The sequence below is a fragment of the Thalia democratica genome, chromosome 7, assembly GCF_965202585.1.
Source record: "Thalia democratica chromosome 7, ktThaDemo2.hap1.1, whole genome shotgun sequence".
Taxonomy (NCBI): domain Eukaryota; kingdom Metazoa; phylum Chordata; class Thaliacea; order Salpida; family Salpidae; genus Thalia; species Thalia democratica.
Genome location: NC_139171.1, coordinates 17508016 through 17573953, shown reverse-complemented (window position 1 = coordinate 17573953; position 65938 = coordinate 17508016). Strand labels below are relative to the sequence as shown.

Below are 65938 nucleotides of genomic sequence, written 5' to 3'. Positions count from 1 at the left end.
ATGTGGCTCACGATATTTGTGTTTTGTGACGGCAATTACAAGAACATTTTTGAATTCGAAATTAGTCAATATTTTATGGTATTTTTTAATTTCTACAGTAATTTAAATATTGTTTGTTGCATAAAGAAAATTAAACGTTGTCAAAAGTCGGCCTTATATTGGTTTCTATCAAAATTAGTATTTAATCGTTGTAAATATCAAGCATGACAACTGAAAAAAAAAGCAGCTTGAATTAGTAAGCTATAAGAACTAAAGCGTAATTATAAATACGTACATCGAATTTTATTTCATAAGCACAAACGTGAACTAAAAACTATGATTAAAAATAAGTTTTGTTCTACCCAAACTATTTTTTGATATAAACAACCAAAAAAATTAAACAAAACGTACAAGTCGCTTCTTGGAAGTCGCTTGTAAATCAAAACGTTCAACAAAAGTATATCTTTTATTACATTAGTCATGTTTATTAACCTTTAAAATCGTTAACGTTTTTATTCGTAGTCTGATCTTTTTTCTTATAAAACGGAAGTGTAAAAAATTCAGTAATTTCAAATTTATTCCAAACTTGAGTTTTGCAGTAGTATTACTACCAGTTCTCTTCAGTCAATATAAAGTTCAAAATCACAACATGCTATGTTTATATTAAAATTTGAAAACAAGATAGACGTGTTAATTCTTCTCTACTTTGAATAAACTTAAAATAACTGAATCGTTTATCTGAAGCTCTTTAAAGTTTTCCAGATTAAGCAAAGTTATATTAGCTGCTTATAAAGTGTTTAAACATAAAACGAAGTAAAAAATATCAAAGCGTATATAAAGCATTTGCTTTGCTTATTTCTAAACCACTATTTTGCCAATAAACAAAAACATAATGACTGTTATTATTTGCAAATAATCAAATTTTCAACGGCAAACCGTCCGATTACTCGGTAATTAAAGTCCTAATTACGCTTTTCCTTGAAACACAAACAAAGATCCAGTCCCATTGGAAGCGCAACAGCATAATGGGTCAAACAAAACGAAATTCATGGTACTATGACGTAACAGTACGCGCTGAAAGTGTTTTGGAAGTCAACAGCATCGTCGCCATGGCAACAACAGCAACGCATGGCGGGGTCTAGCAGATAACAGATTAGCAGTAAACAGCAAATTTGAGCGCGCATACTTGGAAGGAAATCTCGGAAGGGAGCGAATCAATCATAAATTATTTTGAGGATTTCGAGCAGAATGACGGCTTAATCAGCTTGTTTTTGTTTGAATCTCTACTTTTTCTGCTTTTTATTCGAATTTTAAGGCCCATTTTCACGCTGATTTTCCCGGTTAACGACGAAACACGGAAACTGCATTTTGAAGCGTTTTTATTTCATGAATATATATATATACTGCACGCGGATTGCCTCGTTTTTGTTTGCTATTTAGTCTCATTACTTTTTGTTTTGCTACATCTGCTGCAATGAGACTAGAAAGTTTATACCGAGACTGCAGAAAAACTTATTAGTTTTTTAATATTATGTTATGATTTAGATTTTTAATAACATTTTTGCTAACGTCTGATTAGTAGGTTAAGTTTAAGCTGTCAAAATACAAACAAAACCTTAAAACGAAAAATAGTTACTCTACAAGTATAGTTCACTTTTAACTACTACTTTATATTTTAAAACTAATTAATTAACTTTGAAGAGTAAAACTACTAGAAATTATTTATCAGCAGGAAAGTATTTACTTACATTTTAAACTAAGTACCAGATTATAAATGATTTTAAATATTAAACAATCTAAAAAAAATTAAAATTTATTTTGGTTATTAATGCTTTTTAATCTTAGTTTTTTATTCATAATGTTTATTTTTCGTACATCAAAAAACTTTAAGTAAATACTAGCTAAATACACTTATTTCTTAATTCTGCTGGTTTTTTAAATTAAAAATACTTATTTTTAATAGTATTCGAGGTTTAAATCTAACTGACATTTATTTATATTATTAGTTTTTAAACTGTATAAACTCAATTTATGGTATTTTCAAACGTTAGTTAAAACTGACTTATATAAGTTGTATGTCTTATTAAGGTTTTAAGTAACTTATTCTAAGTTTACTTGTGTTAGAAATGTTTACTTTGAAATAAATAAATAAATAAATAATAGGTAAAACAAGCCTATTCATATAAGTTATTAGTTATATTTCATCATGATAACTAAAAAATCGTTTTAAACAAATTTAATGGCTTTCGTGAAAACTTTTCGCAAATCTATAAACAAAACTCCGCTCACTACCATTGTGACGTCATCAAAATTACACCTTTCACGCTCCGATGATTCGGGGGATTTTATGGTTGACATGGCGACACAGTAGCGAGTTCTCAGGAAACTCGGCTGTCAATCAAACTCGACAGGAAATCCGCGCCGATCCCTAAATTGACGTTCGCGGGTAATCCCCCAAAATAAAGGATCAAGTTCACCGTCGTCGCGATGGCAACTAACGATCACGTGACAAAAGTTTTATTCCCCGTGTTTGTTTTGTTTGCAGTTTTCTACTTTATTGTTGTGGGATACTGCTTTTATTATTAGTAACTGGCAGTGCCATGGTAACCGTTGGTGCCTGGCGTTGCTACTGACGACCGAGGGCCTGCGAGAAACGTGACCCGGCACAATTGTCATGTAAGAAGGATTATGACGTCATAGTAGCTTTCATGCGACATGCGCGCACCAATTAATTTTCTTTGATATAAAGAATGAGTATTTATTAAGTTTTTATTTTTTGTGTAATCCAGGGATTATTCGGGTGATATGTGGCTATTTTGGACAAAATAATCAGCAATTGAAAATAATAAGTTTAATAAGTTTGTTACTTTTTTCAATTAAAGATTATTGTTTTTAAGAAGCTGAGAATTTTATTTAAAAATTCATATGTTATTAGGAGAACAAAATAAGCAGATTTTCATAATTTAAAATAATTAAACTAGTGAGTAGATTCTAACAAAAGTTTTGATATTAAGATTAAAATATCCTCGTTAAATAACTAAATACATTTTCATTATCAATATATGTTGTTTTAACACAAAAAATGTCTAAGTTTAAACACTTTAGCCCACAATTAGCTAACACTTGTAATTATAAATAACAAAAACTAAAATAACCGTTTTAATAACTTAAAAAATACATTTATTTATTAATTGTGCGCATAAATCTCTTATAAAAGTCCAATTTTTAAGTTTTAGAGTTTTAGACAATTTTATAAAGTTTATATAAATAAAGTTATAAAGCAACTCTACTAAAAAAACTAAAAGTATTTAAAATCAAGCGTTTTATGTGAAGTTTGGGACAATTTTAATGATTTATCGCTAGTATTTAATCACGCAAAAGTAAAAACAAGGTCTCATTAATGTTTTTATTTAGAACACATGTAATCATGTTTCTTGCTATTAAAAGTTGTCTGTCCAATTTGGCCAGTCTGAAAATTTTCAATCGAAATTCGAACTCTTCAAAGAAACTTTCTCATGCAAAAGAATTGTTTGTTTATAAAACATTAAAATTTATTTATGTACGGCTTAACATGAAAAGTATTTTGACAATTAGTTTTTTAATTTATATTAAAATGTTTAGTACCACCGTTGATTATTAGTATTTTAGTTCACAGCAAAAAACGTTTTTTCAAGGACGATTTGATTAAGTTTAAATTAATTTTGATATATATATATATGGGATTATGGTAAACAGATTTTGTACTGCACTTAATCAAAAACAAACTACTCTACTTATTAGTAAAAAAAGTGTTTAATTGTTTTTTTTTAAACCAAAAGTTATTTAACTGCAAAACCTTAAACTTTATGTGCCAATTAACTTTTGTTTAAAAATATAACTAAGCGGAAAGATTTCTTAACAATCTTTAAATAATTTTTATAAACTATACTTACGTCTTTTTATTAAAACAAGCCTATGCCTTTTAAAATTTGATAATTTAACTAAACTTTAATCCTTAACCTTTGATAAGTGAAAATTTTTTTGCTTCAATTACAAAAAAAAATTTGAGTTCAAAACTTGATCTAATATTTTTTAACAAATGAAATTTTAATGGTTTTCAAAAAAGTATAAGTAAAGTAATAAATAATCAACTAATTTTACTTATTTTCACGATTTTTTCCTCCAATGAGCGGTCTCGGTTGTGTGCGATTCTAATAAAGCTTATCTTTGAAATCTTATATAAACACATTTGTTTTACTTATAGTAAACACGCAGAAATGATGGCTCAAAAATTAATTAAAAGTCCGTTTTCGTCACGTTTTCGAGTTAAAAATAGACAGAGTGCTTTGTACACCTAGTTAACCTCATAAATTATTATTAACTTATTTGCTTGATTAATGTGAAAAATAAAGCCATGATAGGAGTTAAATAAAAAGGATTCTGATAAGCTCTAGTTTTTATACAAATACCTAATTAATTAAGAAATATTATCGTAGATAGCTTATTTGTGTATAAATTTATACATCCATAAATCAAAGTGACCGTTCATTAATCATAAACTGAAAGTATTGAACAAGAAAGTATAGTTATAACTGTACACAGGTCAAAATATTTACCGATGTTAGATTTTGAATTTATTTTTTTAAATTATATTTTTTATTAACAACACAAAAAAGTATTTATTATGAGTTACATACTAAAGTATGTGATAACTTTAAAGTGGTTTGTTCAAGATTTTTGAGTTTTGGAAACAAAGTTTCGATTTCCGTAAGAGTACATCATCATAGTAAAACCTACGTTAAAAATGTTCTTATTTTTTTATTTGTACATGTATCACAAGACTAAAATAAACAAAAACTAATTTTGTGGTAAAATTTTATTATCAGATATGGATATAATATAAGAGCAAAGAAAGAGAATTTACTATGACGTTTCCATGGGTGAAAAAAGCTGATAAATACATTTTTTTACAACAATATACGTAAATTTTTATTGACAAAAAAATTGCTGGTTTGTTTCAAACAGATTAGATACACTTTTTACAAAACTTTTTACTGAAAGAAAAAATTAAAAGAAAGATTTTGATAAGCTACACAAAAAATTATGCTAGTACAAAAGAAAAAGGACAATCTTTACAAATGCTAAGTTTATATGAATTAAACAGTCAAAACTTGATAAAAGATACTACAAAGCAATGAATCCGCAGTTTTTCTCCAGACAAAATGCACTCTCGACAAATTAGTAGCTGATGTATGTAATTTGAAAGTCTGCCTTTAAAGCTGCTGTATTTGGTTTGACTGCTTCTCTTGCTCTGTTGTCACTACATTACTATGTGCCTCGCTTGTGTCTAACAAAAAATACGAAATAGTTAAAATTTGCTGAAAATAAATAAAAACAGTTACATATTGTAAGTGTTATTATTATGGTCACGGATAACATAAACTTATTGTGTATTTGTTTAATTTAAAGATATCGAAAACTTATTATCTCGGAAAGTTGAAAAAAATTTGAAAATGATGTTTTACTGTGTATTTTATCATATAATTTGATTAATTTTCTTTAATGCCTAAAGTCTTTTATTAAAAACTCTCTTCATTTAGCTGCTAAACCCTACAGTAGTTGTTGATCAAACTCGAGTATCCTGTGCACGTTTTAGCCTTATGCACCTATACAACGCGTGTCACCGAGTCAAAAGTGCCAGGCTTATGATGAATTGCACAAAAGTGACAATCAACCCCTATAAGGACCATTAATAAAGAGCCTCGCAATTAATTAAGGATTTCGCCGAATAACGTCCACGCTGCAAGTTAGCTGCGACTTAATTGTTTTTTCATTCGGCAGCAAACGAAGAGAGGTCAACCGATGATCGGGGTATTAATTCTGCGGCGCACGATTTAAATACGTGACTCGGTGTACGAGGAGAGCGTGTGAAAATAAAAAAGTCGACCAATTAAAAGCAAGTTTGTTGTGAACACACGACTGCAGCGCAGCAGACTTCATTTTGTTTTAATTGTTTTAGATTATTTATTTTGTAGGTTATTTAGGATGATAATTTTTACCGGTCTAAGCACAAAGGCCCGTTTGTAAAGCACAGAGTATGTTTAGATTAGAATAAACTTTGTCTATAGTTTCAAAAATAAGTTTAGTAAAACTTAAAAACTAACCTGAGACCATACTTAATGTTTGAAATAATTTTTTACTAAAAACATTTTTGTAACTAAGAAGGAACTTTTGAACGAATTTATTTGTAAAAAGATGCTGTAGTTTATCATAAAATCTTATAAACGTTAGTATGCTAACGTTTGAAAATGAAATATATTTTTAATAAAAACATAAATATGAACCATTATAATTTCTATCTTGTTGTAGCTCTAAGCAATATAATAACACATTTTGAAAAAAAATTGTACTTAAGAAAAACAAGAAAGCTAATAATTATAACAATACAAGCAACTTATAGTTGTAGTAACTGCTTAAAAATATATAAATTGCAAAATAGAAAATCGTGTTATCTTACCACATTATATTCAAATATATTTAACTAACAAGCCCACTTACCACTATAAAAACAAATAGATACTGTATACAGAAAACTCTTAAGCCTATCGCAATCGTGATCATAGATTGGAAATAATTTTATTTTTGTTGCTATTTTTCGAGTGTGCGAACATAAAACCACTATGGTTTTATTGGTCAAAACAGTAAATAAACGTAATCGGCTTATTAAATCGGCCTTTTAAATGAAATAAGCTTATTTCCAGCTAATCTAACGATAAATTGCTGAGACATTATTTCATTTTGATTTCTATAAAGTTTTATTCTACAATTGAAACGGTTTTTAACCACGATTTTATTATGTTTTGCAACATATAAAGTTACGAAACAATAAATAAAACTTTGGAATTTTAAAACCAAGTATTTTAAGTATAAATTCTTACTTTATAATTAGAGCGTGCAACAGTAAAGTAGAATTAGTTTCAAGATTGAAATATTATTTTAAGTTGTTTACAAGTTAACTATCTTTAACCATTAAGACCTCAATATAACAGAGTAGTATGCGCCGTTTTTATACTTTTAACCGCTTATTATACAAAGTAAAACTTGCTTTACATCAAGAAAAAAAAAAAGCTTTTTCTTTATTTTTTGAGCAAAATAAAAGTGAAGATTTTAAAACTTTACAACTTTTTACACATGTAGATATATATTATATATTTTTATATTCCTAAAAATTGTTTATAGTGTAAAAAATGTCATATACAACTGATGTTAAAGCTTACGTATAGCCGTGTATTCGGTGTTGAAACTCTGAAAGGGCTGCGAGGAAACCTCCTTGCTTCCCGTTGTTACGTCATAATACCCGTTTGAACTTGATGACGTCATGTGCTGGTAGGAGGAAACCGACTCTGAGGAGTGAGGCGGTGGAGGGTAGTAGCATTGTGACGTCATGTCTGTGGTTGGCGGGAAATACCCGGGATAGAAACCGTGGCGTAGCGGTTGGGTGGAAACGTGGGAATTCCCCATTTCCGGATGTTCTGATTGGTTGTCGTGTGTTTTGAGGTAGGAGAAAGGGTCGCTGGTGGGAAAGTAGGCGGACTTTTGGCTGAACTTGTCCCTGGCCATGTCCAACGGGGCCGACTGGTTGAACTCGGTGGTCCTGGGAAATTCGGGGGCCGGAATGTTTTCCTGGGTAATCTGGTACCCGTTGCTAGGCAGGTTGCTAGGGAGGCCGACCTCCTGCTTGGTAACCTGGACGGTCGGGGAGGATTGGGTGGGAATTTCGAGGGACTTGAACTCGTTTGTGTCAACATTTGTTTCTGTTTCTAAAATTTATTGAACTTTAAATCAACGGTTTGCATAAATTAATCTAAAATTTTTACTATTCAAAATTGCAAATATTATGTAAACAAATATTTGAGATTATATGACACATTTTGTAGTTTTAAAAAGGTACCAATTTAATAAAGTCAAAACAGCTCAACAACGAATTTTTCGTATAATTTTAAGTTGTTATTTTAAAATATTTACTATCTTAATAGAAACTACTTTAAAGCGTCGATTGTGAACTTAATCCTCACCTGTTACTTCTGTGGATTCGTCTTCAATTTCGGTGACTTCAACGTCATTATTCGTGTTCGATTCTCCGTTTGTTCGGTTTTTCGGTACCCATGTCATTTTGTTCTCTTTCTTCAACCTTCTTCTTGCATTTGCAAACCAAGTTGATACCTGATTGTACCGAATTAACTTTTACATTATATATATTAACTTTAGACATGTAGTACAAAATTGATTTAAAAAAAAATACTTTTTTGAACAAATTTCTAAGAATGCTAATGAGTTGTTGCTTAATATATATGGCTGTTTATACTTCAAGCCTATGTTCAAAATTGTTATAAGAACTTATATTTAATACTATTATACTACTTTGTTTTATGGATAAACAGTTTTGTTTGAGAATCTAAATTTCATTTTGTTATGAACTTTATAATATAAATTTCAATCTAATTTAACTTTTAATATAATTCTATATAAAAACAAACTTGAGTTAGTGTCATCTTTGTAATGATTGCTAGCATGATTTTCTCTCCCTTGGTGGGATACGGGTTCTTCTTATGATCTTGTAGCCACGACTTCAGTGTGTTGGTTGACTCTCTCGTCGCGTTCTTCCTACGAACTCCGTCACTCACCTCCATACCGTACCCTCCGCCCCTGTTACGTCATAATAAATACTACAAAATGTGAGTTTATTAATTAACCCTCTCCCTGTCATGGTATGATGTGTCATAATCTAATAGTTTGAATAGACTAAAAGTTCTTAAAATAAATAGCTATTAGATAAATATTTCTGTTTTTTTTTTGTGTTTTCGACTGTCATATCTTAGTGTGTTACGTCATAGGGAAACATTAGTAATTTAAAAGAATTAAAAGTTTTTAAATGCACAGAAATCAGGTAGCCAACTGCTTAGTTTATATTTTATGATTCTGTAACTAAATTATATACAAATACTTTCGTTCGTTAATCATTTATGGTAATTGTTAAATAATACAGCCAAGTAAATATCAAAAACACATGTTATTTTAAAGGGGCTTATATAAACTAACTTTTAGTTAAACTAGTTTATCAGTTAAGCTTTTTATTAATAATACTTTCTTCTAATTTATATTAAATTAAGCTTTAAGTTCTTTGAAACATGTCGACATTTTCTAAGTACAAGTTTTGTGTTTGTTTTATACTCACACAGTTTAATAAATTATTAGTTCAAAGTGCAGCATGTAAAACATTTTTATATTTACAATTTAAAAGATAACTTTAATTTAAATTCAAATGACACATTCAAATATGTTTTCAACAAATCAAAGGTGTGGTATTTATTAAACCCCTTGCCTTGACAACCGCTTGCTTTGAACTCTTTGAATTTAATTAACGCTAAAAATACAAATTCCGCTAATTGCACTCAACACACTCGAATGTGGGAACTTCGCGTCATTAAAACGACGGGTGGACATTAAGAAAAAAAATCAAGTAAAAAATATTCCGTGACGGCCAGTGTGTCCACTGCAGTTTGTTTTGAAAACATTATACTTTTTTAGTTTCTGTAATTAACATCTGATTGGGCTTCTGGGAAAGAGACCGCCTCTTCAGACCGCAAGGAGATTAAAAACAGGTGGGCAGAATTTTTAGTTTGCTTTTAACTTTTATCGCTATTTGGAAAGAGCCTTAGGTTATTGTGATGATATTTGCGTGTTTTTATATTGGAATAAGAACTTTTTTTTAATTATATGCGTGCTTCTTAATTACTTTTGACAAAAACTTTCCTTAAAACATGTTCTACTTTGTTAAGCAAAGCTGACATTTTCCATCGATTTGCTTTTCAAGTTTCATTTTATGGATATTGTGATATAAAAAACTGAATGTGACTTTTATGTGTTTTAAAAGTTTTTATTAGAGTTTCAAAATTATAATAAACGTTAGTTTAAAGCATCAACCAAGATCGTGTAAAACTAATTATTAGTTTTTCTCTATACAATTTTAACTTTTACTAGTGAATGTGCTAAATTCTAATAAAAATCCTGTTTTATAGATTTGTAAATTGATAAAAAGTTTAAAAATCAATTCTTAACTAGTATTTATCTAAAAATATGAGAAAAAACAATAAATATATTTAATTGTAACCTTCCTCATAATTTAAACTCGTTTTATGCTTTACAAAAGCATGTACTATTTTTGGTTAAAGGTATTTGCTAGTTAACATTTTATTTCTTTTATACTAAGGAATTAATCCAAATAAGTTATTACTACAACGCGATTTTCCCAAGTATTAACCACCGGTGCAAGCTAGTAAACAAGCCGGCAAAAAAGTAACGACTAATACAAGCAAGTTTACATTGTATGTTAACAACCAATTTGTAAAAAGTGATCAGAACATTTGTAACCCATTGTACACACATGTATTTCACACTTGTATTGTACTTGCACTTACACGAGTATTTTACCTGCGTACACGATAAAACATGTGTCGGCCATTTTGCTACAAAGGTAAACTGCATTTAACACAGGTAAGGTTTATTAAAGCATACGAGCTAGAGTTTTGAGAATAAGTACACACGTTTAATAACAAAAACAAAGTTTTGAATATCACAATGAACGTTACTTGGAACTATATTGTTCTAAGAAATTAGTTTGCGTAGACTTCTTAGTGGTGGTCACACTGTGCTTATTTCAAAAAAACGTGTTTATATAAATGACAGATAACTTTTAAATTTAAACAACAAAGAAGGGAGCTGTTATTAAGATCTAGGAAAAAACTGTTAAGCAAAATATGTTGATAAAAAATACTTTGATAATTAAGAACAGTATGCCTATATATTGGCACATAACTACTTAATTTAAGCCCCTTAAAAAAAAAAAACGTTTAAAATATTTCTCAAAATACATTGATGAAAGAAGTTGTTATCTAACAGCCAAGATTTTTTGATAGAAGAACTTTTTGGGTCAACACACTTTGCTTTAATGTCCTTATCAAAGTATTTACTCTTTGCATGTACGGTAGCGTTCTACATAATTATTTTATCATTTTATCGAGAAATGTATTTGTTCGAAAAACTTAATGTTATTTGCTTGCAAATATTGACAATAAAAATAGCTGATTTGAAGTTATCTGCGATTTTAAAAGTTGAAAGCGTGCTGGAATGATCAAAGTTTTGACTAAGTAAGAAAACATGTAAAATAAACTTTTTTGTACTGAACAGTAATAATTTGCATAAAAAGTCTGTATTCATACTTGATTTAGTTTTTTAAATGTAAATTTTAAATAGTTTTCGGTAGTATAGAAATTTAAGGGTTAAACAAACAAGTAGAATAAATAAAACAGTTTTTTAAAACATAAAACCTTAACGAAAAAGTAAAACATATTAAAATACTAAGTTAAAATTAATCTTATCAAAAAGCGATGGAAAAAAATCTTTGAAATTAATTAATTTTTCAATATAAGTAGACCCATAAAAAAAACTAAAAAAGATTGAAAAACATAAAATTCTAAACTAAATGATTTAAAAAATACGTTTTGGATAGAAGAAAAACAAACATTTGAAATTGTTTTTTAACACAAACACCCCTAAAAAAACTGCACAAGCTTTACTGATATGCCACCCTGCCAGATTAAGCCCGTCAGACGAATGTATTTGTTAATTAATCCCTTGTTAATACCTGCTGTAAGATAAGCAGTATGAATCAACAGTCTGTAGGATGAGATTATCAAATGAGGTTTCGTTTATTTGTGATCGGATTAGCGAGTTGACGGGTCGAAAATTTGATTCTCTTATCTAATAGACGCTGATTTTGTACATGAAGATTTAAAACTTGAAAGTAAAAATTATGAGTTAAGTTAGCAATGGTTTCTTATAAAGTCGCTGTTGCTTAATTTTATTAAATTAAAGTTTTTATTTTGTGGCCTTTTAGTTGATTTTCAGTTTTTTAAAAGTGACAACAGTATATTTTACGAGTAAAATTAGAAAAGAAAAATATAAAGATAGTGCAAAAGTTAGCTGTATAACTATGAAACCCTTACTAACTAATTTTCTTTTGGGCAAATAATTTTGTGTAACGTAATCTATTTGAAAGTCAAACAAAACATTTAAACTTTTTAAGCTTTTATGCCAATTATACATAAAGTTTTCTAATTTGAGTATGTAAAATGAGTCAAATATAATTTAATAGTTTTTTATATACTTTACTGTTTAAAAAAAATAGTATACAAAGCATCTTTAAACATAAACAAATTTATTATTTTCCTTTTTTATTTAAAAGAAGTAGTGCTGTATGATATTTTTGCAATAAAATCACTTCAAAATCAAAAGCCAGTAGGTTCATTAACGTTTTAAAACTAGTTTTAAGAATCTAAAATATAGTTCAATAAAGTTAAATCATTCTACCAGTGAAATACAGTTTAACTATATACTCGGTTAAATTTTTTTTATTATTACAAAAATTGTCTATTCTATATCGCTTGAAATAAGAAAAAACATTGCATAAAAAATAAAAATCGGTGTTTTTAAAACTATTTAAAGTTAAAAAAGTTTAACCACTAAATACATAAATTTTAGAAGTGATAATAATTCGATTGCCGACTTAATACAAGCAGCAGTTAATTGCTGAAGTATAAAACGGCCACTGAACACATTATACAAATCAGACGATATAATATTAATTAAAAACTGGAATTTAAACTAAGATTGACGTAATACACAGCTCATACGCGAGAGTTAACAATGCCTTACAAATTAAGTAAGTGCAGAATCAAGCATCAAAACAATTCTATTATTACATCACAGCAACGCTGCAAAGCTGCTGAGCGTCGCGCGTAATTAGATTAAAGCTCGGTTGTTGCGAAAACTTAAGTCCAACTTAAGAAACTCAAAGAAGCTAAGTTTGCTTTTTGCCAAAATTCTGGCTGCGAATGGATGCACGTCATACTTATATATACATTTAATTAATCAGTATAAATAGTAATACACACATTTTGCATTGAAACTGGCTGTCACGTTCTTTAGATAAACTTTTTTTAAACTGTGTGTGCTTTGTTGGGTTTTGTAAACATGAAACAAGTTTGTCGTCTCTACTTAAAAGGTTATTGATTAACCTGGTGTGTATGGAGAAAACAAAATGAAAACTGTAAAAACAAATTAAAGTGTGTATTTTATTTTAAACTTTTTACAGAAAAAACTGAAAAATATATAAAAATTTAAAGTTATCATCATAAGCTATAACAAACTTTATAAATTATTAGGTTTTTTTTAGTGTAGCATTAATTTTTTTCTAAGTGTTAGAAACGAAAGCGCAGAAGTAGTTATTTCGGAAGCTGCCTACTACAAAGGTGAGACTTCAGCGAGAAGTAGGTAATGACAGCTTGTTTATTACCTACCTGTGTGAAGTAATACGAGAGTTGGCTGCTTACCTGTGAAACTTGGCATACTACCTGCCAGGTTAATTAAGCGCATTACATGAACACCTACATTGCGCGCCATTTTCGATGTTTACCTGTGTGCTCATCACGGAAGCATTTCATACATATAAACTATCTATGTAAATTCAATTAAGGTGTCATAAATGTTTCACGTTTATTCATTTAAGAATACGAAACTTAAACAAAAACATAAGACATTTTTGAAGATTCTTTTGCGTAGTCCTTATAACCAAGTTACTAGCTTTTTTAACTTAAATTAAGTTTAAACACGGTAAACAAAATTTAGGGATTTATTTAAACCAGTGTGTACAGCAAATACATAATTATAACAGATAACTTCAAATTTTTAGCCAATTTACCATAATTAAGACTGTCAGACAAAATGATTAATTGTATATTAACTTAAAAACTATTTACAAAACAATTTAATAACTTAAGGGTAAAGAAAAGAATGATTATACAGTAAATTTCGTAGAAAATTTTGATCTTTTATTCGTTTTAAAAGAGAAATTTATTTAGGAATAGCTAAAATTTCTAAATTTCAACAGTAATTTACTCTAATTTAAAACGTTGGTAGCGTTTTACAAGTTTTTTTTGTTTTCTTCTAGTTTTAATAACAAATTTTCAACAAACTGTTTAATCAAAGCATTTTTTAAAGTTATACAATCAAAAGATCTTTAATGTTCTACTAAAAAATTGTTTAATCAAAAATTTTGTAAATTAAATCATTTTAAAAACCTGGCTTAAACAATAGATGTATGTAAGAATAAATAAGTATTTTATGAGATTTTAAAATTGTAGTATTTCAAGCAAAGTTAAAACAGTTTTCATATCTACTACAGACGATTTGTTTAAAATAATTGAATAAAAATTCAAACATTATAAAACAAAATCTTTTATTTAGCAACATGTTTTACTTACACTTAAAAGTTTTAAACATAGTTTACTTGTTGTGTGGACAACAAGATTAGACATAATTTATAGTTTAAACCCTAAATACTATTGTTTCAACTTAGCTTTTTGATTAGCTTTACCCACGTAAGTTGTGATTGTGGTTTTTTTTTATTTTTATTGAAAAGTATCAAGGTAGTTTTGAACTTGGCTTAAAAGTTTAACCTGCACCATTAAGGTTAAACCAGGTTTAGCACTAGTTTCTATAAAACGTAGATACGTTTAGCTATTAAACTTTCCAAACTTAAAACTAAAATTGCTAATATAATTACAACTTAATAGATGATACACGTATTGTGAGTCGCAACAATAACATGTTTTATAGTAACCTTTACTACTTCAGTACTTGTTTAACTCAGTAAATTAGTTATTAATAAAAAATAAACAAACAAGAACACTCACGTTTCGTAATGCGGTTGATAGGGATTCTGAAAAGTGTCGTAAGCGTAGTATGACGTGGGCGGGGGATGAGCCTGATAGCTTGTTGAAATTCCTGAAGGTATCCCGCTTGGTATCCCCGAAGCTATTCCTGAATGAATCACTCCGGGTGCGGGCAACGCACCCGGCGCCCCGATAATTCCCCCCGAACCAGGGTTTGGGCCCCAGATGTCTGCGCTTGTCTTCATTTCGTAGTTGCCACCCTGAAAATATTGTTTCTAGTGTATAACATTTGCTACTAAAACTTCTAACAGTTTATAGTGTTCAACACACAATTGCAGTTTCCAACAGTTTCTAAACACATTTTCAAACATTCAACAGACAAGATAGAGACGAGGTCAATGTTTATTGATTATAATTGAGCTGCGAATTAGTTCTCGCTGAAAGCTTAAACCTTTGATTTATTGATATGAGCAATAATCCCCTTGTTAATCTCAGCGGCCATAAACTAAACACTTTGCGTCACCAAAAAGCTCACTCAATTGCAAAATTAGTTTAAATTAAAAAATTAATAAAATTGTTTAAAAATTAGTTTTTAAGCAGTTCACTCATTATAAAAGTTGTCTACAGTATACTTTCAGCAAACAAAAAAACTAAATACAGTTTTTAAAAAGTTTACCAAATACAACTAGTCACTGAGTTAGTTCTTAATAATGTAAGTTAAATATAAGACAGCTTTTAGCTTACAATTCTAATTAAACATATTGACTTAAATGTTATGAAATTACTTTTTAACTTGTCTATAATTCAAGCATGATAACTGTACTTATCCATTGAAATGGCAAAAGTATTAACCAAGTCGTAGACGTTTGATATATAATAAACTTAAATTACTTTATAATGCCGAAACACATCAGTAATTAAAACAAATCTACTTAAGACACTAATATCTTAAAGTATTAACGATTAAATTCTGACATTATCGTTTTACTTGTTGTATTATCAAATTTGTTTATTGATTTATCAGATAATAAACAAGTTTCAGCATATATGTTTAAATATATAACAAAAATTCAACTCATTAAGCATTTAATAATTAAAGCTTATAATTTAATTTTGTTCATTTTTATATTATGAAGGCTCAAACATGTTTATAAACATTTAAAAAACACATACTTTAATATTGTTATCTTACAAATACTGCATGGCTTTGCGAATTATTTTCTTACTAAAAATCACTGCGCAATAAATTAGTAGGAATATTAAAAAAGCCAACGAAAACAAAACTAACACATTTTGAAAGTTTTGAAGCAAAACTCACTAATATTTGAGGTTGAGGAGGGATTGTGGGGTTCAACGTCGACGGAGGGGCGAAGGTGCAGGGGGGAGGAGGGAAGTACCCTGGAGCGGGATTGTCAACCAGTGGGGAATGCATCTTGTACGGGGCTTCCCCAAACCTGTCACCTGAGGGTCGGTTGCTAGGCAAACTGGTGGTTGTCGGGGAGAACTTGTTAGGGGGGAGGAAGAAGGGGGACTGGTGGTAGGAGTGGGGAGAGAGGTGGGTCGATGAGGGGGAGGTGGCGTTGCTGCTTGTGACGTCATTGTTGATTGTTACGTCACTGTACGATGGTTGTGGTATTATGACGTCACTGGCTGTGTCCATCTTGATTGCTTGGATCATCGCTTTAAAGTTTTACAAAAAACCTTTTAAATGTTTTATTTTTAACATAATTACGATAGAAATATAATGAAATAACAAGTTTGAATTAATTAATCAAAAAAAACATTTAAAAATAAAAATAATTTTTTATTAGGATCACAATAACCTTTCGAAAGTTTTTAAGTGTAGTATGGGTTTAAGGAAAATGTCCATAAATTTAAGCTAGAAAAATTTGAAAAAATTATTGATTACAAGCAGGAGGTTTAGAAAAACATTATTATTGTGTTCACTAGGGTATAAAAACCTTTTAATTTGTGAACGAATAATCACAAAAAAATGTTTATATAATAAGTGGGTGCTTTAAGCTGTTTTGTTTAAGAAATACAAAGCGTTGAGGAAGTATAAATATTAACACACCTTAAAATTTTTAAGTAAAAGTAAACATATAAATGCAAAAGTTGTAATTCCTAAATATATTAAATTGTTAATAAGTTTTTGATTAAATAGTATACGAAAAAATAAAAAAATAATTTATCCGATTAAAATTAGTGTTACACGATTATTTAATATTACATTTTTAATAGTAAGTTTAGCTTAAATATCAATAAAATTATAACACGTAAAGTTTTTTATTTTAGTCACCAGAAAAAAACCGAAGATTCGATTCATGTTATGTTTAAGTTAATCATCAAGAATTAGGAAAAGAAGCAACTATGTTACTATATTTTATTTTAAAATTGTAGTTGTATACAAAATTAATAAACAACTGTTTCTTTTCTTTTATAAATTTATAATTCTTCGATAAAACCTACTTATTTACTAAAGTATTTTAACTGATAAATGGACTAAAATTTACAAAAGTAATAAACTGTGTAAAACTTGTAGAAAATAAAATAGTGAATATTTATAAAAATAGACGACAGTGTCAAAAATTATAATTTGTCGGGGTTAATTAGCATAAATGTATGATATAATTAAATTAGCAAGAGTTATGAGTGAATCGATAAACGTCGCATATTGCTTTTGTTTTGTATCAAATATTAGCAGTTGTAGCTGTGAAATGTGAAAAGTAACTTGCTCGTGATTTCAAAGAACAAATACAGAAAGGATAGTTAATAAGTCTTTTGAAATATTAGTCATTTTTATTGTGCTAATATGTTGTAGAAATTAGTTATTACATATATACATCATAAATTTTTGACATTTACATTTATAAGTACAATTTAAATTTGTTCTTTATTTGGCAGAATAATATAAAACTTAATATACAAGTAACATTTGTCATTGTAACTTTCAAACTACTATTAAAACGATAAAAAAAAACTTTGAAACAAATGTTAACAAAAACTTACTTATCCATTTATTTTATTATAACCTAAGTTTCCTAAATTTTTTGAATCATAATACACTTTTAAATGTGATTGGTTTAAAAGGGTTATTTAAAATTGAAAAACATCAATGATTAAAAATAAGTTTTATACGAATCATAATCCCTTAAAACGGCTAATCTAAACTTTAAGTCTTTAAGACGCACAAATCTTACTATTTAAAGCGACTCATTTTAGTTTGTGATGAAATCGTTTTATAAAAGTTTTTAGTTTCTTAAGAAATGCTAAAACCGTTTTAAAATAACTTTTAAACGCAACTGCATCTATTTTACTGTCAAAATTTTAAATAAAACATTAGTTTCATCGAAATACTAATAAACTATGACACTTAACCTTAACATACTTAAAAACTTACACTTTTCTGCAATACCATCTTAAGATCAGGAACTACTAGAACTAAAAACTAAAAATATAGACATATCAATAAACTAATGCTAGTAGAATTAATACTCGATACTCAGTGAGACGACGGTTTAATGCAGACTTTTATATCGTGTCTTGTCCCTCGACTTTTTCTTATGCTTGCACTCGCGAAAAAATCCAAGTGTGCTCTCTATCACTTTTAGCGGTCGGTATTGAACGATTTTTCGTATGTTATAGTACGAATTTTGTTCGATAGAGCCGTAAGTTTGGTCATTGGTCAACTTTTCGTAAATTTCATAAAACCTTAAAGGTGGCATAAAGAGTTACTTACGAAACATTTTACTTATCGTTTTGTCAAATTTTTTCTTTTCGCTTAAGCTAAAAAATGTTTGAGCTCGCTTGTTCGAAAATTTGATTTTATTAAATGGATGCTTTGAACAATTAAAAAAGTTAAAAATTTGTCAACATCAATAATTTAAATAGTATCGTAACTTGAGCATTTAAAAATTTAGTTTGTTTACCTGGTATATTTTGATAAAAAACTATTTAAACAAAAGTATAAACATAACCTTTGTTAAACGAAAATAAAGAAATTCACACTATTAAACATATTTTTTTATATTTATAAATCATTATTTTGTTTGAAATATAGCGTTTTAGTACTTTTCAAACGCATTTTTAAAGCTTAACGAAAGTTTCATGCGAAAATGCTATTAATGTGTTGTTGATAACGAATTTGAATAAGTTACTATAGAACATTAACCTTAAACATAAAATCATAAAAAACTAAAATCATGATTGTGTCTGAAAACTCCTTAAGTTTTGTAGATTTTACATTAAACATTAGAGATATCTTTTGCATTTACTTTTGAGTAAAGTTCGACTTTACACGAAACTAATAGTTAGCTCCTTAAAAGTTTACACGAATTATCAATATTATTAAATGAAATAATAGAGTAAATACTAAAAGATTAAAAGAAGAGATTATTCGTATGGTACGACAATTAACAAGTATTCTTTTTTTGACAAAATATTTATATCAATAAATGATCGTTTTTAACCGTAGTTTTGATAAAGTCAGAATTAATTTATAGTAAACGGTTATACATGTAGTTTGTGACCGAAATCTATCCATATAAAAGAAAAAAAAAACTAGTCATCAAAAAAAGTATAAAGTTTGTAAAATCAGCTTTAAGACTTAATAAAGTGTAAGTTTAAAACTTTTCTCCAAAATGCTTTCTTTTTGGTTAAAATTATTTAGAAATTATATAGCATTTGAAAAAAAATTTTATAACAAAAGCTGAAGTTAAATTATTTAAAAAATGAAAATTATAAAAATAGTAGAAAAACTGTTAATTTCTTAAAAAGTTTGATAAAAAAACTGAACTTAAGTTGCAGACAAAGCATGTGTACTTTAAATATTCTTCAGATTAAAGACTTAATTAAATTTACCTTTTTGTTTCGAAATATATGGTTAGCTGCTGTAGAACTATCAGTGTTTCTAAGTGAAAACAACAGTGTAGTAAATAGTAAATTTGTACTAACCGAGTTTCTACTACAAACAAAAAATTCAGCCATGCTTGGTATAAAGGCCGCCATAAACAATAAAATCGTGCAAAATATATTTAGCTTCATATCGAAATTTAAATATCGCGATATTTCCGTGGGAAATTTTAATTTTGGTGGGTTCGTACACCACGTCATGAAGGATTAAAATAGAGTAATTGCACAGACGATATGCAGCAGTGACACAAAAACCATGCCCTCATTTTAAGCGATCACCCATTAATCAATTTGTGTTTTTGCTAAAACACAGACTACATCGGTGGTGATTCCAATTTACTTTTAATTTCTTTTCGGTGAAAGAAAAGTTTTTGATAGTTTGTTGTTGTCACAATTTTACTAGACGCTATTTATTTTCTAATTACTTTTTTTCTAGCTTTTCTTAACATTTTTATTTTAAAATTCATAAAAAGGTTTAAAAGTTTTCAAAACTAATCTTTTAGATGAATAAAGGCTTAGATTTTATTTTTTGTCGCACTTCTGATACCTATTCTAATAAATGCTGGTGTTTTATTGTTTCAATAAAGATTTTTTTACTTGAAAATTATTCTTGATTATAAATTTATAAATTATTTTACGAAAGAAAAATTGTTTTTTATCTCAAAATGTTTACTAAAAGTTTATGTACTTTTCTTTGTTGTTAATTTTTATAATGTTAGTATGTTAATAATTAGTAGAAAAAAAGTGATGGTTTTTATCAATACAAAGTTTTACTAAACAAAGATTAGCAGTTATATAAAACTTCTTTTTTTTGTATTCGTATTTAAAACTTCCAAAAGAACTCTATACCATTTGCATAAAATACTTTAAAAAATTCTTCAAAATCACAACGATTTTGCGTATAACACATTAATTACCTATCCATTGTTTTCTAACAAAAATTGACAAATTTTGAGAAAAATAGCCTTCATCATAAGAAGCTTATTGGTTCGCGTTATGACGTAATAAATCAAAAATCGCGGTTGAGTTATCACCTATTGAACCGCGCATCAATTACCTCTCACGTTATTGATCAGTGTGTTGATCAGAACTGAAACTTCCGTCATACTTCCACACCTCTTGATGAATTTCATTGTTCATCAGCCGTGATGCGCAATATTTCACACATTACCTCGCGAATGAGGTTTAGGAAGGCGTATTGCTTAAATGCGAGTTTCGAATAATTCAATGTGATTATGGTGTCATCTTCCACGCAACCTTCATAACTTTTAATTCTTTTGTGTTTTTGTGCAAGCAGAATCTGCTAATCAGTCTTGGTTAAAATAAGTAACTCGATTTTCATATTTACTTGAAAGTTTTTGATTAGCTTTTGCTTTTTAGTTTGCTTGGCATAATTTTTGATTTTCCAGCACAAGTACACAAAATCATACTTTAAAATGTTAGAACTTTAAGCAAACTTCATTTATGAAAATATAATTTTTATAAACTGCTAGCTTAGTAAGATAAAACCGCTACGTGACTAATTTAACTAATAACCCCTAAAAAAGCCTTAAAATATCTTATCTTATAATTTTTAGAACAATACGAGTAAAAGTTTATAGCTGTTACTTAATTAAAATTTGTTGCAAAAATAAACAAGTTTATTTATAGTGTAAAGTAGCCAGTATAGAAATTTTGATTGGTAAACTCTGCAGAATTAATTTTCATCGAATTACAAGTTTAAACAAAGTACATACAAGAACCAGCTGTCTTTTTTAAAGTTTATATAAACAAAACATACTTTCTCCTCTTTCTAATGTTTTGTGATGCATTATAATTTTATGTTGAATATATTTTAGTAAGTTTTAGTTATTTCTGTACTAGAAGAGTTACTAATTACTAATACAAAAAAAATAGAACAGTATTTATAAATTAAAAGTTTAATACATAATAAATATTAAGTTAATCATACAAAAAAATATTCTATAAATTCAGAAAAAAAAAACATAACTTTAATATTGCCTCAAACGCGACAAAACAGCTGTTCTTTTGATGTCGCATATTTTTCGTCTTGTAAAAAGTTTTTATGTTTTTTCTAATGTTTAAAAAAAATAAAAAAACAAGTATATAAAATGAATACAGAACTAGTAATAAACACATACATAACTTAAATAAAACACTATTTAGTTTCAGAAATAATGTTAGCTTAACCTTCGAAAAACAATAACAAAAAAAGTTAAGGAAAGTCTACGAAAACACTTAACTATAACATTGTCTAAATCGCGTCAGTTAAAATTTCAAACTTTATATATCATTTTAGTTAAAAAAAGTAACAATTTTTATATAAACCGCTAAACTAATTTTAAAATAACAATAAAAAACGAGTTATGCAAAGGTCACAAACCACTAACTTAAACATTGTCTGAAATGCGCCAAGTTTTATTTTTTGACGTTGTATATCTATCGCCTTGTCAAACACTAATCCAAATGCATACTGGATTCAAATTTCACACGCCACACACACGGAAGCTTCTTATTTGAAGAGGGTTTAATTTCAGCTAATCCAATTCCTACTGGCTGCTGTAATGACACCGTTGACAGGTTTTATCACGCATAAAAGAACCCGTAGATTGGTTTTTATTGTTAAAAAGTTACTCTTGTAGTTGTTGATAAAAAGATTTGTACTACAACCGACTGTTTATGATTTTTATCAGTTAAAACGTAAGTTGTGTTAGTTGGATTATTAGTTGCAGGTAAAAGATTAGATTCGTAGAATTGACACACGCAAGCGTGTTGGTTGTACGTATCTTACAACTTTAACATGAATTAAGTGTGTACTAAAAGTCGTAAAAACATTTAAGTATGGTATCAAAACTTGAGAATTGATGTAAATTTAACTTATTAAAACCAATGGTTTTAAACTTTATTACAGCTGTGTACCTTAGAAATTAAAATATAAAGTTATGGTTAACAATTTTAATTATTTTTATTTGAAAAGTACTACAATTAAGCTTTTGTTTTAATTAATTAAAATTAATATTAAAACCAATGGTTTTACAGTTTTATTACAGCTGTGCACCTTAGAAATTAAAATATAAAATTATGATTAACAATTCTGAATATTTTTATTTGAAAAGTACTACCATTAGGCTTTTGTTTTAATTAATATTTAAGAATCCGTTTAATAATTCCAATATCAAACTAAAAAAACTAAAAGCATAAAAACTACTTGTATAGAAGTAAATTAAAGCAGAAACAACTGAACTTTTGAGACAAAACAATATTACTCAATCTACTTTTAATTCTCAGAACAAGTTATATATTTGTAAAAACGAACAGCGTTTGATGTTGATTGTGGTTGTTAAATTCGAATACGGATAACAGTCCGTTTATAACCAATAGTAATAAATAAAGTTTTTGGTAGTGTAACAATGTTTCCTGTTCAGATTTAAAACTTTTTAGTAAACTTTGTAAAACTGTTAAACTTAATCATTTAGTTTTAATTTTTGTAAGTATAAAAATTAAATGAAAAGTGAAGATTGTAAAGTTTTATAAAATTTAAAATTACCGATGTATAGATAAAACCTTAAACATTACTATAGGTTTTAATAAAAATTCAATTTTCTATCGAAACCCGAACACATTAGATGAACAACGACATGATTTTTTATCTTTACAAATATGTCTTACATGTGTACTTTAAACTAAATAAATTTATTGGTATATACCACGAAAAAACAAATCTTTAATATTTAGCCATTAAAAAGTTAACTAGTCATTTCCTAGTATTTTTTAGATAAATTATTCAACTGATTTAAATTTTATATATTTATCCATAAAAAACGAGTTTTACGAAAATTAATTAAATATAGTAATTTTTTTTTTACTTTTAAGTTTAATTAAATTGATTTTTTTAGTAATACATATAAATGCTTCATACATAAGTGTTTTTAAGTTCAAAATAAGGACTAAAAAAATTTTTTAAACACTAGGCTAATAAATTAAAAAAAAAATATTTTGAAAGTGCTATCATTAAGCTACAGAAACTTAAAAAAACATGAGAATTTTCTTAGTACTACCAAAGTGGAACTTGAAAGCTAAAAAATGTAAAAACTGACCATTTTAAAAAGTCTTAATTATGTACCAGGGGCGTAGCGTGGGGAGGGACACTGGCGCATGCGTGCCACCCAAAAAAAGAAAAATGTAAAAAAAAAAGAATGTAATATCTTTATCCTTTATAGCTTATTTTTTCTGCTTAATTTGCCTTTTTTCAACTATGTTTATATAGTATTCAAAAAGTTAAACGAAATTTTGAATACCAATTAGTGACAAGTTAGGAAAGTACATGTTATTACTCAATATACTGATTCGGTGCGTAATTGCAAATGCGCACCGATGTTGATGAAAAACTCCATAAGGAAAAATTTTATAAGTTCATTAACTTCATAAGAATTTAGACTCAAAAAGTACGCAATTAATGTAGCGCACCGCTGTAGTATAACCTTATGGCAGATTATTTTTCTACAAAAAGTTTACAAAAATACGTCACGCTTAAAGAAAAATTAAACAATTTTACAATTTTTTTTTATGCTACATTGTTAAGACTACTGCTAGTTTTCTGAACTTTATTTTTGTAAACATACAAGATAAGCGTGTCGGCCTATGAGAAATAAACTTTGTTTGTGATTTTTATTTTAAATAAATACAATCAAATGAATTAAATTTAAAAAGTATACTTTTAACTATTTTAAAAAGTTGTAATAAACTGTAATAACAGTTATAAGGTTGGTGTATTTTAACTTCTATGTAACTTTATTAAAACTATGTGCAATGAGGTGTTGTTATCACTGTTGTATTATATATTAAAGAGATTGATATTTTTTTCGTAAATAAAACAGATACTTTCGTTTTATTGGATATACTAATCTTTAAAGATATTAAGTTTACTATAAGTAACAAAAACAATTTTTTTTTAGTAAGTTTACATTTTTGCAAGTATAAGTAATTCTAATGAAATTTATACTTTTATTTAATTCTTTAATTTCGTAATATATAAAAAAATTTTAAAACAGTTAATGAACTTATTTTACTTAATAAATTTATTTCAATTATATTACTTATAAAAAGTTTTTTTATAGCTAATTACAAAAGTTTTAGTTTAGAGGATTTTTTGAGAAAAAATTTTGCGCACCCCCTGACCAAAATACCACGCTACGCCACTGTTATGTACTATTATTTTCAGGTAGAATTAAAGTAGAAACATTAGTACTTGGAAGTCAAAGTTAAATGCCTCTAACAATTTATAACTTCAGAGTAAGTTATGTTTTTTAATTTCTATTTAACGAAAAATTTTTGTTGGTAATAGTAATTGTTAAAACCTAATACAGGTAATAGTAAAAATATGATCAATAAATATCAACTAAATTATATAAACATATCCTGTTCAGGTTGGAGACTTTCTAAGACTGTTAAAATATCTAAAAAAAAATAAGCTAGTTGTAATTTCACTATTACAAAACAATACACAAAAGGAAATAAGTCTGAGGTTTTATACAGTTTAATAACACTGATATTTTTATCAAACCTTGAATACTAGCAAAGGTTCTAATACAAATTCAGTTATTAAAGAAAATTTTACATATTAGATTAACAACGACATATACTTTTACATTAAATAATTAGTTTAATATTTGTACGTTATTAACTTAAATTTTAATGTAGATACTTACAATTAAATTAAAAAAAAACTTTAATTTTTTATCCTTAATAATTTAGTTCGCTATTTACATGCTAATACCTTTTTGAGTAAATATTTATTGGAATAATGATTGATATATTCACAAAAAAAAGAGGTACATGTAATTGTTTTAAAATTTAAACTGTTTTTTGAACGACAAATAAGCGCTCAAAAAGTATGGTCTAAGGATCTAGTGTGCAAAAAATAAAATGGTTATTGAGTTACAGTGGGCCCAAATCGCGTTTAACTTGAAATAAGGAGTGATTTAATTTTTAAAATTCATACTTGTTCGATATTACAAACATCTGATTTCAATGTATTCTAAAGTTGTATCTGTTGAATTTTCAAAACAAACAAAAATCTAGCAAAATAAAAGTTATTGTACTTTTAGTAGTAGCTCTTATTAAAAAATAATTGCGCTATGATTTTTCTAATCATAAATATCTTTTTTTTTAAATAAAAACAAGATAAACTAAACTTATATTTTATTAGATTTCGCTTTTTAACAGCTTGTAGATGTTTAGTAGATATCAGGGGCGTCGCGTCAGGTGGCACACTGGAGCTGTTGCTCCACCTAGTAAAAAAAAAGGAAACATTAAATTTTCTATAATTTTTATATGTTTTTTTTATTGATTTATTAATAAACTTCTTGTCTTTTAAGTTTAACATTCGATCTTCAAATATTCGGGAAATTTGAGATGCAAGCTCAACGTGTGTCAGCTGCATTTTAAACATATAAAAATTGTCCATGCAGAAAGTTGTCGAAAAGCTTATTTTTGGAGCTGCATGGACTGCAGTGTGTTAAACTATATAATTATAATAAGAATACTTTTAGAACATTTTAAAGATTTCAAAGCTCAAAACATGAAATAAGTTTAACAATTTTTTTTAATAAATTTATATTTCAAAAATAAATTTGGCTCTATGTCATCGTCTAACGGTTCTATTTTCCGATAGTCAGAAAGTTAAATTGTATAATATTCATAGTTCAAATAAACTTACTTTTACTAAAATAGTTTAATGAACATTGGTTTCACTTACTTAGTAGAAATGAATTTGAAAAAAAATATCTTAAGTTTTATTCGTGGTTAGTTAAGTTTTTCATGTTAAAAAAAAACAAACATGTATTGAAAATACAAAAATATAGCCTCGATCATTTTTGTAGGTTTCGTTCTATTAGGTAGGATTTTAAGTTATTATTTTAAGTAGGAGTTTATAATAAGACAAAAATAAAAAACAAATTTTCTTGCTACACGTTTACAGTCTGAAAAACTAAAGTAAAGAAAATATTCAGACATCTTAAATTAGCTTAATTAACTTATTCTTAAAAAAACATGACATAAACTATCGAACTCTTAGAGTAATACCTTTTTCTTACTTGTTGTATAATTAATCAAAATAAACAGCTTTTCAACATTTTAAATTAAAGCAAAATAAGTTTGAGCTTTGTAAGTTTTTATCTTAATTAATATTATTTTTAATTAAGTACGCTTTGAAAAGGCATTGATATTAAATTAATCGTCTTTATAGTGTACTTAAAAACTATACTTATCAAGTTTAAAAAATAAATCATTCATATTAAATTCATAAAACTTACATAAAAAAATGCAAAAAAAAATTCTATACAGTTTAAGTTTCAAAACTTAAACTCGGCTGTACAGGTTTAATTAAAATGTTTAAAAACAAGCAACAAATAAAGCAAACCATCTTAATTTTTATTATTTTAGTTGTTTCTGTTTTGAAATTGTAATTAAATTTGAAATATTAAAATTGTAATGTTGTTTTGTAATAATCGTACTTTAGTAGGTATATTTATAGCTTGATCTACTTTATTACCTTAAGCACTAATGCTGTATTAAAACGTTCCCATTACAAACTAAAGCCATCAGTGTAGAATAAACTTTTTGTTTTCTTTTGCAGCCTTGACCTTTAAGTATTCGTAGTGTAGACATATGGTTAGTTTATTTATGTGTAATACAAAACGTTATAATTATTTTTTTAACTAATTACTTCAAACTATTTAAATATTGGCAGAGAGAGTATATAAACATTTAAAAAAAGTTTTACAAAGCCTTTTTGTTTCAGACTACGTGATATGAGTAATTATTAATATCTAGTTATTAGTAAAAACAGTAGATTTAAAAAATTTCTTCTAACAAACAGCTACTTTTCCAAAACGTGAAAAATATATTTTGGCTTATTAAATTTCAATTAAGTCTAAGTATCATACCAAAGTTTAGTTCGTTAAATGTTTAAATAATATATTCAAAAGCTTTAATTAATTGTACAGTATATTAGTCTACATTTAGATAAAACCTTTAAAACTATATTCGATTTTTTTTTCGTAGAACTTAAAGTTTAAATATTAGTTTTAGGCTTTTATTTAGCTTTTAGTTTACACTAAATAACTAATTTATTTTTTATAGCTTTAGATTACGATGAAGCTATAAAACCAGACACTGTTTTTTTAAACTTTAGAAGCATGACTTGTTTGTTTAATTTAAAACTCATTTTTTAATATCAGATAGTTTAGAATAATTTGGCAAATTCTATTTAAATAGTTAGTATAAATAGCCTTTGGAATATCAGAAATAAAAGTTTTGCAAGTTTTAAGAAATAACACTTTTTAGTAGTAAATTTAAAATAAATTTTGTTCGCATACAATTTTATGTATATATTGTGAGTAAAAAAATTTAAATTTGTTTATCAAGTATCACAGTCATTTCATTACTTATAACAATGTAATAACACCTTAGTAAAAAATAACGTTTTAAACAAATTCATAAAATAAATCTATTAGTCGCCAATGTTATAACACATATTTGAAAGGTGTTAAGGTTTTCTAAATATAAAACTTAATACAACTCCAAACATTAAGAAATACTAAAAATTTATTACACAAAGCTGACAGGAAACCGCTTGTTGAATCGTTACAAAAACTTTTTATTTGTGAGCAAAAAATAGTTATTACGTATTAAAGAAAAATATTTTTAGCGTTTTTTAAAATGAATATTTATTACCATTTAAAACCTTAGAAGAAAAATTCTTTTCTTATTGATTTAAGAAAATTCATAATCTATATTCTAGTTATTTTTATAGAAATAAAAGTAATTTATCGACTTGCTTTCATATTAACAATGTTTATTTAAAAGTAAAAACTGTAAATTAACTTGTTGCGTAAGTCGAAGTTGTACTTATAAAAAGAAAATATTAAATTTTTGTTACCTAACACTGTTGTTGAGATACTTTTAATATAAAGATCGATAAACAAACCTTAAAAGTACTTGTGAATGTTTTATAACACAAAATAAATACACAAGGAGGAAGTTGATATTTGTTTTTAAAATTTTACTACTTATAAAAAAGTTAGTTGGTGATTATATTACTTCATAAAACTAAAAATACAATTTGGTTAAAATAACACTATTATTAGGTAAATATAGTATAAGGTTAATATTTTTTTTATGTAACACAAATTTAAAAACAATATTAAAAACAATATATTACAATTAAAATACTACATTTTTTTTTACAAAAACATGTAAAAGATTTTGAACATTAAAACTGTTTTTGTTATTATACATTACAAAACTTTCAATAAAATTGGAGAGTAGTAATATGAAAGTTTTTATTCTTATTGTTTGTGTTCGTATAGTTTTAATTCGTATTAATATTTTCTAAAAACAAGTAACCGTTATATATTACAACTACAAACATTTGTTTTTATTCGTGAAAATAAACGGTTGTGTGAAACCATCTTTCTGCAATTTGTCCATATGTCCATTTCTTTCTGCGGCGAACTCTCTACTCCCATCATAAAATCGTTCAAACATTTTTAGCTAAGTTTTATCGCATTGATCCTGATGACCACAAGTTGGGAACCACTCATGCTATCGCCTTCACAAGTCGCCATCCTGATAACCAATTCTTCTCTTTTTTAATCCTCAGCCGTCGCAGCGTCCTTTAAACTTCCAAGGCTTTCAGCGCAAGGATAAAAAAGTCATAAAGATGTCGATGGTGAGAAGCGTTCTGGTTTCCCTGGTGATCCAACGTGTTTTTTGTTAGAAGCCCCCGATCCTTGGTAGGCGTCTTCTTGTTGTCTTTTTTATTTTCTTGCTCTTTTGAAAAAGTCAAAACGATCCTTTCGGCGGGATGAATATTTTTCTAGTAATCAAATGTATTATAATATAATATTTTAACATTTTTACCTCTACCTAGTTTTTACTTACAACAATTTATTTGTTCTTGTATCAAACTCTAACCTTTAAGAAATAAGTATTGATAAAACTAATTTAAAAAATCTATTCAAACTTGAAATAGAACTTTTATATCCAAAACATTATATCGTTTGCAATATTATAACCGGTTAATGAACTTAATATTTCATGATGGGGTTTACTTTAGAACCTTATAGCTTATAAAGTATTTATATACTGTATATTTTGATTAAAAAAAGTAACTTACTACTGTAGAAAAAGATGATTATTAATTTCATCATAATCTTTTATAGGAATCAATTTGGTAAGTAATTTAATCATTTTAACTGTCTTATGAATAAATTTAAAAAAATTATAAGAACTTAAACTGGCTTATAAGAAAACTAGCTTAATAAATTTTTTTTAAGCGCTACTTGTTCAAAAGCTATAATTTATGTATTTTTTTAAAACTATATTTTTTATATTGCAAAGTTTTACGCCAAATACCATATATGCTTCTTTATAGATTTTTGTTGCCTTATTAAACAGAATTTCAACTTTTTTAGGTGTTTTTAAAGTAGTTTACCCACTCAAATATAAAATTTGTACTTTTTTACAATAATTATTCAACTGCAGTTTTTGAAAATAGGACACGGTTTTAACTTTAATATTTAGTTTAATAAAACATAGATATTGTACTTTTTTGATACGTTGTGTTTTCACTGATATACAAATCTAGCAAATATTTTTTATTGAGATGCAATAAATTTTATTAGCTAAGTTTTAATGGTGTAATACTTAGTTTATACTTAATAATCTTTACGAGAACAATAATTTAAAAAGGTCTTTGCCTACTTAGCTTCGGGTTTATGTCATAAAAACTATCTAAAAATAAATACTTATTTTTTCCAACATAAATATCTTTGTTTTATAAAAGTTATTAACAATTATATTAACTTATGTTAACTTTATACCAATAACTTATTATGCTATAGAACTACAACTTAAATGTTGATTACAAAAGGTAAGAAATGTCTACTTTAGACGAGAGATTACTTACACTTTTACTTTATTACTAATATTAGTTTCTTTTGTTAGCTTTAGTTGTCTAAAAGTTTTTACACTTTGAATGGTTTAAGGATTTAACTTTTTTTTTTCAATAGCAGAAATATGTATGTTTGTTACTAATAGCGAAAAATAGCTAAAACGTATTCATTAATGTATATATTGTATTGTTTTTTAGACGACAAAAAACGCTCAAAAAGTTTGGTCCAAAGACCTGGTGCACAAAAAAACCTTTCGGTTATCTAGTCGAACACCACAACTTATAAATACTTGTTCAAGCTGTAAAACATGAGCTTAAACAAAAAGCTAAACTTCTTTAAAAAAAGTTTATACCACAAACTCATTCATAAATCAACAAAACTAGCTATCGTTATTTATTTTTGCTTGCAAAATTGCGTTGTAGCTTTGCAATATTAATGGATAGTATAGTGTTTACTCAAAAGTTTAGCAAGTTAAAAAAAATTCACTCATTAAAGTTTTCATTAGATTAATAGTTTTCAAATACAAAGAAATGATTTATGTTATGTAAACACAATTAATTGTTCAAATAAATTCTACTCAAATAATTATTATCAAATACCGGTTTTATTTAAAAGACTTAAGCAATGAATTTCTTATAAACTTCATATCAAATATATAGTAAAAAAATTATATTGGATTTAATATTGCTAAGTTACGCTTAAACAATTTTGTCTATTTCTTCCCATTTTTATTTTTCATCTTTTAAAGTTTAGTGTTAGTTGTTACAGATTTATAGTTAGTTTTTTAGAAGCGTTAGCTTATCTAAAACTTTATAAAACACTCTACAACGCAACTCTACATAGTTAAAATATTTATTTAATGAACATAACCGTTTAGTGGTGTAAGTGAGTCTTAAAAAAAAATTATTAAAAAAAACATACGTGAATTACTATCAAAACAAGATAAAATGTTTGTAAAACTGAAGATAGCTGCTTTAAATGTCGTTTTACGTTGTAATATAAGAATGTTTGCATACTTAAATTAAAATAATTATAATCTTTCTTTTAGAAATAAAACAGTAAATATTAAGTATTACTATGTCTCTGGTACATTTTGTTCTTTAACAACAAAATAAAATGCTATAAACACTTATTTAAACTACCTTGTTGTACTTTAACAGTTCAATCTATGTTTTAAAAATACAATTGACTTCATAGCATTTAATATACTTTTACTTATCATAAAATAGTTTACTTATAAACTACATTATGAAAACCAATGTTTGATAGAAGTTTGGTTTCAGCAATAATTTAGAAGTAAAAGTATTATATTAGTTTAAGTTATTTTAACAAACAATAATCTGATGTTTCTAAATACATTTGTTGCTTAAAACTAATGATAAAAAGAACTGTAATTTAAAGGTTTCTCACTGGTAATTTGGTTAAAATTAAAAATATGTATAAAACATAAATTATCTTTAATGGTACAAAACTTTTTATTGAAACGACCGAATTAAGCTAGTTGTAATTGAAAAAATTTACAATGATGCTACTTTAGTCATAGAGCAAAATAAAGTGTTTACATGTTATTTAATTTCTTATTACGTATGAAGTTGTATTATATATAAATCGTTGTTCACAAATACACTTTCTAAACACCAAAACAACTTAATATTAACACCAACAGTTTATAAAATTAAGAAAAATAAAACATTTATCAAGTTTATGTATGTGTAGTTTTCTATTTGATTTAAAATCGAGAACAATATGACTCGAAAAAACAAATACACTGTCATTAAAAAAATATGAGCACTACAAAACTGGTTTACTTTTAAAGTTAAAAAAGCATTAAATTTTACTATTGTTTTTCTTCTACCGTAACTATTTTTTAATGTTTTTTTTCTAACTAATTGCAGAAGTTTGAAAAGTATTTATAAAAATAACTAAATTAAAAAAATGACTATAATAGTTGCCTAAAATAAACTAGTTAGCTATTTATTCTCAGGTAGCAAATAAAAAATCAGCACAAATAATTTTCAAAAAACTTTGGCAATGAAAAGCAACATTTTAGAAATGATTTGACAACAAAAATAAAAGCACAATGTTGTTGAAAGTATCAAAGGCTTACAAAGATATACAAAGTAGCTACAAAACATTGGTCGTAAATTTTTTTATTACCCCCATAAACTTTTACAGTATTCCTTTCAAAAAAGCTTCTAATTAGTAGGAAAAGTACTTTTTATTAAGCTGAAACCTTAGTGCCGTAGTATATCAAAATAGTAAAAATTAATTATTAAAAATAAAAGATAAGTTACTTCTGAAAGTTAAAAAGTTTTCAAAATTAAAAAAAAAAAAGAAATATATATATATACATGTCTATAACAATTATAAACATGATTTACTTTTTAGATGTTTTGACTAAAATAAATTAGTTTAAATTATGTTATAGAATTTTATTTTTTAAGCAAATATGAACAAAAAATGGTCTTTTACAAGTTGAAAAATAACTTTTAAGAATTATTACCACAGATAATCAACAGAAAAAAGGTTTTAGCTATATTCACCCTCAAGTGGTCATCTAAGGGGTAACAGGTGGTCGTACGGATTTATGACGTCATCGTGTCTGCTGATGACATCATTGTTGCGTGTTGTCATGGAGATCTTTTGTCCAGGTGAAGGACTGGATTCGATTGTGTTTTGGTGAGTTGACATTGTGTCTGGCCCATTCAAGTCACTGTAAAAACAAAACTAGATTAATAGAATATAAAAGTTGTTTAAGATGCAATGTATAAATAAGCTATTTACTAGCTTATATAATAATATAATAACATTTTTTAAATTCGGTTTCAAATAATACAGTTTTTTTAATTTTGTTATTGTTTGGAAAGTCTAAAGGTAAAAAAAGTAAACATATTAGCTTTTTATCTAAACAGTTGTAAACAACAAAATCGGGTCAGCTTTACTAACTGCTTTTTGCTAAAAAGCTATTTATAGATTACTTAATTTAATGCAGCTACGTTGGATATTTTAAACCGAAAAACAAGTAGAATATTCCTTTTAGCTACCAATACTTATACAAGATCGGAACGTTACCATTACAATTGTTGAGTATAACAAGTCTATCGTTGAACTAAAGTTTTAATGGAAAGCATATGGAGTTTCGTGGAATCTTAAAACAGATGTTCCAGTACCATTATGTTATAGATGCACATTATGACGTTACAATGATCGCTTTCATCTGGCAATCAAAAACAGAAACAATACATTGAAGATTTTTCTTTTTTCAACGGTACGCGATTAAACTTTTCACCTTACTAGATCAGAGACTTATTTTAATTTTCAAACAACTTGTTTGTGAATTATTCATGTAGGTATTAGTTTATGTGTTTGTTTGGTGTGATATGACAAGTTTTCATCAAGTATAAATCGCGTTGTTACTGACCATGAAATTGGTAACGAGGTAGACAACAAACAAAATGTTTTATAATTTATGATTATGACTCACAATCAACGCAAACTATAGGACATTATCATGTTGAAATACAAGTCGATCTGGTTTAGTCTAATTTAAAAATTTATGTTGTAGCTTTATAATGTTTTTTTCCGTAAGTTTAAAGAATGAACTAATTTGTACCATTTTGTTTTACTTTATAAATCGTTTGAAAAGTGTATTGTTTGGTATGAGTGTCGTAGAATCGAAAAAATAAATAAACTAGTGGATTAACCTGTTAGGTATAAAAATGTTTTAGATTATGTAGTTATACTACTTATAAAGTCTTTTTATATCTATATAATTTTTTTGTGATTTATATATATTTATGACAAAAATCTAGTGTATACACAGTGTAGCTTCAGAGAGCACTTTTGCTCCGATTTTAAAAACTTTAAGAACCACTGTTGTTTACAACTAAATAGTTAAAAGTATTATCAGTGTATCATACAGTACAGTATATCATAAAGTTAATGAGACACCACTAAGCTGGTATCGCTTACTTACTCGATGACCCAGTTGAACAATCTTTTAGCGAACAGTTACAGATGTTTGTATAGTAATATCTAAAAACAAAGACTTGTTTTTATATCCTGATGTAAAGCAACACAAAAAAGAACATTTTGTTGCGTCAGATTGTAATTAACTTAATGACAAATTTAGATTACGGGGCATTTTGCAATTGCCTTCAGATGAGAAAGAATTTTGGAGTTTAAACTTTTCATCTTTTGTAAATTTTTTCAACAAATCTTTTAAAAACAAGCACGAAATTTAGTAGTTTCTGAAAAACATACTGAAAATTTCTTATAAAATTTTTCTGCTTACTAAAGTTTTATGTTTCTTCTAAGGTATATCTATATTTATACTGTTATAATAAAATACCACAATTTTCTAAATAAAATTAGTATTCAAATATAGTACTTGAATGTTAACAATGTTTATTTAAGTGTCTTTTGTTTAAAAAGTTTTAGAACTATGTTTGTTTTAGTTTAGAAAGCAATAAATTTAAGCTTTTATCATGTTCCATATAATACTTACTTATCTTTTATACTTTTCAATATAACTAAAATTATATTACAAAACAAACGTTCATAGACTTTTTCTTTAAAAGATGAAACAAGTTACGTTTTTTGATAGTTTTTTAACTATTACATTTAGTCATTTACCGTATTTGATTAATTTATAAATAAAAGCTAAGGTTTCAAAAACTATGCTACGTTTAACTTTTTAAAACTAATTTCAGCAGTTTTTTTGAAATTTTCAGGAAATTTGTTAAAGCCTGAGGCAAAATAAAAAGTTAAATAAGAAGATTCTATATTAAACAAAAGCAAATAATGTGGTTAGGCTTAAACCTTTGATGAAATTCTTAAAAACTTCAAGGTAATAAAACTAATTAAGTATTTGAACTTTACATAACGAAAAAAAAACGGCATCTGAATTATCAACAACGAGTTTGTTAAAATCTAGTCTATCCACCCCAAAACCAAAAAGCAAGTAGAAAAAAAAATACGTACAAAGAAGTAGTTTAAAGCAGTAAATCTAGTCAAGAAGGCAGTAAAATTTAGAACAAATATTAAAGTAAGAAGCTATAAAGCGGCTATTTGCATTTAACCTAAAAAGGAAAGCAATAAAAGTAGGAAAAAAAATATGCAGTAAAGTTTTTTGCTTTCTAGATACAGTTTAAGTAATGCACGAATTCTATATCGCTTTCAGGTAAACTAACTTTTTGTCTTTTTACTGTGTATTTTTTCTTTTATTTAAAATTGTTAATTAAATATTTAATAATTTCAATTGTTCAAGAAAATAAATTCAATTGTTAAACATCAGAGGGCCCTCGACTAAATTATCTTACAACTTCTTCTTTTATCTTTATAGCTTCACAATGATAATCGGTCGGCAAGACGCTTTTAGTTAAGCAAGTCAGCCTCATGTTAATTGTTGCTACAAACAAACAAGTTTTGAAAGTGTCGGTTTTTCTGAGGCTTTAACTGACGCACTTGATATTTGGTTTAGAATAAAACTAATCTAAATTAGCTTAAATTTTACATTAGGAAATTGTCTAAGATTGCAGTTGTTACAATTTTGGTTACCTATTTATTATTCATAGCTGTTGCTCATACTTTAGAAGAAGCTTATTTATAAAGTATATAACGAACTTGGTAAAGCTAGTTAGAGTTAGCTAATCTTAAGGAAAGTTAATCAGTTATAAAATAGTTAAAAATACACGTTTATAGATGTTACACTTTATACATAAACACTTACTTGCTAGACGACAGTTTTGTGTTCTCTTTATCCGACGATGAGAGAAGTTTACTCCTGATTGATGAGTTTCTTGTTGCTACCGATGGAATCAAGTATGCAGGAGAGTCCTTGTTGCCAGGCAGCAACGACTGGAACTCTTCTGTTGCGTCAACAGCTGCGTCACGGTTGTCATAGTAACAATCATCGTCCCTGGGTTGAAACATGGGTGGTATGAGTTGATTGATTGCGGGTTCTCTCGTTTGATGTCGCTGTTGTGACAAATGGTACGACTCGCACTCGGCGTAGGTTCGGTTCGACCACTGGGTGTTGTAATCAGCTCGGTTGCTATGGTGTTTAAGGTACCAACTACCTTTGTTATGGGTTGTAACAGGTATAGATGGTTGGAGTTGGAGCTGCTTATTTAGAAAATCGTCATCATATCCTTGAAATCGTTTAGGTACATTTTGATGCTTACTTAGAAAAAATTGACTATCCAAGTTGGTAGGACTCAATGGAGATGTAAATTTTTTCTGTTTGAAATCAAAAATTCCTGATATATGGTGGTAAAATAAACAGTAGCTAAAAGTCGCAACTACTGTGAGCAGTAACAACGTTGATAGAATTATCAAAACTAAGTAGATAGGGTCCATGTTCGCAGTTTTCTGACTTGTCTTGATCAATCTGCACTGGTTATTTGTGACGTCATCAACACTTTGTTCACTGTCGAACACGCAAATTTGGTACGTAATATTACTTTTCAAACTGTCCATCTTGGCAATCATTTTATCAATGGTTATGTCAATAACAGTGAAGTTAGTGATCTTATACCTTGATGTCATGTCTTCTACTGCGATGTTGTTCCTGTACATTGTACGGTCGTTGCAATTGACACACTCACCATATAGTACAAGAGTTTTCATGTAAGTAGGGGGTTTATATGGATGCTGCCAGGTTATTTCAATTGAATTGTGGTCAACAGAAGCACTGATAAAGCTCCTAGCATTATATCTTGACTCACAACTCAAGTCTTCTAACTCTCTTATTGGCTTTCCGACCACATATTCGGGTCCATCTTCGCAAGTAAGATCCTTGTTACTAATTGACGTTTCGAGCCATGATCTAAAATAATCCAACCAACAATCACAAACCCATTTATTACCTTTGAAACTTGCAGCTTTGACGCTGTCTAATGAACGAGGTTGAACACTTTTCAGTTTGTTGTAGCTTAGATCTACATACTTTAGTTCTTCAAACTTAAACAATGTACCACTGTGAGGTCCATCCTCAATTTTGATGTATTCTATCTGGTTGTGTGACAAAAACAAGTTCTTTAGGGTGTACGGAAGACCCAAAGGGATATCGTTAAGTTTATTTTTTATTAAACTTAGATCTATGAGGTTGTTCAAGTTCAAAAATGAATTCCTTTCAATTTTGTTGTTAGTGATAAAGTTTTCATCTAGAATCAAACGTTTTAAATTCATCAAGTTATTCAAGTCTTGTCGATAAATGCTAAATATAGAGTTATTTTTCAGTGTCAACTTTTTCAAGTTCCACGGCAGGTTTTTAGGTATTAACGTAAGTTGGTTATAGTCTAAATTGAGCTCCTCTAGTTGGCTGTTTTTAGAAAAAGTGTTCAAGTCAAAAGAATCATCGTTCAAATTGTTTGACCGCATGGATAACTTCTTCAATTTTGGTAAATTGTGAAGATTTTTACTAACTCTATTGATTCTGTTCGCATCAAGGTCTAAGTTTTTGATAGTTGTTGGGGCTTTAGGCACCCTGTTTAGACGGTTGTTATGCATGTCAAGGGTTTCAAGTTTTTTAAACATGCTTAGATGAATATCTAGTTGCTTAGTGCTTTCAATCTGGTTTCCATAGAGAAGAAGGGTCGTTGCTTCAGGCCATACAATGTCTGAAGGAATCTCTTTAAGTTCTTTTTCTTGACAGAATATTTTGCCATTTCTCTGTCGACAAGTTTCTTTATTAACACCATGACAACTTATGAAGTTAAAATTGAATATAACCATTAAAACAATCAAAATTTGCTTTATTTTTCTCATTTTACATATTGTCTTAATCCAATATCATTTAATTATTTATTAACTGTCTTTGCTTTTCTGAAAAATCGTACATTTTTTTTCTCTAAAATTCTTATTAAACTTTCTAAAATCTTCATTGCAATTAAAAAAGTAATTAAATGTTAATATAAACTAATTTATGTTTTGTGCGACTTTACAAAACATAAATTTATTGTCGTATAGCGTCGTAAATACTTGACTGTAATAAAATCTTTTTTAATATACAACTCATTTATATCTAGTGTTTAGCTCGTTTCGCTTTGTTTACATTATAAAAAATAAAATAATAAAAAACTTTAAAAACAGTAAAGGTATGATATTTTATTTGTATATAAATATTTTCTTTGTTATTAAAAAATAAGCTAAACTTTTATCATGACAATCAAGGTACTTGTTAATAAAAACGGTTTAATTAAACATTGATTTGAATTTCGAGTTTATACTCACACAAGTGTGTGCAGTTTTATGTAGCTATAAGCATATGTCACGTCTTAAAGTATAAGTTATTGTAAGTGAGCTGATAATTTACGAAACTATTTACTGCCTTAAATTATTGTCTACTAACTACTAGTTGCTAATTTAAGTGTTGAAATTAACTCTGTTTTTGTAAAAGATATAAAATTTTGCTCGAAAGAATGATATCAAGAACATTCAACAAAATAAAATTTTAATATGACTTCATAGACAATGAGAGCTTCTTAAGTTTTTGTCACGGCGTCACTTTTTTTTGAGTGATTTCTGAGTGACGAGTGCAAATAAAACGTGACGATTCTTCAAAATAATTGCCATTGCGAAGAAAGTTTACATTAAATTAGACACGCAACCGGTTGTCGGAAAATTTCAAAAAGTGTAACATTTTTCCGTGCCCTTAATGTGGAAACAATTAAAACAGAAATAATCGTTCAAATGACTATTTTTAGAACAGCTTTAATTTTACTTATGATAAAAGAATATAAGTATTATGGTTAAAGCAATAATGGGCAATAAATTAATTTTAATCTCAACAAATTTATTTTCCATATAAAAACATATATCGAAAAACATAGCATTAAATCTGTGCTATTTTCTACGGTTTACATAAATGCAAACTATTTTTTGCATATGTAAAGATGACGGCTCAGCTATTATAAAAGTTTTTTTCAATGAACTAAAAACTTGACCAGTAATATAAATCTTCAAAAAACTAGTAGATAATTAAAAGTGTTTAAGATCCTACGAAAAAGCTGTTATATACTCAAGTACTAGAGGGTTAAACAGATAATTTTTTTTTTAGGTTTGTTTAATTCTATTTGTAGAAATGTAAACAAAGTTTAAAATATAAGTTTCCAATAATAAACTACTAACTGCAAACTAAAAAGCTGTGCTTGTATTAAGAAAAATAGTATTTAATTTTTTTATAATTTTTTTTTTTAATTAAAATAACTAAAACTATTGTTCAAAATTATTATACAACTTTTATCATATGAGTATAACAGAAATATTCCCGTCTGCTCAAAAATGTAAAAAATTAAAGCGCACATTTTTTTAGTTCTAGAAGTTTTTAATAATTACATACTTATTTTTTTTAAAGTATAAACCATATTTTCTAACTTCATTTTTGATCAGATCCAAACAAGTGAACAGCGTAAAATATTGTCTTAATGTAACATAAAGCAAAAACAAAACTTATACAGAAACGTTATTTTCCCAAAAACAAAAAATGGTCTGTTCGTTGGAATACTTAGTATTAATCTTTACTTGTTCTAAATAACTGTTTAAATCTAAAAGCAAATAAAAAGAGACCAAACTTCAAAACCTTTCCAGATTAAAAACCTTTATACTCCTATTCTTCTACTAATTTTAAACTTAAAGTTGTCACGTATCTAGAACAAAACAAAAAATCACGTGCATCAATAAAGATCATTTGAACAAAGAAGTGTAAATATTGCCGCAACGTTTAAATTCTATGATATGTGAAATCATTTAGATATTTTATAAAAATAAAATGTTTGAAGTATTTTACACAAAGTCCGATATGTACATAATGATTTACAACAACTACGATTAAGAGATATTTTGGTAAAAATGTAAAAATTAGTTTTATGTGATTTATAGTTTACTCACTAAACAATCTTGCTTTAGACTACAGAGAACAAAAAACATAGGGATTTTAATTGCATAATTTTTACAAACAACAAGTATTAGATTCTTCAAACATGATATTAGAATAAAAGTAATAACTTAATTTTGTATAACAAACTTTTTTTGTGTAGTTCAGACAGTTTAGCAAACTATATTTACTTTTTTTCTCGTTAAAATAATTGTTTGGACTTTTTGAATCCTCAATAAAACCTTTTAGCCTCAAGGTGAATTCAGCGTTTAGTTATAATGCGATTAGTGACTATAAAGATGTAAACACTTGTAAGAAGAAGCTAGTTTATGTGGAATTAAGGTTTTAAACAAAAAAAAATCTTAATTTTTAACGTAACTTTATTGACTTTTATAACTTTTGTAAAGAAATAGTGGTTCTAATAACGAAATTGCTTAAATATTGATACAAAGTATCCTTATGTAAAATATAACTTGCTTTTCTATCCTAGCTGAGCGAAATTCAACTTAAGGTTTAAGTTTTAAAATTAAGCCCAACTTATCAAATATAGTTCTAAAAAAAAGCTAGCCTAAAAAACTTGTTATCATTAAAAGGTAAACACACGTTATTAATTTACTTTAACATTTTTCTTATTTTTCAATTTAAACTACACTTGTAAAATATTAAAGACAATTATGAAGAACATTTACTAAAAAACACAATAGCATACTTTCATAAAAAATGCTTATAACACTTGACTTTAGCACTTTTTTTCTGTAAAATCAACATTTATTAAACAAAAAAGTTAAAATCTCACTTAAAATTTTGATAAGGCAAACATTAAATTAAAAACTTAATCTTCACCGGTCGACGCCTGTTTGATAAATAAAATTTTGCCGATATTTTGCAAAATATAACTTTAAAATCAACTGTTGCTCGATTGAGCTTCTCTGTACAATTGAACTTCTTATTTACTTGTACGTGGTTTTGATTGATATTTTAGCACGTGTTGTTGACAGACGTTTATGTGTGTTTGAAAAACTGTGAAGAGGTCTTATCGGGAATTAAATACATGAAAATTGCTAAGTATAATCAAAAATATACTCTTGTTTCAATCTCAGAAGTATATATTTATACATGAATTTTACATTTTACTATGAAAACAGCTTAAAGGGTAAAGACAAACGAAAAATGTTTGGTTTTTCATTTAAACACACTCTCAAACACAGTTTTAAGTGTAGTGTACTGCAAACATATGGAGAATTTTGTGATAATTGTTTTGGTTTGATCTTTATCAGACTAGTGTTAATATGACGTAAATAAAAACAATGTACTTTGTCATTACAGTGATGCCTTTAATAACAACGTTTAACATACTGCTATTTAAAATAATGTGTTAAAGGTGTTTAATTTAGCAATTTAACAGCAAACACAAATTTTCTCGCATTTTTTACACGTAAACTACTCTCTTTGATTCACACATAACAACTAATAAGTTTTAAAATTTAGATAAAGTATTTTAAATGCGAAGTTGTTAATTTGCTAGTTCAGTGTTAAAAGTTAAAGTTATAACATGCTGTTTACTAATTAGTTATGCTTTTATAATTTAGCTATTAAATATATATGCTATTAAATTTTTTTAATTTAGTTATTTCAAAGAAACAATTTAAACTATTAATATACAAAATTTTGTTATAGTTATTTTTTTAAAACATTAGTTTGTCAGTTATAAGAAAAAACAAAACTAAAGCTAACTTTAGTATAAATAAGTTAAATTTATATATTTCGACCAACATTGGTTTAAATTGACCATTTAATTTCGATGTAATCTCTACAAAAAACAAATACTTAATGTTTATTGCGATTCAAGTGTTTTATATATACACCACAAAGTACCTTTCTTTTAGTTTTTAGATCTTTCAAAATAGTTTTTTTGTCATAAAATTACATTGAAAATTAATAATATCTAAAAACTTTAGTTATCAAATACGTTTTTGAAAGCTAAAAGCTTGTTTTTTTTTATGAAAAAAATACTTAAAAAAAGTTGAGTTAATAAACTGAGCAAAAATATCTTTGAAGTGTATATTTAAAGCCTTTACATGTAAGTTCAAAGCTTTATTGCTATTATTGTAAAAAATAAAAAGTAAAACATAACAATTAAAACATGTTTTTTTAATGATCAAAGTACCTGTCAGGTGATTTAAAACAGTAAAATTATAATCTCATCATTGATCTACAAAGGCAGTTGTAAAATATTCTGCATTGTATTTAGTTGAAAGTAGTTAGTCAGTTAATTAGATGTTGCATAAACATTTCGGCTTCAGTTACAGAGATTCCAAGAAACTTGATTTTTTTTAAAGAACTTTTAAACTTATTAAGCGATTCGTAATAATTTTACAGTAAACATGTTTTAAAAGAGTTGAAGTTTATAAACGCTTTGATCAACCTATATTCTTTGTTTGATAATGTAAATAAAACTTAATAAGTTTGTTGTTCCAAATTTCTTGAAAAACATTCTCCGTAGAGATTTTAAATTAAAGTTTTATGAGAATCAAACAATAGATAATTTTTCTGCTTAAAGTTTTTGACATCAGTTAACAGGTGAGAAAAATAAGAGATAATTTCAAAGACGATTTTTTTCTTACATTTGCAAGGTAAAGAACACAGTTTACTAAAAAAGTTTGAATTTATTTTCAAATACATATTCTGACATTCTATAGACTAGGAAACTATTTACTACATTTTTTTTTCTTACTAAAGATCACCTCCAGTGCTTATTAAGCCAAAATACTAAAGTTTACGGAGTTTTTTGTTGATTTTGGCACAAAAAAACAGCTAAAAACGTTAATTTCGAGCGAGGTGAGCTCGAGTTATACTATGCGCGTGAAATAGTTTACAAACTAACAAGGCTATCGGCTAAATTAATACAAAAACTACCCAAATTGAAAGTGTGCGTAGCTATCGTAGTTGCACAAAAGCCCCCGCACAAAAAAATTGAAGCTAGCTGATGGGTCGTGAGATATTTATTTTGGAAAAAAATCAAACAACTTCGCCGAAATCAAACGAAGCGAACTCGATTTATCCTCCACGCAAAAACAACAATTTAGCCCCGCGTAAAAATTGTCAACATACTAACAAGCTTATCGTCGAAATTAGTACAAATATAGTAAAATTGAAAGTTTGCGTAGCTGTCGAAATTGCATAATTACCTTATTGTTGCTATCAAAATATTGGGGCGTGATATCAAAGGTACAAGGCTGTGTTTTTAGGTTTATTGGTTGATGTGACTAGCGTAGTTATAGGAACAATTTTACGAAAAGGGTTAAAAGTTTAACTATTTGCAACGTATCTTTTGTTTGTGTATGAAATAGCACGCGTGTTTTTAGATTACGTGTCAATTTAGTGCTAAATTATTTTAACTTGTTTTTTGACCGTTGTGGATAAACTTTTGGTTTTATTACCATAATGGAACTACTGTAGGAACACCGATAAGATACGCACGTTGAACTCAAGCAAAAGTGCATATCTTACGTAGTATATATAATTGAAAGTTTTAGTGCAAATTTTATCCATACCAAACAGTAGCTAATATCTACTTAAAGTTAGTTAAAATTTTTCTATTATATGTATGTTTTAGATTTAAAGTTACAAGAGTTAACTGATTTTTTTAACAGTTGTGTTATATTTAAACTAATAATATTAATGCAATGTTTTTATTTATTTAATTTTATTTGTATAATAAAATATTATGAAATTTTTCATTTAATCTTTTTTTTGATATCGTTTACTTACAGATTTATTGCGTCTTTTTTTAAAAGTTTACTTAATTGATGTACGTAATGTAATACATAATTAACGTACTGAAAAATTTATAGTAGTAGTGTTAATTAGCTTTAAGATAATAGTAAAATTATGATTACATGTTTAAAAAACTGCAATATGAAACGAATATAAATAATAATAAACTATAATTTGAAACTAGTACCTAGACTTGAATTTCAGTGTTATGTTTTTTAGTATTTAAATTTCATTTATTTTGTTTTCGAATCATGGCTTTAAGTTGAAATGAAGTTTAATTAAACTCTCATACTTAACAAGTTCTTAGTCTAATTCGTATAAATCAATTATGTATTTTAAATACTTAAATACAAATGTTTAAAATTAAGAAATAACTTTTCAAATGTAACGAACTTAACATTTTAGCATGACAAAATTAAATAGTTTTATTTTATATATTTGCTTTAAAATTTAACTTACGCAATACCCTGCTAAACTTTATTCTAAAAACTAATTTGGTTATCTAAAGCGAAATGAAAAATATTTAATTTACTTTACTTATAAGTTTAAATCAAAAACACTTTTATTTTTACATTGTATAAGATAAAAATTTATGCTATATAAATATATTTTTGCTAAACCTTTGATTACATAACAATTCTGACGTTAAACACAGTCTTTTATTGAATAATTAATCTTAATTTTCACCAAATAGAAATTATAAGACCTGTGGTTTGTTTTATTTGCAAAGTTAATAAAAAAATAAACATTCGGTGAAGAGCTACTTGAGCAATGTTAATAACATGAGTTATTTAGCTAAACAGTGTATTTATTTCTGTAGCACTTGTTCGATAAATTTATTACCTTTTAAGCACAATTTATAAGCAACTTGTTCAAAATAGTTCAACCAAAAAACTTGGAACAAATCTGTTTTGATATCATTGTCGCAACAAAAAAGATTTAGACCAATCGATAAATCAAATATATTGATAATAGCAACCATTAAAGCAATTTAATAGACTGTGCGTCTACTTCACAGACGTCTGATAATAAAAATAAATTTCAAATAGACGTGACATATAACCCGAGACAAATAATAGTATTTGAGCAATTTATCAACAACCAAGTAGACGATTCATTGTTAATAACTCATACATCAACTACTACGTCAAAAACCTGTTATAAAACTAACATAAATGTATTTCAAGTAGACGTGACATATAACCCAAGACAAACAATAATATATAAACACTTTTTATAAATCTATGAGACGATCAAGTATTAACAATTCTCACTTCAATTCGTTTATCAAAAACTCTCTTATACTAGTCGTTGTCGAATGCGCTCAAACAATAAAGTCATAATCGCATTTCGAGCTTGTTATTTTGGAAAGTCAACTTTTGTTTAGCTTCAAACTTCAACAGCGCGTCGTTTCTTCATTTTTATAACAACCTCAAACTTCCAGCTTAATGAATTAACTGTCATTTTTAAATAAACTGTTTGTTTTGACAAGACAATTTTTTTTTTTCATTGACTCACAACGGTCTTTTTTGATAAAACTATTTATTTTTAATGACATTTTGTAGAAAAGTTTTGGCATTAAACTTGTCATCATTTGAAAACAATTCTTGATCAAGATTCCAGAAAAGTAAATAAGTAAAAGTCTTAAAGGTAGTTAAACTTTAAAAGAACATTTTACAATGATCATAACTTTAGGATCGTTCAAACTCCCATTAAGTTTAAGTTAAAAATGTTAAATTATTTTTATTGTTTCCCATTAGCTACACTTGGCGTAATTTAATTTAACTTAAAAATTCTTTTAAACAGTTTTTTGAAGTGTTTTGCCACACATAACTTTTATACTAAATACAAAATTTTAAAAAGTTGCCGCAACCGTTAGCTTTTAACTCGACTTTTTGTTGCACAAGTTAATCTTTCAAATTATTTAATATCTGATATCTAACAAAAAATCATACAAATTTGCCAAATCGAGCTACAAAATAAAAAACACAAGGTTTAAACTTTAAACTTTAAAGAAAAAATTAATATTTTAAAGAGACTTTCAGAAGAATTTTAACAAGTGACTTTTTTGAAGTGTTTTTTGTCAAACAAAAAGTAGGTAACCTGATATGGGGGCTCATTTCACGCTTGAATAATTTTCCGGGTTATTGTTTTGTAAACTGGATTTTTCTCTCCTGCCGAGTTTACACTAAACACTGCAACATCTTAAGTCGCCTCTTTAACATAGGTTTTGTACTTTCACTTGAATGAAGAGCTAAACTTAGTGTCAGTTCAATGATACCTAATTAACCAAACAAATGTGTTTATATCTAAAACTAAAACTTGATTTGTTTTGTAACTTGAATTAAGCAGCTTGAAAGTTAAAACATTTCTATTTGCAAGTCTAAAGTTTATGTACTTATTTGTAATTTAAAATTAATCTACTACGTAAAACAAAATTTTTAAAGCTATTGGCAATAAGTTAATCACGAACTTAATTGCTTGATGCTTTATTGTTTTATTAGTTGAATAAAGCATTTTCTAGTATAAGTATTAATATTAAAAGCTAAGAATGCCTTTGACATGAATTTTAGAATATAAATAACAAATTAAATAGTTGACAGGTCAAAACTATAAAATAAACTTTTAGTATTGGTATATTATTAATAAATATATAATATTTAAATTTTAGTTGTCAAACTTGCTTAGTTAAAAAAGCAAATTATGTTAGCCTATAAAAACTTAAAAATAAATCTAAATTATCAAAACAAAATCTTAAAACCAAACTGCTTCGATTCTAAGTATTTTCAAAACATTACCAATGAAGCAAGGCGAAGTTGTATTTACAAAGGGGTTTTAAAATTTGATAAATTAAATGAAAAAACATGCAATTAGGAAAGAATTGAAATCTAAATGCTCAAGTTGAATTGAATGGTCACAATGATATCAGCCAGATATAAATACTAGTTCTAATTTGTTTTGACTACAGAAAACGTCTACTTATTCATAAATATATAAATTTATTACCTACATTTATATAATCTATGATGCAATTAAAAAAAACACTGCTATTTTCGACTGCGTAGTGAGAAGTTATAACTTTAAAACAAATGATTTTGTTTACAATATCAGCAAATTGATTAAAGATAAGATTTATAAATGTCACTATGTATTTTAAATTATCATGTAAAAGCTTAGGTTTACCTTAAATACAAACATAAAACGAACAATATGATATTAATAACAAAATAGAAAATTAGTTATTACTATAATAACTAACCAGGTTAAATCTAATTTTTATAAATCAACGTCTAAATCTGGAAACTTTTTGTGTCATCTGTAAAAACTTATGAATTCATTGACATTTTCACTACTTTTTACCTCAAAGTTTTAACAAAAAGTTTCTACAACGAAACACATGCTAAGTTTACTGCCAAAAAAAACCTCACAAAAAAACTTAAAAGCCTTGTAACATTAAAGCTAAAAACAAAATAAACAATGTACTAAAGTAAGAACAAATGTTTAGTTTACAACTAATTTTGGCGGCTTTCAATAAAAATTTTACCCTAAATATACACTAGAAATAGATCAAACAAACTGTTGGAAATAAACATGTTTTACAACCTGTTGTTAATATAAGTTTATAAAAAAACAGTTTAAATTGTTTATTTTGAAAAGTTGAATAAGTTTCGTAGATGCATTAAAATATAACAAAATAAAATTTAGACGAATGTAAAACATTAATGAAGTTCATATATATGTCTACTGGGAATACATAACAAACAAACTATTGTCTGGTGTTAAATTATATCCGTCACCACTAAGTAGTGTAATTAATAGTTACAATTCACAACTACACTATAAATAATTACTCTTAAGTTGTAAAATAACTCCAAGTATAAATATACAAGTTTACTACTACTTATTTAAAGTTTTAACTGTGTGAAACTAATAACAAAGATACAGGTTTTAATGATAGTTCCAAGTATAAAAATCTAGTTTATGTTAAGCCAGATTGTAACTAACTAAAAAAGTTAATTAAAACTTATTTAAAATTAAAATGCTAACATAGAGCTATTTTATCAAACAAAAATAAAATGTATATAAAAACTTTATTGTTCTGCCACCAACAAAGAAAAATCAAAACTGGCTTTGTTGAAGGTTTAAAGTTCTTTTTTTTCATCTCTCTCACAATTATGAATTCCCTCGTTTAATGTCATCTTGAGTTGCAGGTAAAAACTCTAATGATTTTTTTGATTCTGCTTGATATGTGAATTGTTTTAAAACGACTCTTAATAGGCCAATTTGCATAAATTTGAGCAAGTGTTAAGCGTGTAACAAATTTGTTCTCGTTTGCTGAAAACAAAAAGTAAAATTTAACTTCTTCCTGTTTTGCTTGTGAAGGTTAACAAGCTAAACTTATAATTTTTTCATACTATTGGTTTTATATTAATAAACTTTCAATCGTATCTAGTTTATAAACTAAAATAAACCTCTGTTCTCTTAATTAGTAAACAAATTTTGATAGATACAAGATTAAATGTCGTAGTACAAAATTCTAATTTTATTTATAGAAGTCTTATTAATTTAAAAATGTCTAGATAGAACTTATTTTTCAAACTTAACTAAGTTATTAATACTATACAAACTTACAAAGAATTAAATTTTGGCCAAAAAAAAGGTTTACAATATTTATTTAGGTAATATGTATTTCAAATTAATTGTCACGACAATATGCAGCAAAAATATTACACACGTCTCTTGTGTGACATTATAATAAGGTTCATTCAATAAAACATGTATTTGAAATTACATAAGAGATGTCAGGGTGGAAGTATCAACTTAGTAAGTGTTCTGTGTAAAGCGTAGATGGAGGTGTACTACAAAAGTGCTGCAGAAAAAATAACGTAGTTTTATAAGTTTTGATAAAAATTTATTTTTTTAAGATAGTAATAAACGATATTGAAACTAATAATTATTGTAGGTTGATGTTTATGTTTGAACGATGACACGTGTTACTTTTTTTGTTTAACAAAGAAACGTTTTTAAAACTTTAAATTACATAAAAAAGTAACACCTTTTCAACTTTAATTCTTACTTGATATTCTTTCTACACTTTTTTATATTCTTTCAACACTAAATATATACAATAAATCTTACTTTTCAATAACAAAGTCATAAGTATTTTTTTTAACCTGACAATAATTAAACATGTTTTTTTTTATGTTACTAAAAAAATCAGAAGCAATTTTTGTTTTATGTGTTATAGGAAAAACGACTCAGTTGAACCTTTTAGTATTCTATGATGTAACATTGTTTGTTTTCTCTTCCTTCTTATCATATCAACCAATGACGTTTTTATTACCGGTTAATAACAAGTGGCGACGCGTGATATTTTTAGCGGCTTCAGAAAAATTACGAGTATTTTTGAAATACTTTTAACTAGATACTTTTTAAAACTAATTCAGTAAAATAGAAATACTACAGTTACAAAAAATCGTTCGTAAACAAAAGTTAGTTTGAAAAACAATAGTTTTATTAGTTTTATAATTTTATGACAGGTTCTTTATTTTTTCTACGTGAAAATTGCTCCAATGCTCACCACACCAGACGACCCTGCTTATAACTGAAATATATGTGTAATAGTTTTCCAATGCAATTGAAGAAATGTTCATTTTTATTTCAAATACTTTATTATTCATAAATAAAGTATAAAAATTTAATTAAATTTATAAACTTGAAACTTTTATCTCCATGAAAAGGCCCTATGTAAAAATTAAAATGTTTAAAAAATAATCGACAAAGAAAAACAAATAAATTGTTTGTCTTAATATCTTTGATAAAAGTAGGAAAGTCAAGGTTAAATGTAAAATATTACAGCCAACATGTGTTATGTTTTACAGAAGTATTTTTAGTCAAACAACATAAAAACAAGCAGATAAAAACGTTCAAACATGTTTTGAAGTTTACTATATCTAGTTTACTTTTATCAGTTTATCAGTTTTTTTATAAACTGAATGTTAAATGCGTAGTTTTTAGATCAACTTTTTCGCTAAATATTTGTATTTTCCTTGTAACAATGTTTCTACTTACTTATTTCATACAACACTGTAAAAAGTTATATATATATATATTTTTAAAATAACAGTCACTTATTGACAAATTAAAACGAATAAAATTATACAATAAAATTATACTTTTTAAGTTTTTTTTATAAATTTTGACATCCACATACAATTTTATTTTGTTTTAATAACCGGAAATTCATGTCAAGTAAAAGTTCAAAACAAAATTATTAATTTAGTTTAAATTTTTTAAATATTCATACGGAAATAAATAAGGTAAATTAAGATTTTTATGTAAGAAATATTTATAGAAATAGATTATTGAAGTATATGTTAGACATTAAATATGCCCTGAAAATAGAACCTAATACTAAAAAAATAGGGTTATATAGGTCTAGCTAAAAAAAAATAGTTGCCAACAGTATAAGTGAAAATTTCGTTGTAGTTTCTACAAGAATAGCTTTTTTTAGAAAGATAAAAATGATTACATACAGATTATTTTAAACATTGTCATCTGTAAGTAAATTAGTTTATTTATATAAGAGGTTTGTTGATTGCTTATGACAATAACTTGGTAAGGTAAAAAGATTTAAAGAGTTTTATACAGCTTTTCTCATAAGGTGTAAAAAATTGGAACGTCTCTAAATAGCACTAAAACAAAATTGCACGAGAACAAATTGCACGAGGGTAATAGTTAGGGGTAACAGTGATACTAAAAAAAATAAATTAAAAAAAAAATAATAATAAATTATAATAAAAAAATCAACCCGTGCAAAAATGTCTCTATTCAAAATTGTCTGCTCGTGCAAAAGTGTCTTCGTGTAATTTTAACTATGTCAGTTTTATCAATGTTATCACCTCGTGCAGTTTTGTACGCCAGTACAAATTTGACAGCTACACCTTTTAAGCATATCTAAATAACTATAAAGTTTAAAAAGTACATTTCCAAATAAAAACAAACCAAATTTTAAAACGTTGTCACGTCTTTTAAATAAAAATAAATTATCAAGTCTTGAATTAAAAAGCAACTAAAATGAACAAGGGTATGTAAATATCGTCGCAACGTTTAAATTCTGTGAGATAAGAAATCATCAAGTTAAAATATTTGTTTAAAAGATCCGAAGATCTGTTAGAAAGTTGCAGTTTGTACACTAAGATTTATAACAGCTATGTCTGGATTAAGAAGTATGTTAGAAAATATTTTTTTAAAGATTTCTTTTGTAAATCATAGTTTATTTTTTAAACGGTGAATATAAAAAAGCTATAAGGATTTAAACTGCATACGAATTATAAACTAAAAGTATGCGATTATCTATATAAGAAAACAGTTTAAAAGTAATCACTTGATTTCGTAGAGAAAAATTTGTTGGTTTTATCAAAATTTATCGCCAACACCATTAATATTTATTAACTTTTTTCTCGGTAAAATCGTTTTTTATACTTTTTGAGTCCTCAATGAACCATTTTAGCCTCAAGGTTAATTCAGCATTTAATTATAAGGTGATTAGTGACTATAAAATTGTAAATACTTATTAGATTAAGCTAAACTTTGTTGAATGAGTTTTGTAAATAGTCAAAATCTTAGTTTATAATAAAACTGCGCAGTTTTGTAATTAAAAAAAAAAATTTAATGACAAAGTGGTTTAAACGTTGATAGAAAACTTTCATGATTAAAGAACAACTTTTTTTTTCTTAGCAAAGTGTAGTTTAAATAAGGTTTATACTTTAAAATTAGAGTTACGTTTTTGGATACAATTCTAAAACTAAAACTAGTAAAAATGTTAATTAGTACAAAAAGATCAAGATACCTTATTACATAGATGTTAACACTTTTCACTTATTTTCAAATTTAATAAAAAGTAATCAATCATTTATATCAACTAAGTACATTTTTAAAGTTTTAAAGGTAAGTTTACAAAACTATACCGAAACACAATAGCATATTTTACTAAAAAATCACAAAAAATTTTACTTACACTTTACTTTAGCACTTTTTATCTATGAAATCAACAGTTATAAAATATAAAGGTGTTATGCCCACTTTAGTTTTTGATAAGGTAAACAAAAATTTATAAACTTAATCTTCACTGATCAACGCCTGTTTGGTCAATAAAATTTTACGGATATTTCGCAAAATATAACGCTAAATTCAACTGTTGCACGATTGAGCATTTATGTGCAAATTAACTTTTTATTTACTTTACGTGGTTTTGATTGAAGTGTTAGCACGTTTTGTTGACAGACGTGTGTATCTGAAAGTGTGAAAAGATCTTTTCGGGAATAGAAAACAAAATTTTTTATTTTTGTAACCAATTAATTGTTTGAACTTATTATTTCTATCAAGAATACAGTGTGATAATGTTTTTGACCGCTTACTTTGAAAAAAGCTTAAAGGTACAGTTTAGATAAAACTCATTTATCTTCAACTTAGCACAAGTATATTTACCAACATAAATTGTAAGTATTGTGTACTAAACTTAAAACTTTTCGTGATATCCATTTTGGTTTGATCTTAACAAAATAATTTTTATATTAGGAAATAAAAACAGTTTTCTTTATTTATTGCTTTTAATAACAACAGGTAACACTCTGCTATTTAAACTGTCTTACCAAAATTTGACAATTTATTTTTTTTTCAGCAAATAAACTGCACTTTTTCCACATAAGAATTGCTTTATTTTACAAACATCTAATTTTACTTTATTTAAGTTTGAAAACAGTATTTTACAAATGCTAATTTGTTAAACTTTAAACAGCTGTGTAAAAAAACAACATTTAAAGTACATTTAAAGAATATTTTAAAATTATTATTTTTAACTACGTACCTAAAAAGATGAACCAGCTAGATCATAAGCTTTAATGGTTTTATTATTAAACATTTTACATAAAAGTTCTATTTTTGTGACTATAACTATCAAAACATGATTTTAGTCATAAAAGTACCTGTCAGATGGTTATAAACAGTAAAATATAATCTCATCATTGATCTACTAGATAATTGTAAAATAATCTGTTTAGTATTTAGTTTCAAATAAATAGTCAGTTAATTATAGGTTGCAAAAGTATTTTGGTTTCATTTGCAAAGATTGAAAGAAACTTAATTCTTGTTAGGAAAAAGTACTTTTAGTAATCTAGCGAATCGTAATTAGCGTTTACTTCAATACTTTAACCAAAATTTATTTTCAGAGAGTTGAACTTTATAAACGCTTCGATTGACCTATGTTTTATATTTTACTCTGTTAATGGTAAATATCTAAGACTGCTGCTCTAATTAGTTGAAATAAATCTTTCCGTACATATTTATAAATTAAAGTTTGGTAGAATTGAACATATAAAGAAACTTTTATGATTCTGCAAGCTTTTAATGTCAGTTAATAAGTTTTGAAAAACAAGATATATTCACCGCGATTTTTTCTATAACAGCAAGCAAAAGAATACAATTTATTTGAAAAAAAAAATTTGACAAAAATTATATTGCCATTCTATTAACTTGAAAACTATTAACTTCTACTTCTTCTGCTTTCACAGACCACTTCGTATGCCAGCTATGTTAAAATAATAAGATTGGCTAATAGATCGTTATCTTTTGTAGATTTTAGCAGAAAATTATTTTTGACATAACTTTTCCAAGTTTAGAAAAAAAAAAACTTAATTTTTATATTTGCGCGTGAAAACAGTTATCATAATAAGCTTGTAGGCGAATTTAGTAAGAAAAATATCGACAAAAACAGCTGATTTGAAAGTGTGGATAGCTGTCGAAGTTGCATAGTTACCTTGTTATTGCTATGGAAATATTGGGTCGAGATATCAAAGGCACACAGCTGAGCATATAGGTTAATTGGTTGATGTGACTAGCGTGGTAATCGACAAAGAAGGTTAAAAGTTTGATTATTTAGAATGTACCTTTTGTTTGTGTTTGAAGAGACACGCATTCTCCCGATTATATTTCAATTTAGTGTTAAGTATATATAATAAGTTCTATGACCGTTGTTAATATAGTTTTGGTTTTTTTTAATATATAGTTGAAGTGGGACTTCAATAGTAACATCAGTAAGATACCTAGGCAGTAGTGTATACATCACGTGAAGTGTCTGATTTAAAGTTATGAGACAAACTTTATCATCCTTACCAAATATACCTAGAATCTTTTAAATTAAACTAAAATTGTTTTTATTCTTTTAAGAATAACCAGAGTTATTCAAGTGATAATTGTGTTACTTTTTTATTAATAACTTTAATGCATTGATTTTATTCATTTAACTTTTTTGATATAATAAAATACCATACTTTAATAAATGTTTTTGTTACCATTCATTTTAGAGATTTAGTGCGTACCTCTAAAATGTGTACCTAATCGATTTCCCTACAGTAATACATAGTTAAGGTGTTAATAAAGATAATAGTAGCTTTAAGATAATAGTAAAGTTATGACTATATGTTTTTAAAGAACTTCCAACACTAATACAACATAAATCAAAATAAGCTATTAAGTCAATAAAATTTCATAACCTAAAACTAGTGTCTAAACTTGATAATCAATAAAATATTTCTTAGCATATAAACTTAATTTATTTTGTTTACTAATTCATGACTTTTAGTCGAAATAAAGTTTAGTTAGACAGACAGCACTAAACAATGACTAATCTAATCATTTTATTGACCAATTATGTACTTCAAATACTTAAGCACAAATGTTTAGAAGCAAGAGTTAACCTTTTAAATGTCACAAAGTAAAATTTTGAGCTAAATGAAAAAAAAAACTTTAGATTAATTACTTGCTTGAAAATAAATAAAACTCAGTAAAGCACCTGCTAAATTTTATTCTGAAAAATAAATTAACCATTGAAAGCAAAATCTAACAATAAAAAAGTTTTAATTTTTTATTAGTTACTTTAAATACATTAAGTTTAAATAAAATAGGCTTTTACTGTAACACTGTATACAAAAATACTGTAAGAAAAGTATTCCATCGCAAAATCTTGATTTACATAACAATTTCTGACGCCTATACAAACTTTTACGTAATAATTAATCTAAACTTTTACCACACAGAGATAATACAACCTATGGTTTGTTTATTTGCAAAGAAAAGAAGTAAAATAAACATTCAATGAAGAGGTACTTTAGCAATGTCGATAATATATGTTATTTAGTTAAGCACCGTACTTATTTTTGAATGAAATTAACAGCAACAACTAGCTATTTTGATATCATTGCCGCGACAAAAACGATTTAAAGCAATCGATAAATGAAATATATTGATAATAGCGACCACTAAATAAGCTTAATAGACTGTGTGTCTACTTCACAGACGTCTACTAATATAAATATATTTCAAATAGACGTGACATATAACCCGAGACAATTACTTATATATAAACATTTTTCAACATCAAGTAGACGATTCATTGTTATAACTCATGCATCAACAATTAAGAAATGTAAACATTTTAACGTAATAATCTTATTTCAAGGTTGTTAGTTCGAAAAGTCAACTTTTGTTTAGCTTAAAACTGACTTTGGCGAGCGTCGTTTTATTATAAAAAATTTAAACTTTGAGTTTAGTTTTAAAACTGTCGTTTTTCAGTAAACTGTTTCAAATAAAAAGACAATTGTTTTACTTTGATTTTTCAAAAATTGTTTATTATTATTTAAATTCATAGTGTTTAAATTAATAATGTTTCATTACGTTTCAATTTTTTAATTATTGAAAAAAGTCTAAATCAAGCTTTGGCAATATAAATAACATTATTATTTTTTTTCTTTTTAATAATCACTATTTAGCACGTTGGTTTGTTCAAATTTCAAGTAGTTTTGAGTTGATAACCTACTTACTTATCTGTTTCTTATCACATACACTTAACGTAATTAAATAAATTTAGGTAACTTAAAGAAATTTCTTGTGATTTTATTACAGTGATATTCAAATTTAGCAAAAAATTTTAAAAAAAAAGTATTTTCTTCCGTAATCTTTTAATTTTATTATATAATAGGTTGTGTTAATTCAACCTATTTGTTAATAGTTTATTTTTATCAGAAAATTGTAAAAAACTTGCCTACGAGAGCTATAAGTTTAAAGAGTTTAAAGAAAGGGTGATTTCATAAATTGACTTTCAAATTCAAAAAACTTCTCGACAATTGACATTTTTGAAGTGTTTTTTTTTTCGAACAAAACAGGTAACCTGATATGGGGGCTCGTTTCACGCTTGAATAAATTTCCGCGTTATTGTTTTGTAAACTGGATTTTTCTTAAGTTGCCTCTTTAACTAGATTTTTGTATTTTGACTTGAACAAGTAGTTAATGTTGGTATTAAGTAATTGCATATATAATGTTTTAATAGTATTAGGTTATTGATATTAACTAAATACCTTGTTTTTAATCATTAATAATTAATCAAAATATTTTATCTAATCTAAATTAATTAGTTTTAAAGTTTTACAATAGTGTGATTAACAAGTTTAAAGTCAATGTACTCATTTATAAGATAAACGTAGTTTAGTAAGCACAAAACATCTTAAAAATATATATATTCACGTTAAAGCTTAATTTTCTACTTTGATGAGAAATAAATTTTTAATTACTTCAGTACTGAAACCTTATGGGATTTTAAAAGAAGTTTGTAGTATAAATATTAAAAGTAAAACTAATTTCTACAATGCAAATTGCCTGGCTATTTTTGATTATGTAATGAAAAGTAACAGACTTTAAACACATTTAGTTTTTTTTTCGAATACAAGAAAACTTTTTAAAGACAAAAACTAGTTAATTTCAAGTTGTTTTAAAAACATTTATTATTATGGTAACGTTTACTTTAGATACAAGTATAAAATAGACAGATTATAGATATTACTAAAATATTTAAGTTAGCCTCAAATTTCTAAAAATATTTCGTTGTTTAATAAAAACAAATTCAACTCTACTTTTTAGCTAAAGGTTTTTTTTTAAAAAGCTTGTAATATAAAACACATGCTAAGTTTACTGCCAAAAACAAACCTCACAAAATAAAACTTAAAAGCTTTGTAACTTTAAAGATAAAAACTAAATAAACAATGTACTAAAATAAAAAAATGTTTAGTTTACTATTAACTTTGGCAGCCTTCAATAACATTCTATTTTAATCATATGCTGAAAGTAGATCAAACAAAACTGATAAACAAACATGTTCTGCAACCGGTTGTTAAAGTAAGCAGATAAAAAACTAGTTTAAACTGTTTTTAACAATATTTTGTTTATAATCATTAGAATAAAAGTTTCTAGATAAAAGTAACACATTAATGAAGCTCGTAAAACTGTCTAGTGGGAATACATAGCAAACAAATTATTGCCCGGTGTTTAACTATATCCGTCACCACTAAGTAGTGTAATTAACGCTTAAAAATAACAAATAAGAACTGCACTATAAATAAATACTCTATAAGCAACAATTTAAACACTAGTTATCCAAAGTTTTAACTTTGTTTGGCAAATAATTAATTTACACTTTTTAAACTTATTACAAAAATATCATATTTCAACTTTATTAAAAAATGATTAATACCAACTTTTAATATTAATTAAAACCTTATATAGATAACAAAAAATAACAAAAAGCTATTTAGTGATACAAAAAAAAACTGTATATATTTTTTTTATTCTACCACCGACAAAGCAACATTAGCTCTGGCTTTGTTGAAACTTCACAAATCTACTTTTTTACTTTCTCTCAAAATTATGAATTATCTCGTCTTTAGTCATCTTAAGTACAGGTAAAGACTCGAGTGATTTTAATGATTCTGTCTGATATATGAGCTGTTTTCAAAACGATTGTTAACAGGCCAATTCGCATAAATATGAGCGAGTGCTGAGCGTACTACAAATGTAATTTATTTTATATTTGTCTGCTGATATCAGAAAAGTAAAAACTATTTTTTTCAAAAGGTTGTTGCAAAGTTTTTCTTAACTTATAAATCGCTTATACTTGTTGTTTCAACAATTAGTGTACAAGTTCTGATAATATCTTAAATTTTTTCAATTAACTAGTTTTTTCTACTATACAAACTGGCTCGTATGAGCTAAGTTTAGGAAAACAAAAATGACTAAAGAACTCACTTAGCTGCTTTCTCAGGTTAAATGTCACGACAACATGCATCAAAATATATTTGAGTAAAATATACTACATACATTTCGTATGTAGAATCGTAATAAATGCTCATGTAAGATAATGTGGTAGATGTAAGCATGTGGTAGATGTTAAATCAGGATGGGAATTGTTAACTTTGTGGTAGATGTTAAATCAGGATGGGAATTGTTAACTTTGTAGATGTGTAAAGTACAGATGTAGGCAATCTACCTAAATACTGAAAAGTATAACTTAGGATGACTTGTGAAGAGGTATTGTCGAGAATTTATCATAGTATCTTTTTATGTTATTTTTTATACGTAAAAATGTTCTTAAAACAGCATTTTGCCATAGTTATCTCTTTCTTCTTGGTTGTTTTTAATTAACAAACAAACTCTTTAAAACTTTAACTCACAATAAAAATTTTGTACCTTTTACTAATAAGTATCACTTAATATATTTGTCCAATGCAATAGTCACTCAACACCAAATATTCACAAAGCAACTTTTACTTTTTAATAAATGTTCATTATTTCCCTTTTTGATTATATAACAACAATAAAAGAAGTTTTTTGTGTAACTGTAAAACAATCAGAACAACTTCTGTTTTATATTTAAAGCACGATTCTACAGAAACTTTTACTTCTCGTATGACGTAACAATGCTTGTTCTCTCTACTCAAATCAGATCACTCTACATTATTTACATGTTTCTAGTCAGTTTATATCTAAAATGTATGTGAAACAATTTTGCCTTTACAATGTAGAAATGTGCATTTGTGGTACAAAATACTATGTTACCCAAAAACTTTTTTTCTATCAAAAAGCTGTAAATTATTAAACTGAGTCAAAAACAAAAACAAATATCTATTTCCCGTTTTTATGAAAAAAGTAGTAAAGTCAAGTTTAAATTTTTTAAACTACAGCCAATGTATTATTTTTATTCAAATAACATAAAAACAAACAAGTACAAACATTCAAACATGTTTTGAAGATTACCACAGACGTATCAGTTCATAGAAAGTTTTTATCAACTAAATGTAAACGCGTAGTTTTGAAATAAACTTTTTCGCAAAAAATATATATTTATCTTGTACTAATGTTTGTACTTCGCTATTTCATGAAAACTGTGAAATTTTTATAACTTATAATAACTTCTTTACAATTTTGAACAAACTTGTGTTGTCAAAAAAGTATATGTGAATTTTTACTTTTAAAGTTTGTGTTATCAAATATACTTGTATGTACATATTTTGTTTGCTTTACTCACAGGAAATTCGTCTTAAATAAAAGTTTTAAATAGAAGGTATTGGTTTAGTTTAAATTCGAAATATATTTATGTGGAATATATAAAAAACTTAAGCATTTTAAACGAGAATAGTGTAGGAAAATATATCATTAAAACAAATAATATGCATTGAGTATGTACAAAAACGTAATACTAGAAAAAAAGTTAGAAAGGTTTAGCTACGAAATACAAAAGAGTCTCAAGTCATATATATCATTTTTAATAATTTTTGCCTAAGCATTTGTTTTAAACTGTTTTAATTTTTTATCTACGCAATTAAAACTATTTTTTCCAACTATATCGTCCAAAACCATGTACAGTAAAGTTTAAATTAAACCTAAAAAAGAATAAAATAATAGTTCTTGTATATACCATTTTTTTTTATTCAAAAGTATAAAAATGCACATCAATCTAAAAAAAAACTTAACATTCTTAATTATTATACTAAAAACAAGCCGATAAACTTGATGTGTAGAGTTTATTTATGATGATTTTACCGGCAATAAATGAGAAAAACAAAACTGAAAGCACAAACACAAATCATGGCACAAAAATTTAACTCGTTTTTATGCATATAAAAAGAATGTTTTTGTGGGTGATATATAAAATACTATTAAAGGTTGATAACTATTGAAAACACCTGTAAATATTTTCGTTGAGTGTGGAATTTCAATTGTTATGAGTAGCGTAAAGTGAAAGTGTTACTAAACAAAATGCCAGCCATGTACTGTGTAAGAGGCTATCAAAACAGCTGTTTAAGTGCCAATTCTCTTATAAATACACATTACGACGTAGCAGTAGTTACTTTCATCTATACATCACACAATGTGGCCAGAAAGTATTTTTCGTATTTTTTCTAAGTTATCGCGATTAAGCTGTTAACCTCAACAGATTACAAAAATGCTTTTTTTTTTGTGCTTTTCACAAAACAGTTAGGTTTGAGATTTTTTAAAATGAAGTTTGTTTGATGTGGTATGACAAGCATTCATCAAGTAAAGATCGCGTTGCTACTGACCATGAAATTGGTAATGAGATATGCAACAAATAAAATTTACTGAAGTAATACGACTCGCAATTGGTCATTAAATAGGTTATGAACAACAAATATGATCGGAATGCAGTTTTTATCAACTGAATAACTTTCTGAAAACGTAACACTTTTAAATGTGTTTAAAATTATAGGCAAGATATCAAGAAGGATGAAAAATAAATTGTTAGTTGTTTAAAAAGTTTAAAAACTCAAAACAAGTGCACTATTGAAAAAGAATATTATATAAATTAAGTTACTCTTACCAGACAAGCGTGCTTATAAACAACGTATTCAAGTTGCTGAAATTTCCAGTTTCAAAGCTAGGAGTTGTAAGCAGATTAAAATCTTGAAACTAGTTAGACACTGAAGTTAATGATAGGTATTATAAAACACCCGTTTGTTGGTAATAAACAGGAGTCGGCTGCAGTTGTAAGTTTTTAGAAATGTTTTCATTCATAAAAATAGATCAATATATACAGGTAAATTAATAATATAGCAGAATATGAAGAACTTTTACACCCTTGTCCCTAAACAACTTGACCCACATAATATATATATATATATATACAAATACATACAAATATAGAAGAAGTAAAACAAAAAAAAATACTTATTATTTAAAGTAAAAATAAGTAATATATTAGCCAACAAGAAGCGACCTTCGAACTGTAGCCGACACATTTAACATTCGTTTACTATATGCCAAATTTAGATGATGGGCCACTTTGAAATTTTTTGCAAATAAGAAATAGTTTCAGCGTCTTAACTTTTCATCTTGTATGAGTTTTGTAGAAATAGCTTATATTATACACTCGGAGTGTTGTAAATATTAATGTAAAGTTGAAAATGACTTTTCAAAAATTGTTCTAATTGGTCTAATTTGAAATTATGATAAAGCATGATTTCTACTTTAAAACTTCTACTTTAATGCATCATTATTCAGATACTTTTTTTTCTTTACAATACAGTGCTTCCTCGCTAACCCGACCATGTTGGACAAGCTTTTTTTTTAATTACGATCAGATAAAAACTAAAAACCGTTTTTTCTTTAAATTGTCTACCGCTTTTGTATCATGAAATGCACCTAACAAAACGCACACTAAAATAAAGTAAATTTAGTGGATTTCCATTTTTTACGAACCACACAATTAAAACAGACAAAAATAAATGAAACAAAATTCTTGGAAAGTTTGAAATAAATTTAAGAACAAATAAAATAAACTGCAAAAAGTTTAATTTATATCGATCTTAAGTTTAAAGAAGTTAAATTTATTGATTTAGCTTTTCGACTGAAACTGGCCGGATAAATGAGGATCTGGATCAGGGAGGACCAGATAAGTGAGAAAGCACTGTACTGCAAATTATCAAATAACAGACGAATTTGCGAATTATTGATATTTGCAAGAAAAGCTTACATTAAAATTGGCGCGTAACTAAGTTGTTGGTAAACTTCAGAAGAAAAAGTAAAACTCCCCTCCCTTTACCAGAATATAAATCAAAGTTATACAGATTTTTATTCGTATTTAAATTATTTTATGACATAAGAATTTTCAAGATATACACTGGCAATTTATTTTAAATTTGGTCAATTTTCAGACTTTAGACAAAGTTACCAAAACAAATTGTACCCAAGGCCACTATATGACACACTTCTGAAAACCTGGTTTAAGCTAACTTTAAACACATCTAAACGTTAAAGATAGTTTAAAATAAAAATATATCTTAATTGTCTTAAATATACTAAATACTATTCCCACAATAAGATTTCCAATCAATCTGGTAAATAAAAATCTAAAAACAACTTTAACTCAAAACTACCTAAACGAAAAGAACTTAAGTGAAATTTGAACTGCTAAAAGGAATTTTGATGGTTATAATTACACTATAAATCTCTAACTTATTGTTTTCACGCAGTTACCACAAAAAATCACAAACAATCAGAAACATTAAAATAGACGACCATTTTTTAAAATCAAAGATATGCAAGTATTGTCGCAACGTTTGGGTTAAAAAATGTTAAATACCAGTTATTATTGCAAGTTTATTGTCAATACGATTGACTCAAGCTTCGAAACCTAGGCCACTTAAACTGAAAAATACATATCGAAGGGACGAAAAATAAATAATAGCTCAAAAAGTTCACAATGTTTAAAACAATAACATAAAAACACAATTTAATTTTAATTTTGATAGAACTTGTTTAAGTTTAATTTATCCAAATTTGTAGAATTAAATAAAAGGCAAATTTTTTAACTTATACTTATACTTACACAAACTTATACTTATTAACTTATTTACGCTTTGATGTAGAAGAAGGTTTTTGTAAATCATTGAAGAAGGTTTTTGTAAATCAAAAAAATAAGTACGGTACTTAAAAGGTCTAGCTATTTTTATTGCAACGTTTGAAATTGACTCTAAAACGATCTAAAAGAGTAATTTATAAGTACATGTATGAGTCAAAAGATCCATAATTTTTGATTGTCTATTTTACATATAAATACTTTGCTTTTCACATGTAGAAAAATAGCAACTTTAGAGTTTTCATATTGCTTTTGATCTAAGCTACAGTATACAGTTTGTTGTTTGTTTTAAAAACCAATTTTGTATATTTTTTGCATAATTACCACCTCGAATGCTCATTACACTTAAATTTTGACTAGCTGAGTTTTTTTTTCTTGATTTTGGCACACAAACTCAACTAAACGAGCCGTAATCAAACAATTCGAGTTCAAATTGTCCTTTGCGCAAAAGTAATGGTACAGTTCGCGTAAAAGTTGTTTACATACTAACAAACTTATCGACGAATTTAGTATAAATATAACCAAACTGAAAGTGTGCATAGCTGTCGGAATTGCATAGTTACCTTGTTGTTACTATGGAAATATTTTGGGGCGAAACATTTAAGACACACAGCTGAGTAAATAGAATAGTGGGTTGATCTGACTAGCGTGGTAATCAGAATAGAAAGGTTAAAAGTTTAATTATTCAGAATGTACCTTTTGTTTGTATTTAAAGAGACACGCATTTTTTAAGTTTAAGTTTCAATTTAGTGTTAAGTTGATGAGTTTTTCATTTTTTTAACTGTTGTTGATAAAGTTTTGATTTTATATATCACCGTAGTGAAACTACTGTAGGAAAATCGATAAGGTACGCAAAAAGTTAAATTACTCAAAATTATTCTATTTGTTTGTGTTTGAAGAGACACGCATTCTCTCAATTATGTTTCAATTAAGTGTTAAGTTGTAGTGTTATAGTTACATGCTGTAACATGACCGCACTCTTTTTATTGGCACGTGTATAAGACACAACCTTGGCACAAACTGCTGCATACTTTGCAGAGTGAAAAACTATAAGCCGGTTGTATGTAAAATAGTCCTGAAATTTCTGAAAGCAAGCAACAAAAATGCTGCTTTTGAAGTGGTATATTTTTACTTAAACTAGACTGTGTTTTTGTACTAGTTTGCGTCTGTTAGTTATCTAGAACAAATAGCTGAAGTAAACTTGTTTACAAACCTTTACTTATGCAAAAAGTATTTATTTTTACAATAATAATCCTTATAAACCATTTTAATCAAAATAAACAGTCAAGAAAAACTTAATGTGCACAATTTTATTGTTCTGGCAAATCGAAAAGTTATACTTCTACCAGTTCAGCAGGAAAGTCATTTATCAAGTACGATTTGCACTTGTACGAAGATTCTAAGCGTGGCTCGATGAGTGAAGGAAATTTTAAACTCCCCTTCTTGTAGGTATAAATTGATACACTTCAAAACTCCATCATCATTCGCTAACTGTTCATTTATATCTATAGCAGTCAGCAACTTGTTAATATTTTTTTTTCAAGTCTCTATGATAATATATTTAAGGTGATGGTTAAATTTGTAGTTGTATTTTGTAAATTTTTTAGTATTGTTAACGAATTTTAGTATTGCGACGATTTGTTAAAACTTTAGAATAACCAGCCGGGGAGTTTTAACATTTTAAGTATTGAAAAGAAAGTTTAAAATGCACAAAATATAAAACTTAATTATAATTAAATATAGTTCTACACTTACACAACACATATAAACCAACTTTAAGTTCAAGCTTTAATTAAACGGTCACTAATCTAATTACTGAAATTAATTGTTGTTAAACTCAAAAAGGGTTTAATAAAAATGTTAAGGTCCTATAGTAAACTTTTTAATTTCATGAAGTAAATGCTTTTTTAAATGTTACTTTTAAAAAGTTATTTTTATTTACCTGTATGAAAAATTAAATTTATCGCACAGTTGTTTATCTTTGTTCTAGCATTTTAATTCACCACTAGAAAACAAAGCCAAAGAAATAAATTTAGTCAACTTTTAAAAGTTTTAATAAAAAAATTAAGAAAATTAGAGCAGTTTATGTTTAGCTTGTACAATCAACTGTTGTTTTCAAATAACTTTATTTATATAACAACTCTAAAACTACAATAACTTCACCTAAAGTTTTAATCTATCTTTTGGAAAAAAAGACAACTTGGCTTGTTTTGTTTTTACTTACATTGTAAATGAGAAACATAAGTGTAATAGCAAACTGTTTATGCAATTTTAATGTTATAAAGTACATATTGTACTATGTTAAGAAAAAAGATTTAAAATAATGAATTGAATTTTGACCTTAATTTAAGCTACAACTGTTTTGTGCATTCAATTAAAATATAATCGAACTCAAGTTTAAATATACGCTTGTTGCTAAAGCGACGACCTGTGCTAAAGTGTCACTCCGTGTTAAAATGTCACTCAGTGATACAGTGACGGCTTGCTAAAGTGACGCCTTGTGTTATACTGACACTTGTTGCTAAAGTGACACTCTGTACTAAAGTGTCACTCCGTGAAAAAGTTGACACTGTGACAAAGTGACTACCTGTGCTAAATTATCGCTGTGCGATTTTGACACCTACTCTTATCTTTTAACTGTTTTAAAAAAACTTAGTTAACTTTAAAATTTCATATTCAATGATGGTTTGTTTTAATTACTTTAAATACAATATAAAGTTAATAGTACTGACCTCAATGTCACACAACAAACAAGTAAACAAAAAATTAAGTGGGTCAGCTTAAATTTTTTATAGCGATTATTAAAATAATTTTTGACTGTAATCTCATTCACCTATTTTTGTGTTAAGAAAGTATGAAAAATACTTCAATACATAAAATATTGGATTCAAGAAAAGATTAACTT

The 65938-nt window shown here is 26.7% G+C and overlaps 3 protein-coding genes across 3 annotated transcripts; all 3 read right to left on the bottom strand.

Moving 5' to 3' along the window:
* Window positions 1-5201: 5201 nt before the first annotated feature.
* LOC145841149 (uncharacterized) lies at window positions 5202-16428 on the bottom strand. The gene is made up of 6 exons (XM_082948520.1): window positions 16069-16428; window positions 14772-15010; window positions 8496-8664; window positions 8034-8181; window positions 7236-7778; window positions 5202-5305 (listed from the first exon to the last, which is right to left on the bottom strand). Exons 1-6 carry the CDS (start codon window positions 16426-16428, stop codon window positions 5232-5234), a joined length of 1533 nt encoding a protein of 510 aa, XP_082804646.1. The 3' UTR covers window positions 5202-5231.
* A 16660-nt stretch (window positions 16429-33088) lies between these two features.
* Window positions 33089-37005, bottom strand: LOC145840979 (uncharacterized). The gene is made up of 2 exons (XM_082948338.1): window positions 36351-37005; window positions 33089-33332 (listed from the first exon to the last, which is right to left on the bottom strand). Exons 1-2 carry the CDS (start codon window positions 36977-36979, stop codon window positions 33173-33175), a joined length of 789 nt encoding a protein of 262 aa, XP_082804464.1. The 5' UTR covers window positions 36980-37005; the 3' UTR covers window positions 33089-33172.
* LOC145841148 (leucine-rich repeat transmembrane protein FLRT1-like) lies at window positions 37006-38356 on the bottom strand. Its single transcript, XM_082948519.1, has 2 exons — window positions 37093-38356; window positions 37006-37049 (listed from the first exon to the last, which is right to left on the bottom strand). The coding sequence occupies exons 1-2, from the start codon at window positions 38354-38356 to the stop codon at window positions 37006-37008; spliced, it is 1308 nt and encodes a 435-aa protein (XP_082804645.1).
* Between the last annotated feature and the right edge of the window lie 27582 nt (window positions 38357-65938).

Excerpts from the sequence above, each read along its gene's own strand:
- LOC145841148 (XM_082948519.1), bottom strand. The coding sequence starts at position 38,356 with ATGGTTATATTCAATTTTAACTTCATAAGTTGTCATGGTGTTAATAAA. Across the intron at positions 37,050-37,092 it reads AATGATTGCCAAGATGGACA|TGAACAAAGTGTTGATGACG; the intron begins GTTTGAAAAGTA and ends CGTGTTCGACAG.
- LOC145841149 (XM_082948520.1), bottom strand. The coding sequence starts at position 16,428 with ATGATCCAAGCAATCAAGATGGACACAGCCAGTGACGTCATAATACCA. Across the intron at positions 8,665-14,771 it reads TATCAACCGCATTACGAAAC|GGGCGGAGGGTACGGTATGG; the intron begins GTGAGTGTTCTT and ends ATGACGTAACAG. Across the intron at positions 5,306-7,235 it reads CACCGAATACACGGCTATAC|ACACAAGCGAGGCACATAGT; the intron begins GTAAGCTTTAAC and ends ATTTTTTGTTAG.
- LOC145840979 (XM_082948338.1), bottom strand. The coding sequence starts at position 36,979 with ATGGACCCTATCTACTTAGTTTTGATAATTCTATCAACGTTGTTACTG. Across the intron at positions 33,333-36,350 it reads ACAAAACTGTCGTCTAGCAA|TGACTTGAATGGGCCAGACA; the intron begins GTAAGTGTTTAT and ends TTGTTTTTACAG.